This window comes from Physeter macrocephalus, chromosome 3, assembly GCF_002837175.3.
Source record: "Physeter macrocephalus isolate SW-GA chromosome 3, ASM283717v5, whole genome shotgun sequence".
NCBI classification, from domain to species: Eukaryota; Metazoa; Chordata; class Mammalia; order Artiodactyla; family Physeteridae; genus Physeter; species Physeter macrocephalus.
The window spans coordinates 12,704,405-12,774,532 of NC_041216.1; the positions used below are offsets into that span (position 1 = coordinate 12,704,405).

A 70,128-nucleotide genomic window follows, 5' to 3' on the forward strand; every position below is an offset into this window, starting at 1 on the left:
GAGAATTCTCCTGGGGGCTCAGTGGTGTACCATCTATTCCTGTGAATGAAGCAAGTGTTAGAAATCCAGGTGGTGTGATGCTCCCTCCCTTCACCCGGTGAACACTTGTGTCTCATTTAAGACTCAATTCAAGCACCACTGTACTTTCAGTGGATTTTTTTAGATTTGACGTTCACCTGATAGTGATCAAGGGGGTCGCAGAGTAAGGATGCTGATGTGGTTCCCTAGGAAGAGATGGTCATACCTAAAGACAAAGAAAGGGTGTGGAGGCTCTGCATTTGGAGAGAACAGGCACGCCTGTGGCTGCTTCCTGGATTCCCGCCATCATGGTGCCTGTGTTGGGGGTAAAAGGATGATGTGCTGGTGTGGATCCAGGAAGTGGTAACTCCTTAAACCTTGTCACTCCTTCGCATCTTCAGTGTGACTCATTTTGATGAAATTCAGTGAACTCTGAGCACCGGCTTACCGAGTGGAGTCTTTTTTAGCTAGAAATCTCCACAATTCCCCTCCCCCAAGCTTCAGGAAGCTTAGACCCAGACTGTGAAGGGACAAAGCAGAGTGAACGGTTTCTTCCTGCTGGATATGTTCATTTCTTTTTTTATTTATTTATTTACTTATTTATTTTTGGCTGCGTTGGGTCTTTGTTGCTGTTCATGGGCTTTCTCTAGTTGCGGTGAGCGGGGGCTACTCTTCATTGCAGTGCACGGGCTTCTCCTTGCGGTGGCTTCTCTTGTTGCAGAGCATGGGCTCTAGGCGTGCAGGCTTCAGTAGTTGTGGCATGCAAGCTTCAGTAGTTGTGGCTCATGGGCTCTAGAGTACAGGCTCAGTAGTTGTGGCACATGGGCTTAGTTGCTCCACAGCACATGGGATCCTCCCAGACCAGGGCTCAAACCCATGTCCCCTGCATCAGCAGGTGGATTCTCAACCACTGCGCCACCAGGAAAGTCCTATGTTCATTTCTGACAGAGAGATGTTGAAGTCTCCAACTGTAATAGTGGATTCAACTATTTCTCCTTGCAATGCTGGCTTTTAAAAAGTTCTTCCTCTTTATGCCATGAAATCTGCCCCCCTCACTGACTCTCACTGATTCTAGTCTATCCCCTGGATACACAGCTTAAGTCCATTTGGGCATCTGCCCAGTATAAGCTCTTGTACAATGACCACAAACTAGTTGTCCATTAGTACATAAGACCAGGCACCTTCTACGTGCTTCACCCACATAGACTCATTTAATCCCCACCACTATTATTCTCATTACACAGTTGAGAAAATTAAGGTACAGAGAAAGAAAGTGACTTTTCCAAGGTTATGCATAGTATGCAGCAGCACCAAGATTTGAATCAAGGCCATCCGGCTTGAATTGAATAGAAGCTGAGACCTGTCTTCCATCTGGAACAAATCAACGAACACTGGATACTGATTCATCTGTTCAACACTTACTCTAAGCCGAAGTGGAGACATAAAACAGACAAAAATCCCTACCCTCACGGAGCTTATATTCCAATGGAAAGACAAGAACAATAAACAACCAAAAAAAGAAAATTCTCTGGTATGTGAGACAGTAATATACTAGAGAAATGGGGGAGAGAAACAGTAAGGGGGAAGGGAATTATTGTAGTTTTAAACAGAGCACCTACTATATGACATAGTCATTATGTGTCTGCGCCTCTAGAACATGAGCCCCCTAAGGGCAAGGACTCTGTCTTATATCCCACTGCTTGGTATCTGGCATGTAGTCAGCACTCAATAAATATTGAATGGATGATTAGATAAATGAATGAATGTAGACATGGTTTTTGCCTTCATGAAGCCTACATTTTAGGCGGAGAGACCCATAGCAAACATGCAGAGAAGAGACAGAAAGGATCATGCAGAAAAGGAAACTCAAGGAGAAACATCTGATGAAAAAAAGAAACAACCAAGGATGCTGCTGTTTCCAGAGGACTCTTGCAGGAGCCTCATGGCAGGAGTTTACCATTGGTCCTATTTGGGGGGATGTGGAAACTGAGGCTCAGAAAGCATAAGGCACTTCCCCAAGGTCACACAGCTAGTAAATGGTGGGCCCAGAGCTCAGACCTACATCAGACTGATTCCACAGCCCTCTTCTCTTTGTGCAGGGGAAGACTATGGGCAGAGACTGTGATGGAGGGAGAAAAAGAACACAAGTAACAGATGGACAGATGAAAAGAGAACATTCTGCTCCACTTGAAAAAGACCACAAGCTTCTATAATCCTTGAGAGAAGAAGGAAGGGAAACAGAAAGTCTTGGCCTGGAGTCACTGGCCCAAATCTAGGGAAAAGGAGATGGTACCCCAGACAGGGCCAGGCCATGAGGAAATTCAATCACTTTCAACTCATGGAATATTCATGGCACTTACCCTGTGCCAGGCCCCATATTGGGTGCTGGTGTCATGGAGATGCGCTAAACATGGCCCCACTCTTGCCTGGAGGGGGAAATGGCACATAAATAAATAAGAGGCTATGTTCTAAAGGTCATAACACCAGTCCAAAGAAAACACAAAGGCAGCAGGGGTTAACTCAGCCTAGGGGAGTGGAAAACAACATCAGAGAAAGGATATCTGAACCTGGAGTTTCCGAGACAGGCAAGGCAGGGAAGAGCATTTCAGGCAGAAGGAGCAGACTGAATAAAGGCACAAGACACGGAAGTACTGGGAAAGGTGGGTGTCAGGTATGGTTGCATCATAGTCTCTACATGGCCCAATAGCAGGAGATAAAGACAGTGTGGAAGTTGGGGTACAAAGGGTCTTAAATGCAAGGCCAGGACAATTGGACCTGAACCTTTCAATCAGTGGTTCTCAAACTGTGCCCCTGCAGAAACCCTGGTGTTCCTCAAGCCAAGCTGAGGCGTCCTACTGTTGAATTAAAACGACAGCCATATTTTTCTAATTTGCAAGAAGGTAGATTAATTACAACGAGTAGAAAGTTTTTGTTGTCATTTTAAGGTGTTTTTCCTCCATATATTTTTCTGAAGAACTTAGAACGTGTTAGTAGTGTGAGAGAAGGTTAGAATTAGCATAGAATCATAGTTTTATTTACAAGTTTAATATATCAACAGTTCACAGTGTTCTACAAAGAACTGTAGTTTATGGTTCTCCCTGAGTATTGAGAAATCATGGAAGGACTTTAAGCAAGGGAAAGACAAAATCTGGTCTTTCTGTTAGGAAAAAAAAAAAAAAGTCATTCTGGAGGCCTGAGAAAGAAGGAAGTGGGGAGAGAAAAAGAAGGGAGAGAATCTCAGGAAGAAGGTTGGTGACACAGTTCAACCGAGAGCTGATGTCCTGGGCCAAAATTGAGGCCTATCAGGATGGACAGGGGACTAAGTCCAGCCCCCAAAGAGGAAGACCTGCTGGGTAATTCTCCATGCTTCCTGGCTAAGATGCCCAGGAAATTCAGAGGAAACGATTTAGTATAGAAGACAATGTCAACAGCTCAATGTCACCTAGGGAGTCTTCCAACAGAAGTAGAACTGTGGGTCACTGTGGAAATAGAAGATAGGCAAGACTGGCTATTTGTGTGTGTGTGTGTGTGTGTGTGTGTGTGTGTGTGTGTGTGTGTGTGTGTGTGTGTATTGTAGGACCAAGTCTTTCTCCCACCATGGAACACCAACTTTCTCTAATAATAAAAATAAGTACAAACACTTTTTAAGCATGTACTATGAGCCAGTCTAGATGTTTTACATATGATGTTTCTCATTTAATCTTTACAGTAACCCCCAGGAACATTTATCAAATGCTTTCATGTGCCAAACGTTGTGCTAAATGCTTCAAGTGAATAATGTCTCACAACAGCCTTGAATCAGATACTATTATTTCCTTCCTTTTACAGGTAAGGAAGTGGAGACACACAGAGCCCAGATGACTTGTCCAAGATCAAATGGACTTGTCCAAGCCCAGTGGCAGAGCCAGGACTCAAAGCCAAGTTTGCTAGAATGCAGCACGTGCACTCTTCATCATGACATTTTCTTTTCTTCCTCAGAGGAAAGGCTCTAAGTTGGCAAGTTTGGGGTCAATAAAATCCAATGAAAGGAATTCTTCCTTATCCTTTGAAGTCCTGGTTCAGTGTTTCTCAAGATTGTTCCCCAGGCCACCTCCATCAGAATATCTTGAGAGCTTCTAAGAAATGTAGATTCCTGGACCCTTCCCCAAGATTCTAACTCAGTAGGTCTGAGATGAGACCTCAGGTGAGTTTCATGCATATTGAAGATTTTGAGTCACAGGACCGGCTCCAACAGCACTCCCTCCAAGGTGCCCACCCCCACCCCAATCCCAAAACACCTCTCTCCTTCAGACTCCAGCAGTGCCCTCTGTCATGTCCTAATATTCAACTGGGGTGTTAGTTACACTCATGTCTTCCTTCCACTAATAATATGATCTAGCATCTTTCCTGGGCTACTACACCTTTTTACCCATTTGTCCCATTCAATCCTACTGCACCCTGAGCATTCCGAGAAGGGGCTCTCCTTCTTATGATTCCTCCCTGGTAATCTGAGCACACTTGGCATTTTACAATGTGCTATCCGATCCACGACAACATTATTCTGTTGTTCTATCCAATCCTTACAACAATCTTGAAGGAAGTATATTAGCCCCGATGAGAAAGCTGACTCACAGTTTCAGTCACTTGCCCCAGATGGCCAAGCTAAGAAGTGGAGGGTCTAGGATGTGTACCTAAATCTTCTAACTCCAAACCCAGTACTCTTGCCTCTATATCAGCTTACATCTACTCTACTTGATGTAGGGAAGTAAGCTTTGCCATCCTATGCTAGCAGAAGACAGCGGGAATTAAATGAGATGCCTTAAAGGGCCTGGCAGAGTGAACACTCAAATGGTGGGGAGGAGGAGAAACTGAGGGCAGAGAAGGTGAAATGTCTTCCCCCCCAAGTCAAACACCAAATCGCAGACCATAGACACAGCCTTAGGCCAGTCTCAGACGCTCCTTGTTAGCAGTTCAACTGGGGAAGGCTCAGAATCTCCGAGACTCCCTTAAGTCCCTCCACCGACCAGGCCTCGCTCCCCAGTCAGTCTCACCAAGCGCCACCGCGCGGACCGCGGAGGAAGGGAACGGCCTTCTAAAAGGAGCAAAGGGCGTGGTCACGCGACGGGGCGGGGCGCAGGCGCGAGGTCGCTGGAAGATGACGTATCTCACAGCGTCCGGCTCTGAGTTAACCGGAGGGAGCATGTGGGTCTGCGGGGCGCTCTGCTGGGCGCGAACCGCGGCTCAGCTGCGGCGGCGGCTATTCCCCGCTTTCCGCCGCCGGCGGCCTGCTGCCGCCACCTTCTCCGCATCTGCCGAGCCCTCCCGGGTCCGGGCGCTGGTCTATGGGCACCACGGGGACCCAGCCAAGGTCGTCGAGTAAGACACCGCGCCGAAATGGGGCAAGGGAGCTCGGGTTCCTGGAGGGTTTTAAGATGGGCTGTGGAAAATGGGGACTTGAAAGGGAGGGACAAGTCCCGAGGAGGAAGGCAGCGAATAGGACCGAAACTGTAGCCCAGGGCGTGTGTGGTAGCTCAGAAAGTCGTTGCTTGGAAGTTGAAAACCCGAGAGGCACAGTTATAATTGTAGTAATGGCTGACGTTCATTGATCCTGTACTGTGTGTCGGGCAATCCCTGTGTAAATGGATGCTCTCATTTAATCGTCACAACAACCTTTTGGAGGAGGTACTTGATTTAGCCCCGTTTTGCAGATGAGAAAATGGAAGCATGGGAAGTAAAATCACTTGTCCAAGGTCACACAAGCCAGTAAGTGGCAGAGTCGGAATTTCTGAACCCAGGTCTGTCTGACTGGCCTACGTGAGTTCCTACGCTCTATTATATTATGGAAGGAATTTTCAGAATACTTTTTCGTCCATTTGGATCTTCACATCTCAAAAAGTAGGTCAGAGATCATTGTTTCCATTTTACAGAAGGCAGGGGACTTGTCCAAAGTGATATAGCTAATAAAGATTGGAACAGAGACAGGGATCCATGGCTTCTGAGTCCTGTCTCGTGTGATTTCCTCTCCACTGCGCTGTGTATGTGCCTTTAGTTAAAAAGAGATCCTGTTTTGGAGCCATACAGACCTAAGGTCAAATACAGGCTCAGCCTCTTAGTAGCTGTTTGATCTTGGACAAGTCACTCAGCCCTTGTTACTTGTATGATTATGTCCTAAAATTCTGTTGGATCTTAACCCATGATTTTCACATGTGGTTCATTAAAACAGTATGTGAATTTTCAACGATTATAAATCTGCACATAAGTGATTATAGTCATTCAAAAGAGCTAGTAGCGGGGCTTCCCTGGTGGTGCAGTGGTTGAGAGTCCGCCTGCCGATGCAGGGGACACGGCTTCGTGCCCCAGTCCGGGAAGATCCCACATGCCGCGGAGCGGCTGGGCGCGTGAGCCATGGCCGCTGAGCCTGCGCGTCCAGAGCCTGTGCTCCGCAACGGGAGAGGCCACAACAGTGAGAGGCCCGCGTACCCCCCAAAAAAAAAAAAAAAAAAAAAAAGAGCTAGTAGGGTCACTAGTGGCGCTAGGGCAAAAGCATGGGTCTGGAATCAGAAGACCTGGGGTCAAATCCTTGCCTCCCTGTCCTAGCTGTGTGTGTTTGGTAAGTTACTGAGATTCTCTAAGCCTCGGTTTCATCACATTTAAAAATGGAGACAATGTAGTCATAGCTCATAGTGCTAATCAGCTGCAATAAAAGGAATGCTCTTCACCAAAAAGCACCTGCATACTCTCTTGCAGTCCCTTATTTCCAACTCTTGGATTCCCAGCAAATGGTTTGATTGTTTTCCAAAGGTCAGGCCGACAAGGAATTATTTTCATGATTAAAATACAGGCTAGAGGGCTTCCCTGGTGGCACAGTGGTTAAGAATCCGTCTGCCAATGCAGGGGACATGGGTTCGAGCCCTGGTCCGGGAAGATCCCACATGCCGCGGAGCAACTAAGCCCGTGCACCACAACTACTGAGCCTGCGCTCTAGAGCCCGTGCACCACGACTACTGAGCCCGCGTGCCACAACTACTGAAGCCCATGCTCTGCAACAAGAGAAGCCACCACAATGAGGAGCCTGCACACGGCAAAGAAGACCCAACACAGCCATAAATAAATAAATAAATTTATTTATTTTTTAAAAAATACAGGCTAGAGTGCTGGCTTCAGCAGCACATATACTAAAATTGGAACGATACAGAGACTAGCATGGTCCCTGCGCAAGGATGACATGCAAATTTGTGAAGTGTTCCATATTTTTACTTAAAAAAATATATACAAGCTAGATGTTTTGACAGCCGAAGGGGTTAAGCCTCAGATAATTTCATGGTCATGCACTCAGCCTAGCCACATCCACCATTAGAGCAATTGAAAAGGATGTTGAGAAGACACGTCAGTCAATAAACCCCAATTTGTATGTTGATCATAGGTAATAAATCACCATGTTGGGAAGACATCTCCCTGAGGATTACTGTAATGAGTTGGTAAAGCTCTGATGAACACTCTTTCCAGGAGTGCGCCCCAAACAGGAACGATGTAGTGCCTCTCTCACAGGATTGTAATTTATGCGTCTGGTGCAGGACCTGCCACAAAATAGGAGGTGCAAAAATGTTTGTTGAATCTGAATCTAATTTCTGTAATAAGTGCACCTTTTATTGAGTTCTGTGGTGATGAGGAAGGCGTCTCCAATGTGCAGGGACCCTGAGAAAAGGCCTGGGAAGTTTAGGCAGCTGAGTGCAGCTGCCTCCTGATTGACTCCCTCCCCTTGGAGAGTCAGGGAAGCTAGAACAGACCAGTCTGGTTGCAGATGCCACTTAGGAAAAAAAGACAGCTTGTCTCCTTGTGTGGAACCCTGATAATTTCCAGGAAGTTCAAGACATGATACTTCCACGAAGCATTGTATTCAAGCTTGGCCTCACATCTCAGTCACCTGTGGCACTTGTGGAAACTATGTATTCCCAGGTGCCACTCCCGAGGTACTTAGCAGGTCTAGAACGGCCCTAAACATCTGAGTTTTTAAAGCTCTCCAAGTGACTCTGATGCGTAGGCCAGGGTTGAAAACCATTGCCCTGTGGATACGGATTGTCAGGCACGCGGTAATTCTCTCTGCCCATGAAGGGCAGCTTTCCCTCCTGACCCAGATTCAGGTGACCTGACTTGTTCGTGTATGGACTGAGGCCAGAGGCTGGGATTCTCTTCTTTGTAGTCATGTCTTAGGTGGTTTAGGGTAACCACGCTGTCACAGAAAGAATCAGATGTCCTTTAAACATCCTGGTGACTGGATGTGTCAGGTTACACCAGGTGGGGTCATGGTGTCTGAGCAGAGTCCGAGCAGAGTATTCCCCAACCTGCTGTGGTTTGCAATACTTGCACTGTGGGCGTAGCTCTGGGAACAGCAGGGAGGGAAGGAGGAAGAGTCTGCTCAGATCTGAGAGGTTGCAGAACTCCTCAGAACGAGGCCTCCAGGGACCTCCTGTTCTTGTGTCAACATTCTTAATGTCCCTCTCTTCATTCCTCTTGGCCCCAAACATTCCAGCTGTTCTCTACTAAGGCCTTTTCCTTTGGTCTCTTAGAGTTTCTTTCTTTTATGCCCAAAATGAATCCCCTAAATAAGCACTTGGGCCTTTTTCATGTAAAGAATTGAACTGCTGACCTAAATGAAGGAAGACTGCAGGAGAAAATTACAAAGATGGGAGAATTACAAACATTCCAGAAATTTCAGAGGTCCCCATGACCATCACCCCTCATGCAGAGTTCTGGATTCTCTATCACATAATTCCCAGAAACTCCAATGTCCTCTTTCCTTTTGTTCCTGGAAGTCCCATTTTAGAACTTGCTGTTCTCTGGATCTTATGGTAAAAACAGCTCTCATTTATTGTGTACCTACCATGACCATGCGGCAGGCATTGGGCTGAGTTCTCCACGTATATTACGGATTTTAAAAATCACAGTAGGGGCTTCCCTGGTCGCGCAGTGGTTAAGAATCCGCCTGCCAGTGCAGAGGACACGGGTTCAAGCCCTGATCCGGGAAGATCCCACATGCCACGGAGCAACTAAGCCCATGCGCCACAACTACTGAGCCCGTGAGCCACAACTACTGAAGCCCGTGCACCTAGAGCCTGTGCTCCGCAACAAGAGAAGCCCACACACTACAACGAAGAGTAGCCCCCGCTCACCGCAACTAGAGAAAGCCCGCACACAGCAACGAAGACCCAACGCAGCCAAAAATAAATAAATAGAATAAATAAATTTATTTTTAAAAATTAAATTTAAAAAATAAATAAATAAAAATCACAGTAACCCAGTTTGCTCATTGCTATCACCATTTTACAGATAAGAGAACTGAGGCTCAAGACACTTGAAAGTCACTCACCCAAGATCATACAACTAGGATGTCCCTTCTTTACTAAAGGTCCATGATATAGACATAGGCCTGAAGAAACAATGACAGTCATCTCAAATGATTTTTGAGCATGAGATGGAGTATAAAACTGGCAAGAAGATAGGTCAGAAGAGAAGGTGAAATTGTAGGTCATTCAGGTGACCCCAAGTCTCTGCTCTTCATAGGAAGCGCAGCCCCCTCCCCACCCCCAGGGAAGATGGTAGGGATGCTATCCTCTGGTCTCGTCCCCTCTTCAGGATCCTGACGCTTTCATAAAACAGCATCCTAGTCATCATGGCTTTCTCACCTGCCTGCTGCTAGCACAGAATGAAATGAAGCTGTGAAACCTTTGGACAAATACCCCTTCTGTCTTAGCCAGATGGAATTTTGGGGAGCAGGTGGTGGGGACCCAGGTTGTATAGGTGGTGAGTTCTCACTGTAGGGCACTGTTTACTCTCAGGGGATTTCTTCTTTTTACAGTTGATGTCAGTGTTTAAAACCAAAACTCTGTGCAAGTGACTTGGTTTTTAAACCAGAATTACAGTACTTTGAAAAAAAAAATTTAGCATTCTGGTTTAGCACCCTAAGAACTGGGATTTGTTTGCTTGTTTGTCTCCTGGAGCTATTTTCTGTGATCATGAATGAAGGAGGAGAGGACAGAACTCATTGTGCACCTACCATGTGAACCAGCATTTATTCTTCGAGGGCCTACTAAGCGCTAGGTGCTGAAGGTGCAGAGATTGATAATCTGTGGCCTTTTCCCTCAAGGAGCTCACACTCTAGTCCAGGAGATGGTCCAGGGGGTAAGTGCTATGATATCTATGTTTAGAGTCTGTGGACACCCAGAAGATGAGCGCGCAACCCTACCCCCTCGGGGTGGCCAGAATGCTTTCTCTGAAGACATGAGGTCTAAGTTGAGTCCCCCAGAAGATCAGGTGAGCCATATACAAGGAGGGAAAGTAGAAGAACCTGCATGGGCAGAAGCCCAGAGGGAAGAGAAAATGTGGTGTGTCTGACTAAGGAATATTTCTTGGGCGCCCTCATATGTGATCTTTGAGGGAGGAATCTGTGGAAACAGGCTCAGAAGGGACGAGCCTGAGGTCACAGGATTCAGACTCAAGCTGGATTTCACATCCTGTGACACCGTTACATTACCTTCCCTCTGGACTTCACATGACGCGGCCGGGTTTGGGGCCCAGCCCTTCTACCCTCTTTTCCTCATTCTGGCCTCTGAGGGTAAAACTTGGCGGCACACCTCTGAGGGATTGCACCGTAGACGGGGGTTTCGCAACGTGCAGAGTGTCTGGGAAGAAGTTCTTATCATCCGGCCCTCTCCTAGCAGCTCCTGCAAGCACACTGGTGTGATTCCAGGTCTTTCCCACCCTGGATGGCGTGGGAAGGGTCTTCATTTTAGAGAAGGAAAAGCAAAGATAACATGAGGCTAACCTGTGGCTCAAGGGGTGTCATTGGGGACCACCTGCAAGAGCCCCGGCCTGGCTTGTAGTCCCACCCACACGCCACTCATTGTTAGAACGAGGACATCACTCCCGTCTCCATTCTTTTCAGTTTTTGTTGTTGTTGTTGTTTTGTTTTGTTTTGGGGGGGGTTATTGAAGTATAGTTGATTTACAGTGTTGTGTTAGTTTCTGGTGTACAGCAAAGTAATTCAGTTATATATACATATTCTTTTTCATTATAGTTTATTACAGGATACTGAATATAGTTCCCTGTGCTATTCCATTCTTTTCGTTTATTTTTTGATAAAAGAAAGGGGTTGACCAAGGTCAGCAGCGGTAAACATGGAAATGCATGCCATCCCCCCTCCCTGTCTTCTGTGCCAGTGACAAATCTTCACAGCTCCCTTTTCTATGTACCTCACAACCTACGCACCTCTTTGCCTCATTCTCCCCAAACAACACTTTTTCCTGCCAAGACAAGATGAGGCCTCAGCATCCTTCTCAACATTATCCTGCAGCCGTGGAAATGGTTCTGAGGCTTGAGTCCTCTGATCCAACAATTATCCAGCTCCGACAAGTCTGTAAAGCTGAAGCAGGCGTTGGACTCCCTGCTCGCCAGTGTTTGCTCCAGGGAGCAAAGATGTGACTTGAAATAAGGGGTCCTGGGCACAAGATTTCACCAAAGGCTCCCTTTGCCATTGGTTAGTTACACAATCAGAGGCCCACCAGGCAGGGGCTGCATGGTCATCATCCTACCCATCAAAGAGAAAAGCAGCTGCAGGCAGGGCCTCAGCCCCCTGCTATGGCCCAGTCTTGCTCTCTGAGGCAGCAAAGAGAGTTAGGCCTCAGCAGACTAAGCAACAGACTCTCTGCAGCTCCCTTCAAGCAAGTTTCCTGATGTTAGCAGATGTAGAATATTATGGGGCTTGCAACCTTTCTGGTAATCTTAGTTGAGGGAAGTAGGAGATTGAGAGGGTAGGGGAGGGTTTCTTTGCCAACCCTGGGTAGAAACTTCCAGAAGTTGTCGTCTGTCTCTGATTCCCTTGCATTCAAAGCGATTGTGCTACAGAACAAAAAGTCCTGAATGGTGGGAAGGCAAGAGGACTTGGAGGCAGAGAACCCGGAAGAGGCGCAGGGAGGAAAGCGGGAGTGTCCGCACACTGCGAAGAAACACAGAACCCGTGAGCTTTGCCCGGGAAAGGCAAAGAGCCCAGGACTCCATGAGAACCCCACCAGCTGTGGCCACCAGCATCCCCTGCTGGGGGGCGAGCTGGAGAACTTCATTCCTCCACAGTTGCCCAGTTGTGCCTTGCTTATTAATGATTAATCAAATGCCAGAACAGTGTTCAAATGCCCAGCACTTCACTAAATCACAGAAGGCGGCTTGTTTGTGACCATGGGGACTGCAGACAGACCCGGGAGAGCCACATAAGACATCAGTTACCTTCCCCCAGTGCCCTGTGACGGAACGCACATTCTTGGCTCTCTGTAATGAGCAGAGGAGAAAGTCTCTGTGGCCCATGACAACTCTTCCTGCGCAAAATGACAAGTGACCACTTTGAGGTGATTGAGTGGAAGATGCAAGATAAGTACAAATGGTTGCTAATTAAATGCGGAAGGCAGGAAAGATATCTTAGCAGAGCTGGCTGATGCCTGCCTTACACAGCCAGTATAACTGAGCCAGGCCCCAGAGTACTGGCCTCTTTTTCCCCCCTCTCAAAAGGCTCTTTCTTCTGCCTGCTTTTGTCTCCCTTGTAGTTCATATGGCATCACAGGTGTACAGCCTTTGCCTCAAAGGAGCCATTGTGACCTTATCCAGTGTGGGATCTGTCGAATGAAGGCAGAGGCATCCCTCCGAGTCGCGTGGCGCCACTACTCACAGGGAAAGGGACTGAACGGTCTTGGGAAAGTGACTTGAGATCCAGCCAGGCTGTGTTTGGGTGCCTCCTTTGCACTCCATAACACAGCCACCAGTTCCTTTGGTGAGTTTAAAGCAAAAAAAAAACAAGGAAGAAATTGCTATCGTTACACCCGAGGTCCAACTCCTGGAATTCAGACTCGGCCCGGTTTTCCTTCCTGTCTTGGCAGAATGGTATCCTTGACGACGCTGTTAGAACTGTCTGCAGGAACAGCAGTGTCTGGTATTGATGGCATTCCATGGGGCAGGCTGGGGCTGGTCTCCCTGGTGAGACGCAGCTGGACCAACACACCTTCCCCTGGCCAAGCAGCCTGTGTCAGGCCTGTACCAGCCCTCACCCACCTCTGTCGGCAGCCTCAACTTTCCGTCTCCTGCCCCACTCCCCTCCCCTCCCACTTCTGTGAATTTCAACCGGTGCAGAGCAGCTAGGCTCCCGGAAGACAAGAGAACTGGAAACAGGTCGCAGCCCAGTGCAGCACTTTTCAAACTGCTGTTTGGGGTACTCGGTGTGCTGTGAGGGTAGCGTTCTCATTTGAGTTAGCTCTGGAAACTCTGGATTACACAAAGCCACGTGGGTTTCTTTACTGGAGGACTTCTCAGAGCCTTTATGACTCTAATGTGCAGTTTGAATCTTATAAAGGGAGTTTAGTAGGCAGCGTTTCCCAAAAGTATTGGACCCCAGGGAATACCTTTTAATATCTCCCAGGACAGAGATTCCACACACACAGTGTAGGGGATGCCAGCTTAGTGTTCGACAGTCTGAGCTTTGAAGTCAAGCTTAAGATCAAGTCTTGCCACTTACTAACAGTTTAACCTTGGGCAAGTTACTTAACTTCTCTGAGCTTCAGTTCCCATCTGAAAATTGGGGTGATAACACCCTCCAGACATTTTGAGGACTCAACAGCGTCTTGTATATGAACGCTAAGCACAGTGTCTGGAGCTTGGTAAGCTGTTAACAGTAGTTATCATTTAATTGTCCAGCCAGATCACCCAGAATAAGTTTATCTACTATCCTAGACTCCACCTAACCGCAGCTGACTCACCTCTGTGTGTCCAGTGCAGACCACCCTCTGCTCCATTCCATACTGCAGGCCACCTGCTTCAGGCTTCAGATGTTAACACCTTCCTCCCCACTCCAAGCCACTCTTCTTTCCTCCTAGCTCAACATCCAGTTGCCCAAGCCTGGGAGCCATCAAAGACTCCCCAGCCACCCCCATGGAGTCAGTCACCAAGTGATATCAATGCCACTTTTTATTTAAGAGATTCCAGGTTATCAGATCCTTCTCTCCATTCCCACAACTCCATTCTAGACTGCACCTGTGCCTGGCCTACCATCACGTCAGATTCTTTACCATTCCCTCTGGCAGGAAATCCTTGCTTTCTCTCAGTCCACCCATAAACTCCTGTTTATCCTTCAAGCTTCAGCTAAGATATCACGCCTTCCGAAGTCCCTTTGGTAACCCTTTGCTCTCCCTCCAGCTGGTCACACACTCAGTTGGCTTTAGCACTACAAGCGCCCTCCCAGTGTTTCCCACATGTGAGTCCCCACGCCATCAATCTCCTGGGCGGGAGATACTATTTTTTTGATCTTTAAAGCCCTTGGCACAGTCCCTGGCACTTAGTAGGACTGTTGATAAATATTTGTTTAATTAAGTTTACTTGAATTTTCCAAAAAGTTGCCGTCTTCCTTTGAGTGATTCATTGATTTTTTTCAGAGGTATAGCCAGCTGTTTCAAAGGTTTCCTTGGATATTCCCACCTCTGACAACAGCTGCCATTTCTTCAGCATCTACTGTGTATCAGGTACTCTAGCAAGTGCTTTATGTCCATTAACTCACCTAATCCATGAGCTGACTTCTAGTGTTCTCCCATTCCGCAGATGAGTACTGTGAGGTTCAGCTAGCTGGTCAATGACCGAGGTAGGATTCACACCCAGGACTGCCTGTTTCACTCCAAATCCATGTTCTACCCTTCATCTATGAACTGAGATCTACCTGTATTCTTATCCTGACCATGGTCATCTAGATTTTTAAGAATTACAAACATACTGCAAATTTGATCTGCACTCTCCTGTGAGGAAAAGAGGCATGGGTTTTTGCTTAGATTGAACTCCCTTAAGGATAATCTCCGTTTTTTTGTGTGTGGTTTTTTTTGGGTTTTTTTTGTTTTTGTTTTTGTTTTTTTTTGCGGTACACAGGCCTCTCACTGCTGTGGCCTCTCCCGTTGCGGAGCACAGGCTCCGGACGCGCAGGCTCAGAGGCCATGGCTCATGGGCCCAGCCACTCCGCGGCATGTGGGATCTTCCCAGACCGGGGCACGAACCCGTGTCCCCTGCATCGGTAGGCGGGCTCTCAACCACTGCGCCACCAGGGAAGCCCAGTCTCCGTTTTTATTTGCACCCATCGTTCAGGGGTATTTTCCTAAACAGCCCAGGACCAGGGAGAGCAAGTACCAGCCTCAGTAGCTAAGTCCTTGGGGTGTGAGCCCCTCCCCTGACTCCCTGACTGTCTCTTTTGCACCACATTTTCTCACTAAAGAGGAAAATGGGATAATTTCTTTAAGAAGCATTCTCCAGCACTGTTGTGGTCCCAGATGCTGTGCTGAACACTGAGTTAAGACTAAAAGTTCTCTGCCCTCCGTGAGCTTATAGCCTAGTAGGGAGACAACACACATTCTGACTTTAAAACTCAGTGATAAGTAAAAAGTACCCTGAACTGAGTCTGAAAGACCTGGATTCAAATCCGAATTCATATCTGCACTCCAAAATCCAGAAAGCTCTGAAAACTAGCAGTTTTGTTTTTTCATAACTCATTTGGAGGCAAAACCTAATCTGGAGTGAAGTTTTTATATGGTCACTGTTCAACCCACTTAGTGTGAATATTCCTACTTTTTGCTTCAGGAACAATGTGTCTGATGGGAGTGCTGCCCATCCCCCAGGGAGAGGTGCAGATAACACACGGGCCTGAACTCTGGAGGACATCCGGCCTCAGGAGTTGGAAAAGGAATGTGAATTTATGCTTTGTGATCAGTTGAAGAAAATGTATGAAAAGACATCATAAACTAGATGGTCTTAAATGGCATAGTCACCCCATCTGCGTAATAGGAGCCCTGAGGGTGGAGCAAGTGATTTTTTTCAGGGCCAAGAAGAGGGTCAAAAGGTGCTTTAGGGGAAGTAAAATTTCAGCCAGGTCCTAAAGGGTGAGTTCAATTTCTCACTTTGCAGAGAAGCTGTGGGAAAGGAATTCTGGGCTGAGGGAAGAGCGTGTAGAAAATGTGCAGGAAAAAATGTCTTTAAGTAGCTTGAGTACGTGGATTCTGTCAGCTTACAGAAAAACTCTGATTATCTGTCAACCTGCGAGAGAGAAGCGGTACAGATAATATAAAGGGGCAGCTAGTCCACAATCCATTTGCTCTGGGCAGGATTTTTCTCTGGAGTGCAGACTTACATATGTGTTCACAGAGAAACAGTGCCGTCTGGGCTGATGCCTCCCTGCTTATCCTGGTGGGGAGGCTGTGGAGCCCTCCCCCTGCCCCCCAGCTCCCCAAGCAGGCCCAGCAAGGGTCAAGGCTGCCCACCACTCCAGGCTTCTCTTGCAGACCTCTGCGTGATGTGGGGTCAGCCCTTCACCAGCCGGCTTCTCTAGCGTCAGACTGCCAGGTTCAAACCATATCAGCCATTTACGACTTTTGGTGGCCTGAAACAAGTTATTTATTGCGCCTTTGTTCCTCGGCTGTAAAATCAGAATAATATGAAAGCTCACACGGAAAGCACTCAACTGCGTGCCTGACGGGTACATACTCAAACAGTAGTTATTATTACGAGGACTCTCCCTCCTCCAGCTATGTATAAATACATACATTCCTTAATACTTAACCTAAAAGGGAAAAAAAAACCCTTTCTGTATTCTCTCTGCCCTGGTCATCAACTCCTTCCTAGTTAACCATTTTCTGTAGAGAGTGTTTTTATTTTGATTTTTTGCAGCTGTTTCTCAATCATGGTAAAGCATGGCCTCCCTTACTTTGGTCATAATCCAGTACAGGGATTCCCAGGTTGGGTCCCCAAGGGTCCTCGTAGGCAGTCAGAGGGATTCCCATGCTAATTTCAGGTACTGGTTTAGAGCAAGGTAAGTAAGAGAGCCAGCGCTGAAAGTGGATAAGCTCCACCCTGACCCATTCTCTTACACTGCGTAAGTTTCATCATCTCCAGGAGCCTTCATTTCCTGCTTGATAGAATGGGAAGAGTCATACTTTCATCACAGGGGTGTTACATCTTAGATTATGTGTTTAAAGCCCTTAGCACAGGACCTGGTGTATAATAAACACCTCACAAATGCCTGCCACAGTTATTACTACTAGTACAATCCATTTCTTAGAAATCACACTTTTACCCCAAGTGGAGCCTCAGGTATTATTAAAAGATCAGATTTTAGCAAGAAGTGGGTGGAATTACGTCAGCTTAGTGCAGTGACACTGTTGCCTAATGCTAAGAACCTCTGGTTGGCTTTTATATGTGCCTTTGGTACGTAAAAATAAGGAGAATTATTAACAAGTACATTTGGGCAAAGAAAAGCACTGCAAACATGAAGTCTTAGAGGTATGGAGAGAGACAGAAAAGGAATCTCTGATAGTTAAAAGTCATGAGGATCCATTGGTCTAATACACTGATCAGTCCTTTCTGGTTGGAAGGTCTCCTTTTATTAAAAAAAAAAAAAAAAAAAAGCACGTGGGCATTGCCACTGGGCCGGTTTTACCCATTAACGAACATTCCAGTGGATAAAGACGTTAGTCCCCTGGTGTCTACAGCGCACACACTGTGAGCACTCCGAGTTACCACACAGGCTTGAAATGGGAAGAGCGCTTGGAAGTGCTCAAGTGCAAGTGGGGGTGATGGTGGCATCACCCCCATTTTACACACGGAGAAACGAAGGCCTAGAGCAGGGAAGAAACCTGCCTGCGGTGACGCAGCCATCCTGTGATGGAGTTTCACACCTGAGGCCCGCAGCTCTCCATCCAGCATCCTTTTTTTTTTTTTAATTTATTTCATTTATTCATTTTTCTTTTTGGCTGCGTTGGGTCTTCATTGCTGCACGCGGGCTTTCTCTAGTTGCTGTGAGCAGGGGCTACTCTTCATTGCGGTGTGCGGGCTTCTCATTGCGGTGGCTTCTCGTTGCGGAGCACGGGCTCTAGGCGCACGGGCTCTAGAACACAGGCTCAGTAATTGCGGCGCATGGGCTTAGTTGCTCCGCGGCATGTGGGATCTTCCCAGACCAGGACTCGAACCCGTGTCCCCTGCGTTGGCAGGCGGATTCTTAAGCACTGCGCCACCAGGGAAGCCCCAGCATCCTTTCTGACAGACCAGATCCTCATCCAGAAGGGACATCCTTCCAGGGGGTGAACCACAGTCACCCAGGGAGTTCTTTCCCAACTCCATGGGCCATCTCTATTTCCCTCACCGCTTGGGGTGCCCCTTATCTGGAGATTCTGATTCAGTAGGTCAGCCCTGGGGCCTGAGAATCCATAATATTGGTATACCAGGTGATTCTCAGCATCGCTAACCACTACTAACCCATGCCCGCAGGAGATTTAGCTATTTTCTGCGCTAGAGTGGGTGGTGGAGTGGAAAGGTCGCTAGGGACTTTCCACTTGCAGTTAATGAGCATTACCCTGTGTCCTGTACTAATTCCTTATAGCTCCTCTCTCTTTCTTAACAACCCTAATTCCTGGGCACACAATGGCAGCTCAGAAATTTTGCTGCCTGACCTACTTTGGGGAGATGATTAGAGCAAAAGACTCCCTGGCTAGCCTGGCTGACATGAACATCTCTCTCTGGCTTTGTGCTTAGACTGAAGAACCTGGAGCTGGCTGCTGTGGGTGGATCAGACGTCCATGTGAAGATGCTGGCGGCCCCTGTCAATCCATCTGACATTAATATGATCCAAGGTAACCTTGGTTTCTGTGGCTTATGTTAATTGGCTTTTTTGCTTAGCCGCCACCTCGTTTTCATTCCTCCCCAGGTGTGGGTGTGAAATTCCTGTGATTAGCAGCAGCTGTTCTCCAGATGAGCCATCTACAGACTGTGTGAGCCCTCTCTGGCCTCCCCTCCCTGGAATGTGAGGCTTTTTGAGTTAGGAAGATTGTAGCGGGGAGCAAACCAACCCTTGTGAAGTGTGCAATATGCTGGGCTCATTTCCTACATTATCTTATCTAATCTTCATAATAACCATGAAGCTGAGGAGTATTATCCCCCTTTACAAATGAAGAAGCTCGGGCTCAGAGAGGTTGGTTAGTTACACAGCTGGTCAGAGGCAGAGGCCAGAACAGGCTGAGGTCTGTCTGACTCCAAAGTCCATGCTCTTTCACTGCCCAAGCTTCACTGGATGATGCTCTGTGCTCTTCTCCCTTAGGAAATTACGGCCTCCTTCCCAAGCTGCCTGCTGTTGGAGGGAATGAAGGTGTTGGACAGGTCGTAGCAGTGGGCAGCAGTGTGACCGGGGTGAAGCCAGGAGACTGGGTGATTCCAGCGAATGCTGGTTTGGGTGAGTTTCTCCAGGTGTCTGCGGCTTTTTGTTGTTTCAGATCCTATTTCACCCACGTGGTACACGTTTATTATTAAACTGCACAGGGTTTATTATTAAGTCCATATACCCACCTCCAGTGGGGATGGAAGCTGGACCAGGAGAGTGGCAGTTCTCTTTCTTTTGCTCAGGAGGTGATACACCTGCTCTCCTCACTGTGGGCGCATGTTGATCGGAGCTATGAGTCTCTGAATCCCTACATCCCTAGGGAATGTAGGGTGCAATGGGGAATCAAATAAGACAGCCCCTTCCCTCTAGGAGGTTAAAATCTAATTGAAGAAATCTCCAAACCAACAACCTCCATAAAGGGAGTGCTGCAAGTTCACAGGAAGCAGAGGGCACTTCTGGTGACTCTGTGTGAGACAGACACAGTCTTAAGGAAGGATCAGGGCTTCATGGAGGAGGCTTCATTGGAAGGGACCTTTGATGGATGAATTTTGGTAGGTAGAGATGTGCCCCAAATTGTGGCATTTAGAGGAAACAAAATGAGCAAAGACACAAGGGTGAGTTTGGGAAATGGAGGAGAACCCAGTGTAGCCACAGCAGAGGATGAGCACGTGAGAGAGGACAGCAAAGGCGAAGGGGAGGTTACAGAGCAGGTGGGGCCACCTGGGGAAGGCCCTGCGAAAGCCATGCTGAGAGTTAGGGTTTTCTGTGACATGTGGTAAAGAGTCTTTGGTGAGATTTGTGTTTTCATACGTGGTCGTTTTTGAGGCACAAACATTATACAAATGGATCCTGACAGGAGCCACAAGAGGGAAGCAGGGCTGACATCCACCCCATTGGACATATGAGGAACTGAAACCTAAGAAGAAGCCCTTGTCCAAATGCAAACAGCTAACTGAAAGGAGAGCCCCTTGGACTCTTGTCTCCTCCATTTTTCCCGCTACACTCCAATGAGAGGACCCTTTGGGTTATAACTTGCAGAGAGTCAACTCAAACTTGTTTTACCAGAAAAGAAGTTAATTGCTTTGTGGAACTGGGAAGTGCAAGAGATGGAAGGCTTCAGGCACAGCTGGATCCAGAAACACCAATGCTATGAGACCTCTTTCTCTTATTCTCATTAGCTCTCCAATGAGATCTCCACACACAGTGATATAGGAATAGCAACAAATATTGACCACTCCCTTTGTACCAGGCACTGTTGTAAGCACTTTACCTATATTTACTCAGTCATTCCCACAACATGATGTAGATACTGTTATCATTCCCATTATGCAGATGAGACTACAGTAAATGTAAAGGATTAAGCAATTTGCCCAAGGTCACCCAGCCAGTAAGTGGTAGAGGTAAGATTCAGACCCACTCTGATATATACCTTTCATAGATGGCCACCAGCAGCCTGAGGTTTACATCATCCTGAGAGCAAACAAAGAAGCATGTCCTCCACAATGTGTCCAATACAACCATATCCATCCCCCAGAAGGGCTCTGACCAGCCCTGTCTGGATCCTTGCCCATCCATGAACCTATCACTAGGGAGTGGGCTTAGGCCATTCCAATTGCCCTGGCTGAGTCTCTTGCCAACCTCTGTGGAATAGAGAGTGAGGCTTTGTGGTCGACAGCCCCAGAGGTCAGGAAGGAGCAGTTCTAGAGAGAAAAATGTACCAGGCAAGAGAAAACAGTACCAGGAGTCTACTAGAAGTTTTTTCCTTCTCTGAGATCAGGGAAGTGCCAAGAATGGCCCCACCCTCTCCGAAAGTCCCCTGGCAGCGAAAGAGCATAGCCAGGTGAGCAAATTGAGATCTGTAAGGATTCACTGGATACTGACTGGTGCTTCAGGCCAGGACCCGTGCAGAGTGAAGGGCACACAACGTGGGTCAGACACAGTCTCTGCCCTCAAAGTGCTCTTGGCTGGGAATGGGAAAAGAGCACTTAATACAGTGCAGTGTCATGAGTGGTGTAATCACAGGATGAACACAAAGGCAAGAGTTCCCTATCTTGGGAAGCATTAGGAAAAGCTTCTCAGAGAAGTGATGCTTGAACTGGGTCTGGAAGACAGTAGAAGTACAGCCAGGGGAGGAAGGGCTTCCCAGGCAGGGAATGCGGCATGGGCAAAGGTGTGGTGATGGGAGAAGGCAGGGCACCATCAGCACTGCAGGTAGCTCAGTATGGCTGGGTCATGGGTGGGTAGGGAGAAGTGAGATGAGGCTGGAGGGGTCGGCTGGGGCCTGGTCGTGGAGGGCTCGCATCCACAGTCATTGGGGACCCGATGAAGAGTGAACATGAGGAATGATTTGATCAGATTTGTGCAGTGCAGAGAATGCTCTGGAAGGGCAGAGGGTGGAGGCAGGAAGCCAGTGAGGAGGTGGCTGAGGAATCCACGCTTCAGACGATGAGGGCCTGAGCAAGTAGTGCTGTAGGACTGGAGAGACGGGGTGGGCCTAGAAGCTTGGTGAGATTGGAGAGAATAAAGGACACGTGCCAGGTGTGTGCGTAATTGCACGTGTGTGGGGGGTGATAGCCAGAGCAGGGATTTCTCCCCGGAGGAAAGGTGATTCTTTTAAACCAGGTGCCAGTCGGAGAGGATGGGGATGAGGATTTTATGATTGTCAGGATGCTCATTAACTCAGTTTATTCAGTAAACATTTTGTGAGCATCTGAGGATGCCAGGCTCTAACATACAGCAGTGAACAGACATGGTCTTTCTTCTAGTGAAGACTGCCGTTTAGTAGAGTAGCAGTCATTAAAGAGATAAGTCCTCAACTGGCCAGATCTTGGGCATTTTTCATGCACTGAGCTACTCAGCTGTTGCTGCGCCTGTAGCCAGCTTTTTCCCACATGCAGCCAATCCCAAGGGAGACAGAGCCAGCTAATGTGTGAACTGGCTTTCTCATTGGAAACACTCAAAGCCCCCTGAGGCAGCATGGGGCATAGCAAGCACTGGCCTGGGAATGAGATACAGGCTCTCCTTCCACCACTACCACCCCACCACCACATGACCTTGTTTAAATCACAACTACTTTGAGCCTCAGTTTCCTCATCTCTAAAATGGAGCTAATAGTCGTTGCGTTGTCTGTCTCAACTGAGGGAATACATACAATGACCTTTGCAAACACTAAATTTGTGGCAAACTTTTTTCTTAAAGGGAGAATTAGTAAATATTTTAGGCTTTGCAGGCCATTCCACTTCTGCTCCACCTTGCCAATGTAAATAGCCATAAATAATGCATAAAAAGTGGGCTATGTTCCAATGAAGCTTTATTTACAAAAACAGGTGGTGAGCCAAGTTTGGCCCATGGGCCATAGGTTAGGGACCCCTGCGTTAGATGACAGAGATGGTTAAGGGTCAGGTGCACGTGAGTGCAGAATGGGAGTCCTCAGAACTCGGGCCTGGGAATTCGGATCAGAAAAGGAGATCAAGGAATGTTCCACACCTACTGTGTACCAGGCACAATGACAGTCTGTGCAATGTCATCACTTAATCTTCACACTATAGTGGGAGTGTTATTCTCCGCATTTTATAGATTAGAAAAACTGCAACTCAAAAAGGGTGAAGTGATCATTAAAGTCAACACAACTAGTGAGTGGCAGAGCCAGGGCTTTTAAGCAGTTCTCTCCAACTCCAAAGTCTAAGGGTTTCTACTTTAAAGCCCTGGAGGCTGACGTGGGTGCTGCCCCCATCCCATCCCACCCAGGTTCTCTTAAGAAGAGGATTAGGGACTGCCAAGCCCCAGAAATCCGTGTCAAGGGTTGGGTTTCCATTGTCCTGCCACTAAGGGGAAGTAGAAAACACCTTTGATTTCACGCACAGAAAGCCATTCACTAAGCATCTGGCACAGTAGAGTACAGTAAACGTTGACTAAGATGAATGAGGGTGATAGTTATGAAGATGACGCTGAAGATCTGAAAACCAGGCTGCACGAAGCCCAGAGACAGACAAGGCGCCTCCTGGACTCCAAAGCAGTCCTTCAGTTTTTCAACCTCTTATTTCCTCAGCAAGAAATCTACTCTGGGATTGACACAGCCTTTAATAAAGAGTGTTCCTGCCTCCTATCGCCAGTTCCTGGCCCCTAAAGCCCACCTTGGTTCTCCCCTCGTACAACACAATTAGCGGTCTAGGCTGGCCCCTGCTCCCCACACTGGACCACGTAGAGCCAGGGCACTGTCAGAACCCCAGCCACTGGGTCATGAGTCACACTCGAGAGCTTTGGAAGGGTAGGCCGAGGGCCCCTGAGACATCACAGACACCAGACTCCAAGCCAGCAAGGCTCCGGGTCGTTTCCCTGAGGTGACTTAGCAAGTGCGCTACGAGCCAGGGCTTGAATCTGCATCTGTCTGACTCTCTGCTTTATACAGGATCCCACCTGCACAGGTGAGGACCTGTCACCCTATGCTCATCAAATCCTGTTGATTCTATCTTCAAAACATAACTCGAATCCATCTACTTTTCCCCATCCCCACTGCCAAAGCCTAGGCAACCATCACCTCGCATCTGGGCCCCCTGATCAGCCTCCCTGTTCCCGTTCTGCCCACCCCTCCGCTCCCCTGCCACAGTCTTTCCCACGCAGTAACAAAGTGATCTTAAAGCATAAATCCAATCACCTCAGACGTCTCTAAATTTAGAAGCTTCCTGGGACTTCCCTGCCAGTCCAGTGGTTAAGACTCTGCGCTTCTGGACTTCCCTGGTGGCGCAGTGGTTGAGAGTCCACCTGCCGATGCAGGGGACGCGAGTTCGTGCCCCGGTCCGGGAGGATCCCACGTGCCGCAGAGCAGCTGGGCCCGTGAGCCATGGCCGCTGAGCCTGCGCGTCCGGAACCTGTGCTCCGCAACGGGAGAGGCCACAGCAGTGAGAGGCCCACGTACCGCAAAAGAAAAAAAAAAAAGACTGCGCTTCCACTGCAGGGAGCACAGGTTCGATCCCTGGTTGGGGAATTAAGATCTCACATGCCATGCAGTGCGGCCAAAAAATAAATAAATAAATAAAAAAGAAAAAGAAAATTAAAGCTTCTTATTCACTAACATAAAATCCGTTCTTTATGCCATGACCCTGAGCCCTTATGTTTTCCAGACTGCAGGCTGTGACCCATTAGCGAAATCAATCCAGTGGGTTGCAAACAGAATTTTTCTTTTGTTAAAGTTGGTCAGAATAGAATAGAAAATAACAGTACATCACATAGAGTAGGGTAAGTATTGTTTCGTGAAACTTCGGCCTCTGTTATGAATCTGTGTACGTGTACGTGTATTTACATATGTACATGTACTGAGTTAGACTGTAACACACGGTTACTGTGAGTCAAGATCATAAAAGCCTGTATGACGTCCGTCCAGCCTGTGCCACGTCAGCCATGTCTCCAGCCACTCTTCCCACCATTCTCTCCCCTCCAGTGTGCATTCTTCCTGCTCCATTCCTATGTCTGTCCTGCCTCAGAGTCTCTGCACATGCTTCTTCCTCCACTGGAATATTCTTTGTGGATTCTGAGAGGCTGCATCTCTATCCTTCAACTCTTAGCCTGTCACCTCCTCAGAGAAGCTGTCCCTGACTCCCATCTAAAGTAATTCTTTCCTCTCTCTCCCTCCCTCCCTCTCTCCCTCCCTCTCTCTCTCTCTCCCTCCCTCCCTCTCTCTCTCCCCCTCCCTCCCTCTCCCTCCCTCTCTCTCCCTCTCTCTTCTCTCTCTCTATAAAGAACCGTCAAGTTTTAGTGCGCATTGCTAATTAGTCAATTTCTCTCTGCCTTCACAGGCTGGCGACTTCGCCGCTGAGCTGAAACTGCTAATTTCTGTGACCAGCTTTTTTCTTAGCTGTGATCTGGATGAATGAGTAGCTGTCTCACAGAGATGACAAAAATAAACTCTAATCCCCCCCAAAATTCCCTCCCTCTCTCTCTCTCCCCCTCCCTCCCTCTCCCTCCCTCTCTCTCTCTCTCTCTCTCCCTCCCTCTCCCTTTCTCTCTCTCTCTCTCCCTTTCTCTCTCTCTCTCTCTCTCTCTCTGTATAACTTAGAATTCTTGTACTTGCTCGTTTGTGTCTCACCTGTTCTGCTCCACTGGAATGAGCACACTGTGAACGTAAGGACTGTTGGAGGGGCCTGGCTCACAGCCGGTGCCGGATGGGTATCTGCAGACGGAAGGGGGCAGCCCGGTGAGCTGGGCAACAGGGCAAGTCACAGCCTCAGTTCCTGCCCTGTTGAGTGAGAACTTTAAATTGGACATTTTGTTATTCTTTTGTCTAGAACTGGAATGTGGGCTGGGGTTAATGAGCATTTTTTTCCAGTTTACAGGATTGTTTCACTTCCCATATCTCATTTGATCTGTGCAACAGTTCTTGGGGGAGGCCAGTCAAGGCTCTTCTTGCCAGTGTCATCTACATATTAGAATAACCAAATCTCAGTGACTTAGTGCTGTGCTCAGACTAGCAGACCAGCAAAGCCAGGTCCCACACCTCGGCCTTTGAATTTGGCTTTCATGCTTTTTTCCATTATACCACCCGAGTCACCCTGCCTTAGGTGAGAATGAGGGCCGAGTGGGAAAATGGGGCTTTCTCAACTTCTCTTGCCCTGGTAATGATGTTGCTGTCTCACCCTCAGACTCCAGTAGTTTGAGATCCTCAGCCACCTGCTGTGTGACACTAGCTAAATCTACTGGTAACTGATGTGGGAATAACACAGTCTCCCTAACGTAATTATCATGAGGACTCAGACATTCAAAAAGGCTTTGGGATTTTCCTTTTTCTCCAAGTATTACTGAAGTCCGCTGTCCTCGATGCCTGTCCACTGAGGAGGGGGAGTGGGGTTGGGCATGGAGGGGGTCCTTCCTTACTCCCCTGGCCTCCCCCCACTTAGGAACCTGGCGGACCGAGGCTGTGTTCAGCGAGGAAGCGCTCATCTCGGTTCCGAGTGACATCCCTCTTCAGAGCGCCGCCACCCTGGGCGTCAATCCCTGTACGGCCTACCGGATGCTGATGGACTTTGAGCGGCTGAGGCCAGGTAGGAACCGTAGTGGGTGGGCAGGCGGGGCACTCGTGACTGGGGTGTGACCCATGTCCCGACCCTGAGGCCTGGGAACTTACCTGCGAGGAAGACGGCCCCAACCTGGGTGGTGGTGTTGCTTTACGTGGAAAGATGTTAGCTTGGATCCTGGAAAACATGCTGAAACTTCATGAGGAGTACACCCTAGAAAACCGCTGAAGGGTCACATTCCCTAGAGCTTGGGATGGAATTCTGTCATTCAGCAAAATCGTATGGAGCTGTGCTGAGCTCTGGGGCTACAAAGCCAGACAACATAGACACAGTCCCTGTGTTTTCAATAAAATGCTGAACTTAGTGTTAGTCTTTCCACTCAGCACTGCCAGAGCACTTTCCAGTCCACATACGTGCCTTTCCATGCATTGCCCCGTCAAATGCACTGGACGTCAGTACGGTGCAATGAGGTCCACAGCACAGGTCTGAACCCCAGCTTCGCCTCACTAACTGGGAACTGACCTCTCAAATCATCAGACTTTTCATCTGTAAAATGGAGAGTAAGGGGTTCTGAGGGCTCACTGAAACATGCCGTGTGACACTTAGCACAGGGCCTGGCATACAGCACAGTAAAGGTGCACTGCTGTTATCATTCTCCCTTTTTATAAATGAGGAAACTGAGGTCCAGAGAGGTAAATTATTTGCATGAGATCACTCAGCAAGGAAATGACAAAGCCAGGTGTTTTATTCCAGGTTCCCCTGAAAGCAGAGCCTAAGAAAAGAACTGGGGGCCGACAGTTCGCTGGGGAGGTGACCCCAGGAAGCAGGAGTGAGGGACTGGGGACAGGGACAGGGAAGGAGGAAGAGCCAGCGAAAGCTGATTCCTGCCGTGGGCAACCGGGGCCCAGTCCTGCTGGGGACCCTCCACAGACCCTCACAGAACCCTCCTCAGAATTAACCTCCAAGTGACAGGAGGCTGGGCCAGTTACCCACCAACTCCCGTCCCCCGTGGTTGGAGGGTTACCCCACACACCACACATATCCGGGAGCTGGCAGGGGCCCTAGAGATCACCCAGTCCAGCTCTGTCATGCCGACGAGGAAACTGAGGTGAAGAGATGCCAGAGTGTGATCACCTTCTGTGGCAGCTCTGCGTAAGTCTGGCTGAAAACCAGTCCCAGCTTCCTGCAGAGACAAAGGCCGGTTCCCCCAGCTGTGGCAGAGCAGCCCTAGGTCTCTTTAAGTGCAGAAAGCCAGCAGGTGTGATCAGGGACCTTTGCTCAAGTCCCAGTGCAGCAGATGTTTTGGTCGCCTGCATCCTCTCCCCTCAGACCCCCTCTGATTTGGGCTGCAGCTGTGGTTGTCACATCAGGCTATTCTGACACCACCCACCTCAAGTGCCCATGGTGTATCTCTCCACTTTCCTGCCCCAGGGCTGGTGTGAAACATGTGATTTTGACCCAGATAAGAATTACACTTTAAATTGTCATCCAGTACATAGACGTATATGAATATATATGTAATGAAAACCAAAGTTTCATGGAATAATATTTACCCTCACTATGTGTGATGCACTCCACTATTTTTTTATTCTATTTTCCTTGATTTTAACTTTAAAAAAAAAAAAACTTGCAACCCACTAGGTTGGTTTCATAACCCACTGATGGGTGACGATCTGTAGGCTGACCCTAGCTAAGGAGGGTGGGCCTTCTTCCAGAAAGTCCTCTGTCTCTAGCACGAGATCCCTGCCGCCTCTCTAAACCCAGATAGCATTTCAGGGGAACAGAGCCCCTTCCCAGACACAACAGCACTGGGCTCTAATGAGGAGTACCCCAGTGGGTGCTTCTAGGACTCCTGTTTTATGGGGGAGAAACTGAGGTTCAAAGAGGTCAGGACTCATCCCACCCCGTTCACTTTCCGTTACAGTCAGTGGAGAAGCTGGGACTCACACCCCAGTATGTCTCGTTCCAGAGCCCATGCTTTTCCCAGCATGGCCCATGGCCTCCCCCGTTGGCTAAGTCCAAAGTTAGGCCTTGGCTTTGACCACAGACTATCTGGAGGTTCCTGTTTCAGGGGCTGCCAGTTTCTCCAGTGCAGCTCTAATCCCATTTTGAGGCAGTGCATCTTCCCCTCAAGAAGCCGCAGACTGTTGATAGAAATGGACTGAGATAACAACCAAGTATAAGTCAGGGCTGACCGTGACCATTAACAGAGACAGCTGCAGAGTGCTGTGGGAGTGCACGGGGGAAGAATCGGGGAAGGCTTCATGTAGGAAGCCACACTCGAGCTGTCCTTCGAAGGATATATAGGATTTGAAAACGAAAGGAGATGGAAAGAGGAAAACATTGCAAGCCAAAGAAATAACCTAAGCAGAGACTTGGGGACATAAAAATTGGGAGGATGATGAAGGATGCAAAATCATTTACACAGCAGGGTCTAAGTTGCATCCAGTGTGAACTCTTGAGTTGCTGAATCCTGGCAGGCTTCATGGGTGTTGTAGAGGTTTGGGAGGCACGGGAGAAGAGTGAGCAACAGTCCAAGTACTGAGAAGGCTCAGCAGCCAGGTCCTGGGTCCTTTCAGAGTCTGAGGACTCCACCTCTGGCCCTATAATAGGATCCTAGGCTGGAAGCCCTTGACCTATTATTACAGGTCTCAACTTGAGTCTCTTCCTGGCTCCACAGGGGATTCTGTCATCCAGAATGCATCCAACAGTGGAGTGGGGCAAGCAGTCATCCAGATCGCCGCAGCCCTGGGCCTGAGGACCATCAACGTGGTCCGAGACAGGTGCGTGGGAAGGCCTGATCGCAGCACACCACTTGGGCCTTTCCGCCTGGTACCCGCGGGTGCCCATGTTTCCACCAGGTGGCGCCCTTGCGTAAGCGGTCTTCCTTTCCTGCGGGCGGGAGCTGGCTTATAGCTGAGTCAGCCACCAGCCCTGAAGTCCAGTGGCTTTTGGCTATAGGATGAATGAGTCTGAAATGTAAAGGGAGGGCAGGAAGAAGGCCCTTAGCGAACAGCTAAGAGTTTCTGAGACTCTTGACTTGTGATAAACCTCATGTTTTTAAAACCACAGTTCACATTTGGGAATGTTTTAAGCTGTGTTATTCTTTCTGTGAACCGACTAACCGAGAGACCTTGTTTCCCTTGCATTTGTGTGATACTTTGAAGTGCACTAAATACAGATGTAAAGGAGATGGGGCAGGTTTGTCATCAGAGAGAGGAATCCACTTGCTCAGGAAGACACAGCAAACCAATGACAAACTTAGCTTCCCAATTTGTTCTCTCTCCATCATATCATCCAACTTCTTTAAACCTCATCATCCACGCACGTGGTCGTGTCTGTTCAGGGAAGCCCAGCCTTGGCAGGAGAACTGATACTTGCTTCAGTTCCCCATCCCCTCAGTTGTGCTAACAAAAAAAATTGTTCTGTTTGCCTTGGTAAAGAGGCTCAGAGCCACTCCTGGACCGGAGTGTGTTTGCACAACACTCTGAAAAGCCCCTTGAAAAGAGGGGAAAAGGAAGCAGAGTTTGTCGTTTCAGTGGAAGAAATCAGGAAGTGAAATGACTCCTCCCTGAGCCCAGATGGTTTCTAGCGTCCTTGAGCTGACAGGAGCAGTAGAAACCACCCAGCGCTCTCTCACGCCAGTGAGGAAACTGAGGCCAAGAGATGCTGGCATGTGATGAGACTGGTGGCAGGCCCAGCTTAGCTTCCCACAAAGAGAAACTCGGGCTCTCACAGCTGTGGCAGAGGGGTCCTGGGAGCCTTCCGTGGAGAAAGTGAGCAGATATGACCGAGGACCTTGGATTGTGTTTGGTTTCCAGACCTGACATCCAGAAGCTGACCGACAGACTGAAGAGTCTGGGGGCCCATCATGTTGTCACAGAAGAGGAACTAAGAAAGCTTGAGATGAAAAACTTCTTTAAGGTACCAGTGATGAGGGACATTGCACCTCCATTCCAGGTCCAACTCCCTGAAGAAAGAAATTCACTTGAATTAGAAAAGCTGGCACTGGCCCCATGTCTCCAGAATCCTCCCTTTGTCTCTTTTCGTGGAAGGATAAAGCCATTCCCTCAGCCAGGGGAAAGCATGCATTAAGTGCCCAGGGCTGTGAGGGGGCAGGAGAGACAGACAAGGTTTAGGGAACCCTGTATGATTGGTAGTTTTGAATGTTAGTGGTGGACTACATCAGCCCACACAGCCGAAGTGAATCTCAGAGCTGGGAGAGAGCTGAGGAAACTGAGGCACAGGAGGGAAGAGAAAGAAAAGGAGTCACATTTCCAAAGCATCTGCCTTATATTTTATCTGATAATCCCCACAAAAGCTCTACAAAGTAGGTGCTATCTATTTTATAGGTGAGAAAACGAAGACTTGGAAAAAAAGAAAGGACTTTACTGAGACCACACAGTCATAAGTGGTGGAGTCGGGCTGGTCCCAGGCCTCTCTGAACTCAAAGCCCTTTAACCCTGCCCAGCACACCTAGTAAGTGACCGAACCACGTCTCAGCCTCTTATCACTGAACCCTGGAGGGACTGGACACACACTTACTTGAGAACACACGCCTCTTGAGAACATTTCTGAAGCAGTAGGTCAGCACATCTAATATAAACTGAGTTGTAAGTGCTGAGAAGAGGGGGAAATGAAGTCCGTCAAAACAGAACATAGGTGCCCTTTGTCTGTTCTTTCCCAGAGGAGGTGAGTTTTGAACAAAATCCTAAAACAGGTAACAGGATTAAGCTGGTAAAGAAAAGGCCCTTCCCAGACAGAGTTGGAAGGCATGACTGTCCCACTTTCTTCGCTCCTTCCTGACACAGCCCTTGGGCCAGGGAAGTGCTGTTTAGCAAGCTTCAAACCCCACCACAGAGGGGTAGCTCGCTCACCGCAGGTCCCTTCTTTTCCAGGACGTGCCCCAGCCTCAGCTTGCTCTCAACTGTGTCGGCGGGAAAAGCTCCACGGAGCTGCTGCGGCACTTGGCGTAAGTCCCTCGGCCCCGTGGGTCCAGTGCACAAAGGCGCCCTCCCGGGATTTAGCCAGGAGGACCACCGAGTGACCAAGTCCCAGTGGCCAGTGCAGGCCAAGGCCAGGTCAGCACGACCCTGAGTAGGAAGATGGGACCCACGTCACGTCCTAGTTACCTGGGCCCTCCCTTTCTCAGCCTCCTCCTTTACAGATGACCATCCGGCTCTGTTCTCCTGGGGACCCCAGAAGTAGACTCCTGGGCGCTCTGTGATAGGGGAACGGGTAAGGATTCATAACCTAGGGGCATCTGAAAAAGTCACTTAGTCCTAGCTTATTAGCTTTTAAATTTTTTATTAGCTTTTAAAAATAGATTCTAATTTTAAAGGTAACATCATGCTGTTACAAAACATCTTGAAAGCATGTAAAAGTACAAAGGAAAAATTAAGCACAAAGCTTACCTATCATCCCACCACAGAGGGGGATGACATGTTGACAGTGTTGACAGTGCATGTCCTTTCCTTCTTTTTTCCTTCAATATAAACTTCTCGAATTGAAGGGCGCCTGAAAGGACACTTCCCAACTAGAGCACCAACATTCGTTAACTCATATTTGCTAGCACTCAGTAGCCACAGGGTACCTAGATGGCTGAGACACTGAGGGAACCCTCTAGAACTTAGGCTGGATGGGAATTTGGGTCATGTGATCAGAGAGCTGTAGTCACAATCACAGAGTGTTTACCACGCACCAGACTGTGCAGAGTGCGTGATGTACCCCTTCCACAATCGCCTAGGTGAGGGGTACTGCTCCCATCCCCATCCAGACGAGGCCCAGAGGGGGTAGTCAGCTTGCCCGAGTTGCGGTGGCTCCGAGCATACCTCTTCAGCCCTACTCTGGGCAGCCTCCGAGGCCGACTGCCATCCCCACATGGCTCGTGCTTACTAGCTGTGGACCTATGAAAAGTTAAGCAATATGTGAAAAACGATCCAGGTCTCAGTCTCTTCATCAGTAAAATGCGGGGATATAAACCCTTTCTGCCTCAGAAGGTGAGTCCAGGGGGCTCTGAGGTCTATACACAGCACTCTACAAATGAGAGGTGGACCCCAGTTTTCTCGTTTGTGAAATAGGAGTCATAAAAGTCCTCCCTTGGGGTTACTGTGAGGATTCACTGGCCAGCACATGTGAAGTACTCAGACCTGTGCCTGGCACATAGTAAACACCCAGTATACGGTAGCCATTCTGATTAGATCAAGTGTAATGCGGGTCCACAGAGGGAGGGCTCACCCCCTCCAACCATGCAGGAGCTACTTTCCAGAGCAGGTGGCAGTTGAAGGGAACTTAAGACCAGACTGGCCCCCGGCCTCAGGCACAGAGAGTTACCTGCCTCTCTCAGCAGCTTCTTCCATCCTGGAGTTCACAGAGCCTCCCTTGTGTTGTCCCAAAATGTACCTCGGGTCTTCCTTGATCAACAAACTCCTAAAAGAGCCAGGGGAGTGGGGAGGGGAGCACAGGTTAAGTCAGGCACGTGAAGTCCTAGCTTACGTTTTAAAAATTATATGAGCCCCTCTCCTGTTTGACCGCTGGGGCGGGTGTGGGTGTCAGACAGCAGGTCCTGACAATCGCCATTGTCCTCTGCACTGTCCACACCATTCCTTAGCTGCGTTGTCTCACTGGAGCGTGTACAGGAGAGGCAGCGTGGCCCGCTGTGGACATGTTGCCCAGCGTCATACACCGACAGCGGAGTAGAGCCTGGCCCGATCTACTTCCGGCTCCGCTCACGACTCGGGTTGTGAGCTTTGCTCCGCGGAGTATTCTTGCCTGCAGCTCTTCCGCAAAGCCTGACTGGGAGCTTAACTCTGGGCTCCCAACCCTGGCTAGACATCGAGGTCGTCTGCAGGGGGTGTTTGCTTGCTTGTTTGTTTTCTGTCGTTTTTCATATAGAGCTTTGCTTCCCAATTCATTAGGTCTGGGTCGGGCCTAGGAACCTGTATTTTGAACCCTTCCCAGGGATTCTGAGAACGAGGTTTAGGAACCAGGGTTGGAATAGATGCATTGTAACTGGTTCAAGAAGGGCTCTGTCTCTCCCTGCGACCACTCTCTTCTCTCTGGACCCTTCAGGCCTGGAGGAACCATGGTGACCTATGGGGGGATGGCCAAGCAGCCTGTCATCGCCTCTGTGGTAAGCTGGTGGGGCAGGGCGGGGGAGTGCCTGGAGACAGGGGCCTGGACACCACCGTTGTCTAAACTCAGGCAGTGCCCCCCGCCCCTGGGGGAATCCATACCTTAAGCAGTGCCTGAAGTTCTTGCCCTCAGAGCCCCAGTATGTCCTTCCTGTGCCCACAGAGCCTGCTCATTTTTAAGGATCTCAAACTTCGGGGCTTTTGGTTATCCCAGTGGAAGAAGGACCACAGTCCAGGTAAGTGGATGATGGCCCCATTACCAAGGGTCACATGAGAGGGCAGTGCCTACTGCAGAAGTGACCAGCCACTCTGAGCCCTGGAGAGGTGATTGGACCCCCAGGCCCACAACAGGATAAAGGAAAACAGTCTTTAAGTACAGCTACAGTCAGCAAATAGTTATTGGACTAAAATGGGCTAATCCTTGGGGCACCATATTGAACAAGGCACCCCCTGCCGCCCTCATGAGGAGCTGGCAGTGGGGAAGACTGCCATGGAAGACAGCCAAGGAAAGAGGACAGACTCTGGAACCGGCCTGCCCAGGCCCAAATCCTGCTTCCACCATTACTGGCTATGGGTTCTGCCGAGCGAGCTGTGGGACATTGGGCAAGTTACTTAACCTCTGCCTCAGTTTAAATGTCATAATTGTTTAAACTACTGTCAGCTCTGTTTGACACAGGAGGAAACAGAGGCTCAGAGTAGTTAAGTAGCTTGCCCCAGGCCATCCCCACCTAAGGGGTGTGCAGCCAGGATGTAAACAGCCAGTCTCTCTGACTCCAGAACCTGAGCCAGCACACTATTCTTCCTCTCCTGGAGGACTGGCTCCCCAGATTGTGACCACCACCAACCCCAAGCTGAGCTGAGGAATGGCGTGGAGTTATCCCAGTGACGGGGAGGGAAGTGGTCGTCTGAAGGGGGTGTTCCAAGCAGAGAAAATAGCATGTGTAAAAGCCCATCGTAGAGAGTGGGAAGCCGGACAGATAGGTTGTGGCCAGATTACTAAAGGCCTTATAATCCTCTTTAAGGAGCTCAGACTCGATCTTAAAGGGAAATGGGAGGCACTGAAGTGTTTTAAGCAGGGAATACGATTCGATTTGAATGTTGAATGAATTGATGTCTGTGAAAAAGTACTTCTCAGCCAAGGCCTTCACGTCTCATCTTCCTCTACCATATTGGGTCCTTAGTGGGAGGCAAGCCCGGGAGGGGACGTTGGTGGCTTCTGCTGGTGCTGTTCTGAGGGAGCCTGGGCTCTCCCTGAGCAGAGCTCCTCTGTTCCACATCTGTTGGTGTGCCAGGCACCTCCCACCCCCTCCCCGTGCCTCTTCTGGCTTCTGCCCCTCTGAGTGATTCCGCCCTCCCACCATTCAGGACTCCCCGTTACACCCAGGCAGGTTCTGTGGGCCTGAGCCGTCACAGCCACCACTCTGCCTGCCCATAAGCTCCTGGGGCCGCTCCCCGTGCTTCTGTCCCCACCCTGGCCCTCACTGTCCTGAGCACAGGCGGGCACCAGGCCGCCTCCACAGCGGCCGCCGTGTCCCTGGCCGAGCCCAGGGCTCTCGAGGCTTCCCTGGAGCCCAGCACCAGCCCCTGCCAGCAGGGGAAGCCCGCGTGTCCCCTCACCGAGCCCTGCGGTTGCTCCCCCGTCTGACACCCCCCAACCTCCCACAGACCAGTTCAAGGAGCTGATCCTCACGCTGTGCGATCTCATCCACCGAGGCCAGCTCGCGGCCCCTGCCTGCTCCGAGGTCCCACTGCAGGACTACCAGCGTGCCTTAGAAGCGTCCATGCAGCCCTTCATGTCTTCCAAGCAGATCCTCACCATGTGATGTGATAATCCCAGAGGAGCCGGAGCCAAGTGGGAGGGGAGACGGATCAGCAGGACTGGTTTCGGGCCCCCCAGGTGGGGCCCTCCACCTTCCGCTGGCCGCTCCTCTCCCCACTGTCACTTCTGAGTCGGAGAACTGGGAGGCCGGCCAAGGCTTTCCCTGGGGCCAGCCTCCGGGTATCTCATACAGTCCGAACTTCCTAAAAAAACAAACAAACAAAAACCAATAGAAGTCACCCCTAATAGGAAGGACCATCCCTTGCCAGCTCCCAGCACTAGAAGCCCCCCTTGCCCACCCTCCACCTGTCCTCCAGCCATCACTTCCTGACCGCCCTGAAAGCAAAGCCTTGGCGGGGCTGGCAGGTACAAAAGCCAGTAAAACAGATCTCTGCCCTCAAGCCCTCCAAGCCCACAGAGGAGAATCTTCTAAAAAGGAGGGTTTGACTCATTCTCAGGTGGCCTTCGGCTCAATCTGGGACAGGGGAAGGATCAGCTCCACAGAGGAGTGAATGCCAGGCTGAGAAACCAAGGAAATGGGGTCTCAGGTGCCTGGACCGTCCTCATGGAACTTCCATTCTAACTGGGAAGACAGGTGTTACACCAGTGGTTCTCAACCTGAGCTCATTTTACTCCCAGGGGACACTGTGGTTACCATAATTGAGGGGGTGCTACTAGTGCCTAGTGAGTAGAGGTCAGTGCTGCTGCTACAGCATCCTACAGCGCACAGCACAGCCTCCCTCAGCGAGGGCTTATCCAGCCCAAATGTCCACAGTGCCGCTGTTGAGAAACCCCGCATCAAACCCCTGGTCCCACGACAGTTACCATAGTGATGAGTGTGCAAAAGAAGACACGCGTGAGGTGCTGTGAGCGCCTAACCAAGGTCCTGTCCTAGGCCTCCCTGAGGTGAAGCTTGAATGTGGGCCCTGAAAAATGAGTAGCTTTATTCAGAAAAAGAGAAGAGTTTGACACTATGTGAGTTTTTGGTGTTTGCGTCACGATCCACTCACTCAAAGCAAAGAACTAGAGGCTTTGGGGTGTCTCCCTCATCACCTGGCCCTCTGTCCCTGAGCTCTAGAGCCTCACTGCGGGGGAACTTATTGAGAGCCTAGCATGTGCCTGAGGCCAGGGCTGCCCGTGAGTGACGTGGAGCTGGCCCGCAAGTAGCTAAGCCTAGTGCACAGGATACTCATGAGGCCGCGGATACGGAGGTGTTCGGAGGGCCGTGGGGACACAGCAGCTCTGCCTGAGGGTTTAAGGAAGGCCCCCCAGAGGAAGTATGGTCACAGCCAGTCTTAAGACCCAGCAGGAGAAGGTGTACCAAGCAAAGCCAACAGCACTCGTGAGAGTCTGGCAGCCCGGTAGAGCCTAGCAGTCGGGGAACTGCCCACAGGCAAGTACAGCTGCTGCCTAGGACGTGGGGGGAGTATGGAGACTGAGATGGGAGCAGTGGGCAGCAGTCAGAGCAGGAAGGCTCGCGACTTGCCCCCAAGACGTGGGGGAGGCACTGAGGGATTTTAGGCAGTGGAGTGATGTGGAAAACTGGCTCTGAAGGCTAATTACATGCCAGCACATACGTGGGCCCCGGCATCATCCTCTTGCCTTCGGGAGCATCTTGTGTGTCCTCTGGAGAAAAGGACTCGGCTTCATCCTGGGGCTGGGAAAGGTCTACAGGTGCCCTCTGGGTAAGATTTGCCACCTTGTACACCTGGGCTCAGAATCAGCCGCAGCTCACCCAAGTCCCTCCCGTTCTGGAGCCTCAAGGTTAGTGGGATGGATGATTTGTGCAGTTGGTCAATGTGGGAAAGTGCAAAAAGTCTGAGAGGGAGCGGGAGGCTGCCCAAAGCCTACAGGAGTGAAAGTTAGGATTAGGTTCTGCAGGGGGACTCCACAAGGTTGGGCTTAGGGGATGTGATGAGCCTGCAGCCATGGAGAAGGATCAGGCCCCTGGTAGAGACTCAGAGTGGGCAGACAGTTGGGAGGAAGGTTCATAACACCACATCACGGTTAGAGACCTCGGGGGTGTGCAGAGTGTCCCGGGAATAGTACCTCTGGGGGTCCGGAGCTGATTTTTTTTTTTTTTTTTGGCTGCTCCGTTTGGCCTGAGGGGTCTTAGTTCCCTGACCAGGGATCGAAATCATGGCCCCTGCATTGGGGGCGTGGAGTCTTAACTACTGGACCGCCAGGGAAGTCCCTGAAGCTGGAGCTGACGTTGGGCTTTAAAGGATGATAATATTTTCTCAGGCAGGGGAGGGAGACAAGCATTACAGACTAAGGGACCAGGCTAAGTTATAGAGGCAGAACATTTATGTCAGAATCTTCTCGTTTTCCCCAAATGCCATTCTATTGCTAAGAATTAAAACTGATGACTCTTAGGCGGGCACATGGTGGGCTGGAATAAACACTGTTTCCCTGCCTCCCTTGCAGCTGACAAGATCTGGCCCATGTGATGTAAGCAGAGGTGCTAGGTGTCCATTTCTTAGGAACCTCTAAAATATAGCTGGCATCCATCCTGTACCCTTTCCTTCCCCTTTCACCTTCCTCATGTCTGGGATACAAACATGGAATTTGCACAGCCATCTTTGACCATGTTGAGAATGGGACAGCAACAAGATCAAAGGAGCCTGGGTCCCTGAGACCCAGAAACGCTGACTGCCCACCTGAGGACTTGAGAAATAAGCTTCTGTGTTATTTAAGCCCCTAGTGTTTGGGCTTTCTCTGAACCTAATCATAAATGATACATATTCTATGATTTAATTTATATTGAAATCCTGTCAATCCATCTGAAGCTGAAAATTTCACAAAATCAGTCTGAATTGTGGCAGTGTGTGATTCCCAGCTAAGGAATTTGGACTTCACTCTACTGGCAGTAGGGAACAAAAGATTTCTGAGCCAGAAGATCAAAACTGTGGTTCAGAAAAATCCCTCTGGCAGCAATTTGGGGGGACAGTTTGGAGAAGGGAGGCACTATAGAAAGATAATCAGAAATTCCCAGATAAGTAAAGTCTCCCTAAATTTTGAAGACCAATGTAGGGATTACCAACATTTAATAAGGCCAGCAGAGGAAAGGAGCCTGAGTCAAAACAATGTCAAAAGGGAATCTGACTTAAGATGGATCATCGCTTCCCTACTTAACAAGTATAGGAGATTGCTTTTAATTTTCAGGCTGAATAATCTCTCTGTGGAGTTGGGACAGCTCCCAACTGGCCCACAAAGTAAACAATATACTTTTTAAATGGCTGAAGGAGGAACTCTGGCTCCAGGAGACCAAAGGAGGACAAACAGGCATGACCTCCTAAACCAAAGCTTGGGTGCACCTGAAGCCCTGAGGCTTCATGACTGGCTCTCCCTGTTGTCTTCTGGAATCATCCACCCACCCTTCAACTGCCTACAGCCACTGTCATAATATTGATGACTGTCTGGTGTCTTGGGACACCAATTAACCCTGCTTTCCTCGGGGAAAAAACCGATGCCCGGAAGAAAGAGGTTCTTGCATTAACCTGTGTGTGCCAGGCATCTCTGCCCTGGTACCTGGAAGCTGTCAGCAGCTCCCGCCAGCCCCATGCTTATTGGCAGGTACCATGCCCTGGGTAGGACGCTGGGCCCAGCTTGGGCAGCTGGAGGAAATGGTGGAAGAAGAGAAACTCAGTCCTGGCACAGCATCTACCTGCATCTGAAGGCAGGAAGATCCTGGGAAGACAGAGGGCCCACCTGCAGGTGAGTTAGCACCCTCTGAGAGGGAAGAAAGCTTGCCCTATGTCCCTGACCCTTTACAGTGTACGGGCACTTCCACACGTACCTGCATTTGATTTTTACAACTTCCCTGTGTCACTGAAGTTTTAATATCACCACTTTTCAGAAGAGGAAGATGCTGAGAGAGGAAGTGAGCTGCTCAAGGTCACATACCAGGAAGCAAGCTGGCACCAGAAGCCAGGTCCCCTGACCCTGTCTGGTCAGCATGCCAGTCAACCCCAGTTCCTCTGGCCCCGCAGTTGGCCTTTGAGCTCCCTCTTTTCTCAGGACTCCTTGATTTTGTTCAGTAATAATTGACATGTCACTCAGAATTTCCCTGAGTCTATGTCTCACGGGGAAGCATGAAAAAAGGAGAAGCAGGAGGCCACTGAAGTAATCCAGGTGAGAACTCATTCACTTATTAATTCGGTAAATAGTTTGAACACCCGATATGTGAAAAGCACTGTCAGAAGTGCCAGGGATACAGCAGGAGCCAAAAATCGTGGCCCATGATACCAGGAAGCTTACATTCTAGTGGAGGAGAAAGACAGTGAATAAGTGAGGTAATAACAGAGTGTAGCAAGTGCTGTGAAAGAAAAAATAAAGTGATATCATAGAGATGGGGGGTACTTGAGAGAAGGTGGGCAAGGAAGGTCTGAGTCCTGAATAAGAAGTCAGCCATGTTCCAGGCAGGGGGAGCAGCATGTTAAAGCCCTGATGTGTGAACAATATGACGAGGCCTAAACTGGCTTAGTTAAGTGGGAGTGAAGTGAATGGATTCGTGAATATTTAGAAGGAAGAATCAACAAGACAGAGTGAATGAGGTGCGTGAAGGTGGAACTTTGGCACCTTCCTGGAAGGAGGTGCCACTCGCTGAGTTAGCAAGCTCCAGAAGAGGAGCAGGTTTTGGAGACAGGTATTTCGGTGGGTAGGGTTCTTTCCCATCTGTACAATAGGTTGAGCAGATTATTTAACAACCAAGTTTAGCACTGGTTCTTCATGATACAGGTACTATGATCCTCACACTTTACAAAATACCAAATGGATCAGGACTGCAGCATAAAAATCAGTTCTAAAAGTAACAGAATAAACCATGGGAGGTTTTGTTCGTTTGGCTACGCCCGGTTTTATTTGCAGCACGAGGGATCTTTTTTAAGTTGCAGCATGCGGGGTCTTCCTTGCATCGTGGATTTATTTATCTATCTATCTGCACCACATCTTAGCTGCGGCATGCGGAATCTTTAGTTGTAGCATGCAAACTCTTAGTTGCGGCATGCATGTGGGATCTAGTTCCCTGACCAGGGATCGAACCTGGGCCCCCTGCATTAGGAGCGCAGAGTCTTAGCCACTGGACCACCGGGAAGTCCCCAGGGGAGGTTTTTTTAAAAAAAAAAAAAAAATTAAACCTCAGAGTGAGGAAGGCCTTTTAAACAACACATAATCCAGAATCAAAGAAAAATAAAGGATAAATTCGATCCCGTAAACATACAATGTTTTTGCATGGCAGAAAAGCACTCTAGGCAAAGTCAAAAGTCAACAAACTGGGAAAAAATATTTGCAACTCATTTGACAAAGAGCTAATTTTCCTAATACATAGATAGCTCCTATGAATAAGAAAAATGGGCAAAAAATATAAACAGAGAAAGGAAAATATGTCTTAAACATACGAGGCTCACTCCACTCAACATAACTGCAAATTAAATTATCCCAAGATACCATTTTTCAGCTATCAGATTGACAACGATCATAAAGTTTCATAACGTGTTGATGAGGAGATGGAGAAACAGGTGCTTGTGGAAAATTGAGCAATATCTATCAGAACTATGTTTGCCCACACCCTTTGACCCAACTATTCTACTTCTAGGAATAGATCCTACATATACGTGTATATATACAAAGTTAGCTCACTGAAGCTGTTGTAACAAAAGGTTTCAATCTATCTCAACGTCCTTTGACCCAACTATCCTACTTCTAGGAATAGATCCTACATATATGTATATATACAAAGTTACTCAGTGAAGCTGTTAAAACAAAAGGTTTCAATCTATCTCAACGTCCTTTCCTAGGGCACTGATTAAAGAAATTACTGTGTATAAAATGGCATATTATGAGCCATAAAATAGTCCTGAGGAAGCTCCTTTTGTACTCTAATGGAATGATTTTCAAATTATACTGAGTGCAGAACTGTATGTATAGTACACCACCATTTGCTTTACATGTGTAAAACCTCTGAAAGGACATTTAAGAAACAGATTATATTGTCTGCCTCTAGGCCGCCAGAGGACAGAGATGGGAAGACGTTTCACTGTATATCATTTAAACCGGTTAATGAATTATCCGTTCAACATATAATTTTTAAAGTAAAAACAGCAAAGAAACAAAACTCCTTTGTGGTTCCAGGTAAACTGGGTTAGTGAGAAGGGAACCAATATTTATTGAGCTCCTACCATGTTCCAGATACTGTTCCAAACCCTTCCACATATACTTTTTTTTTTTACATATACTTTTAGTTACCCTGGTAGTCCATTGAGATGGGATAAATTATTCTAATTTTACAAGTTAGAAAAGAGATTTAAAAGGAAATAGGTTACGTTGGTCCAGTTAATTTAACCAGTGCCAAGCCTAATCTAGCTCCAAAGTTCCAGCTTTCTCCACTTTCCACATCGCTTCCACTGAAGCAAGTCATCCTATTTTTAAAGTAATATTGGCATTACTTTATTGGGCACTTAAGATGTGCTGGGGACAGTACGCCTATAATGCTCAAAACAACGCTGGAAGGCTGGAATTACTATCCCCCTTTTACAGAAAAGACAAACGAGGCTCAAAAGGGAGGGGCGTAACGACCCCAAGGTCAGATACTTAGACGGTTAGAAGCCAGGTTTAATTCCAAATCTACTCTAAAGTCGAAACCACTCCCGGATCAAAGGACAAAAGCAGAAACATTCGAAGAGCTATGGGGGAGGTGCGGACACTTCCGGGGGAAAGGGGGGAAGCCAACGGGCTACGGAGGGCGGCGCAGGCGCTGCGCGCCAAGCTCGCGAGAGAACGTGCCCGGGGACTGAAGGCCCCCGCACCGCCCGCGCCGCCTGTCGATCACCTGGCCCCGCCCCGCGCCGGCGCGCCCCCGGGCAAGCCCCGGCCGGGCTGGAAGGGAACGCGCGCTCCCTCCCGTTACCCTCCTCTTGCGGCAAGGGCGGGGGAGGCTGGAGGCGCGTGCTCGCGAGCTGCGTGCTCGCGTACGTCGCCGGGTTCGGCTGCGTCCGTCCCGCCGCCCGCCCGTTGCCGCCGCCGCCGTCGCCGCGCTTTCGCTTCGCCGGCCGCCGCCTAGGGGGGCTGGGGCCGGGCCAAGCCGCCGCCGAAGCCGAAGCTGTTGCCGGGATGCCACGGGTGTACATCGGCCGCCTGAGCTACCAGGCCCGGGAGCGCGATGTGGAGCGCTTCTTTAAGGGCTACGGGAAGATCCTGGAGGTGGATCTGAAGAACGGGTGAGGAGGACGGAAGAGGGGCCTGCCGGGTGGGGACGGGGGCCCGGCGGTGGCGGGGAGGCCGCGGGGACGGGAGTGGGACGCCTACCCCGCGCGGAGCTGCCGGCCTGCTCCGGCTCCGCCATAGTCGCGGCGCCTCGGGGGCGCGGGTAGGCCCCGGTTCCCACTGCGCCTGCGCGGGTTGGGGTGGTGGAGGGATAATGGGAGCGATGGTGAGGCTCTGAGTGGGACGGGGAGAAGGAAAACCCGAGTGGGTTTGGGGCTCCGGGAGGGAGGGCACAGCTCCAGGGCTCCGGGGAGGCCTGGGTTTTTCCTTCCCAGGCGCTGGAGCCGGAGCCTGGTTCATCTTCAGTAGAGACCGACCTTTCCCGCTCTGAGGGCTGCTGGAAACAAACAGATTTCCTCCTCCCTTTTCACCTCTTCCCCAGTCTGATGGATCAGATGGTCACAACGCATCTCTCCCGGGGACGGGAGCTCTGAAGGGACGCCCTTTTTAGACTTGCCGTGCGCTACACTTTTTTGAGCGGGAGACTCTAGTTTGAGTAGTCTAGGGACGGTTTCGAAAGTATCGGCTTGCGGTGCTGAAAGCCTTTACCGTTCCCTCTACAAGGGTAAATTAAAGTCTTAGCCTGCTATCTTTAAGACTGCGTACAGAGTTTCCATGCTGGGGTTTCCGTTCTCTAACTTGCCAAAAAATTGTTTTGTCGTTGTAGAATTTGTTAGAGAATAGTGGCCACCGTGACTAGTCAACTAGTTGATGTAGACGGAGACCTACAGTTAGGAAATTGCTAACTTACTACCCACCCGGGTATGGTCTGTTACTTGTATTCCTAATCTACTTTGGTAGAGCAGGGCCTGCAGGGGCTACAAGTTTCAGGGAAAGCATGAGGAGTCAGCCCTGGAGAAGATATTCAACAGGGAAAACTGAGAACCGGGAATTGTTAGGTAGGACTTCAAAGACATGGATATAAAAAAATAAAAGGAGTGGGGGAAACATTTTAGGGTACTAAACCTTGGCTGTTAGAAGAACTCTTGGCTTTTTTTTTTGTTTAAGATCTACTTTGCAACAGGTCTGATATGGCTAGAGTTTACTCCCCCATGTAATACTAGCAACTGACACTTGAGAAGTTATGAAAGATAGCTAAGTTGAACATTTGAGAAAAATTGGAAGCTACAGTGTACTCAAACTGTTGGCTGGGTTTAAAATTTTAACACGTAATTTCAAATTGATTGTTAGGAAAGATCACCTTCTTACTAAGGAAAATGTCTTCCATCAGGTGTTTATTATGAATGCTGATTTCTTTTAGAGTAGAAGGTTTAGGAAGTTACTCATTTTGTACAATAGAGCTTTCAGTTCTTAAACATACTAGATAAAGTGGGCGGGGGGTTCTTGTGATACATATCATATGTCTGAACAATCAAGTTCAAACTCCCAGTTTTTCTTCAGAGCCCAGTTAAGTTGACAGAGTAAATTTTGTGGGGAAAGCATGGGTTTTGAAAGCAAACAGGCCTGGGTCAAATCATAGCTTCACCACTTAACTACCTATGGGCAAGTTACTTCTCTGATTCTGAGTTTCCTCATCCACCAGGAAAAGGAAGATTAGAGGTAATAGTTGTAAAGCATTTGGCTCATAGCTGTAAATGGTAGCTATAATAATCAAAGGGATTTGACCTTGATCGTAAGGAGACATCTTAGCTTAAGTGTTTAGTAACACGAAGCGTATTTGGTGAGGTCTGTTCTCTAAGGTTACTCAAGTGATAGTGAGCAGGAAATGATGTTGATGTTAATAGGAAAGCTAATTAATGGAACAAATATGTTGATAACCGACAAGATGCCTCTACTGTGCTAAATGAAGGGAGGAGGCAGAAAACCAGTTCTGCCCTTGAGTGAATTAAATGCTTGTGGTTATAACATACACTTTGAGTTAAGCAATGCTTGCTCTCATTTTAAACTCAAGAAGTGAAACTTGGAATGGTTTGTCTGAAATAGGCTTTGAAGTGTGGATTGACTGGGGCTTGAAGTGTCTGGGAATCGTGTATGTCATAACTGGTGATGGTAGAATAAGGAAGAATTTTGAGATATAATAAACAGTCTAGCTTGGATTGAGTCTCATGAATGATCTAGAAGTTTGACAACATAAATCAGAAACAACAACTGTAAGATTTTACACTAAACATTCAAAATCATGGATAGGAGTTCAAATGCTCTGGAGGGAATAATTGAGCAACCTGAGAAATGGTGATCTAAGAGGAAGGATCGATCGATCCTTCCAGGACCCTAAATATGTGGGTCTCTTGGGGAACTATTCATTTTTACAGTTGTGCTGCTAAACCATGATATGCATGAAATCTGTGATTGAAAGTCAAGGGAATGAAGAATGGGAAGTCATTTTAGGGATTTGAAGGCAGGTGTGACAGTCACCAAACAGGTGCACCTCCTGGTAGCATTCAGGAATCATTGCAGAGGAAAATGACTTCTGAACAAAGGACCAATGGTATGTAGATGTATTTCAAGCAATTGACTGGATTAGATGGCAGTAGCACAGAGGAGTTTGAAAGGATGGCATAATGTAGCAACATGTGTAAGCTTATAGTCCTGGAAATGTACAAAGGATAGTAGAACCCCTTGAGAAGCCTTTTTAACATATCTGGATTGTGATTATTAGTAACTAAAACTCAAAAGATTTTGGATGGTTAGGGCTTTGAAGAATCGCTGAAGAGTTCAAATTTGTAGAAGTGAGATTTATCAGTAGACAGTAGCTATGTTAAGCTGAAAGGTTGTAGGTAGAGTTCTGAATTAATTAAGTAGGCATAAAGCAGTGGTATAATAGAAAGTTGACCAAATGAGGCAGCAGATGAGCTCTCCAAAGCCCACGACAACATAGGCCACTCCAGATCCCCTCTGGTCTCCTCCATTAGTATGTGCCACACTAACGCCAGCAAGAGCCACGGTGGGCCAGGGGTCAAGGAAGCAACAATATTAGCAGCTGTTTATAGCCTTCCAACTCTGTGGTAACTTTTGCTGTCTTTGATTATTTGTGAATTCTGTGAGCTTTCTTTTTTAATTAGTAAATCACTTTTTTCATGTAAAATGTAGATTTTTTTTTTTAAGTACAGTACTTTCTTTTGCCACAAAATATTGTGGTTTTGGTCTCAGATCTTTATATTTTGATTTTCCCATATTTTAGTTAATGAATGAAACATATCACATCCTAAGATTATTTTTGCCTAGTAGCTGGACAGGTAAACCCCCAAACCATTGAGGGTCTGGGGGGGTTTTGGTTTTGGTTTTTTGTTTTAGTTGGTTAAATGTGTGAATTAAAGCTCTCCAGGGAAACTTGGCTATAAATTCCAGAACCTTTGTTTCATATTACAAACAGTGAAATTGTGAACAGCCAGAATTTTCAGGGATGTCCTGGTCTGTGTAGTTGGATTTTCATGATATCTAAGTATTACCAAGAAGTTTTTTGTTTTCACCCTCTGTTTTAAATTCCTTCAAGTAGAAGATACCCCTTAGTTAATTTTTTAAATATGTTACGGCTTTCAGCGAGTCAAGTCGTTGTTCTGTTTGTCCCTGAGCACCGTAGGGCACTGTTAGGCCCGAGATGCTGGGATGAATCTCTGCCAACCCCAGAACCTACAAAAGGATTTTCTCTTTTGACTGAATCCTTGATGAGAGCTTGTTTTTTTTCTTCTTCTCTTTTAAAGAGGTAATAAGGAAAATATAATTGATGTTCCAGGTTATTGGTTTCTGGTTAATTGAACTGGTAGTTTAGTATTAAAAGCCCATTCTTGGGAATTCCCTGGCAGTCCAGTGGTTAGGACTCTGTGCTTTCACTGCTGAGGACCTGGGTTCAATCCCTGGTCAGAGAACTAAGATCCTGCAAGCTGCATGGTGTGGCCAAAAAAAAAAAGAAAAAAGCCCATACTTAATCTGTATAATATTTCAAAATAGTATGTATTTATTTCTGATTATAAAAATTTTACATATTTATTGTACTCTTTTTAAATATAGAGGACAAAAAATTAAAGATGACAATATCTGCACTTTGAGACTTTTGTCTTTTTCCGCACACAGGTGCATGCACTTCTTAAGCCTCCCCGCCTCCCTTGTTCACATTGGATTCGTACTGTACATTCTGTTTTGTAACCAGCTTCTACCTAACAGCCTGATCCTTTTGTCGTTAAGTGTTCTCCCACAACCTAATTCTTAAGGGCTACATAGTATTCCCACGTATAAATACTATTTAATGTACATAAGCAAAACCATGTTGCAAGACATTGCCGTTGTCTTTGGTTTTCCACTATTTTACACGTATATAACGCTGTGGCAAATATCCTTTATGTAAATCTTAGGGCAGATTCCTGAAAATGGACTTTGGAGTCAGAGTGTATATAGTTGTCCCTCAGCATAGTCACAGGATTGGTTTCAGGACCAACTGCAGATACCCAAGTCTATGGATGCCCAAGTTCCACAGTCGTCCCTCCACACCCACGGGTTCAACCAAGCCAGGATATGGAGAGCTGAGCGTACACATTTTTAACTTTTGCTACCTTTTGGTTTCCATGGTATTTATTTATATTTTCACCTGCCGTATTTAAGAGTTCCTATTTTTCTGAATTCTCAACTACTCTTGATCATAATTTTTTAATATTATGACTTTAATTAGAATGTCTAAAAGTATATATTAGGAAGTTATCTTGCAGCCTTTAAGCCTTATCTGTTTAGCCTACCAAGCATAACAGGTTCAAGAACTTTTTTTTAGAAAATAACTTTTTGACTGATTAGAAAATAAATACAGGTGCATTGTAGATAATTTAGACAATACCAAAAGCAGAAAGTAGAAAAGAGGTATCATTAAGAATCCTTTTAAACATAGGCAGGGTCTTATGTGCAATTTTATGTCCCACTTTTTCTGCTTAATTTTTCTCATATATTTTTTCTGTTACATTAAAATCTTTCTCATAAACATCATTTAGGGCTGCATAAAATCCATTGTATGGCTATATCATGATTTACCCAACCATTCCTCCTAGGCTGTCTCTCAATTCTTGCTGTTCTGTATAACCTTGTGATGGATATCACGTGCAAAAAACTTTGTTTGCATTTTAATCATTCCTTAGGACGGATTCTATGACGTAAAATTCATGTGTCACAGTAGGAGTGAACACTTTGAAAGCTCTTGATGCGTATAGCCAAATAACTGTCCTGCAAAGCTGTGCCAGTTACACTTATACCAGCAGTGCATGAGCACGCCCATCATGACAGCCTCGTCAGCACTGAGCCCGCCGTACTGTTCAGAGTCTTTGCTAATTTAACAGGTGAAATGGTTTCAGGTGTTTTAACCAAGAACTTTTTCTTAAACAAATAAGAAATGAGAAACAGGGCTGTGGATTAAGTAGCATTCTGTCATTGTTTTATTCATAGTATGGAATGTAACTGTTACAAATGTGACCAAGTTGTTTTTGTACTGAAGTCTCTTGCTGAGGTCAACATACCTCCCCCCAAAATATATTAGGTATGTTACTTTTTTTCTTAAGCCATGGGTAATTTTTAAATTTCTGTCATTTTGAAAAGTCATTGCCAAGAAACCGTACCATGCTGCGGTTTGACCAAATGTTTCCACCTTAAACTGCCCTGGCTTGAGACTTCTACTCCTTGTTCCTGGTTTCCCAGTCAGTTTGTGATAAGAATAAACATCGTCTGTAATTACTTGGCCAAGTCATTTTAAATCCCTATTCCTCAGTTTAATAGCTTGCTCCTCCCTCCCTTGTTGATGTATCATGAATAAAAGGGCCACGTGAAGTATTTTTCCCTTCTTTAAAGGTAGGCACAGGATGTAGACTAGATAAAATGTGGTTTGGGTTTCTGGTATTTTTGGATACTTCCAAGTAACCTAAACAGCAAATTGTATTTTGAGATCCTCGGAAGAAAGGTGCTCCAAGCATCTGAGAGAATACTATTGGCGGTGGTATTTATAAGTTTGTAAGCTAACACTGAAATTTTAAAATAAGTGTTGTCTGGGCTTCCCTGGTGGCGCAGTGGTTGAGAGTCTGCCTGCCAGTGCAGGGGACACGGATTCGTGCCCCGGTCCGGGAAGATCCCACATGCCGCGGAGCGGCTGGGCCGGTGAGCCACGGCCGCTGAGCCTGCGCGTCCGGAGCCTGTGCTCCGCAACAGGAGAGGCCACAACAGTGAGAGGCCCGCGTACCGCAAAAAAAATAAAAAATAAAAATAAAAAAATGTTGTCTCTAGTTTGTACTGACGGGGAAACTGAGGCACGGGGGATTAAATGACAGGGCCAAGGTTACAAAATGAGCTATTGACAACTCCGGAAACTGAAGATCTTTCTTATTCACATACCAGATAGAGCATGGGTGGTGTCAGCCAAAGTTGCTCTCGTGCTGTTTCCTTCCAGACGATTCATTCCTATCCTTTGGGGCTTGCCTCCAAGGGTGAGAAGGTAGTTCAGGTTCCACAGCCTAAAGTCCTTAGTCTCTCTGCAGAGGCTTCCAACAAGCTGCCAAGTTACTGCCAAAAGTGAGACAGGTGCTATTTTTTTATGATGTTGGCCCCAGACAGAGACTGCTGCTTATTCTCCTCAGGCTACTCTTTGCAGAGCTGAAGGGTGGTATCTGCTTTGTGATGGCTGACCAGGGTAGGATCTGTGCAAGTAAGTGCAGTGAACAGTCTCTGTCCTGTCGTCATAGCTAGGGCTGTCTGGTCTTGGAGTATCCTGAGTGTTGAGATGAAAGTCTAGAGGTCCTGGAATTGCACATGATGCCTGAAGAGCCACTTAAAGGGCCCTCCGCTAGGGCCCCCAACCATGTCTTGTGCCTGGATGCCAGATGGGGGCCTCCATGAACACAGACCTCCAAGGCCTAGAGAGGGGGAAACTGGAGGAGGGAGGTTTGAATTCAGCCGTCAGGAGTGAAAGAGGTGAGCAGGAGGCTTGGGTGAGGGCGTCAGGAACCACAGACCAGATGAACTGACGTTGAGAAAAGTTATGTCATGTGAATGAAATGAAGCTATTGATCCATTAATGTTTAAGGAATTTGAAACATCCATTAAAATATTAAGTGAATTTAACGACTGATTTTCAAGGGAAGGGCATCCCCAAGAAATAGCATGGGGAGTGGCATCTTTAACCAAAAAGAAAAAGAAACAGGGACTGTGGGGTGGTTATGAGGGACATGGAAACAGCCAAGATGGTCCCAAGAGGCATAATTTCTAAGAGGCTTTAACACCTGTCACCCTGCCTGTAGTGTGGTTTTAGAGGTAAGTACAAACTGGTTTTGTTTGTAGCTTTGGTGTGGAATCAGGTAGTGTTGTCTGCTGAGTGTATACCTTTATTTCATTGACTACAAGTAACAGTGATTCTCTCTTACGTTCTAGGAGTTTTATTCTAAATTAGCAATATGACTTTCATCTCTTGAGTTTTCTTAAATTGTTTTTAATTTGTGATTGAGCCTTCATGAGCTTTAGTGTGTCATCAGGGAATAGTTGATCTCTTTTCTTGTGAGACCTTTTAATTTCATTTACCCTTAGGGTGGATAAGTGTCACAAAATTGAAATGTACACAGGTATGATTATGTTTGCTCCCCTTTAAGGAAAGCAGCCTTGTTGACTTTAAAAGGTCACAGTGAAACACTTCATCATGACAGCGGGGTTATGGTTGTGAGTTTGATCCACAGACTATTTGCAAGTATGTTGCTTCCTGCGGGTGGTCCCATTTTATAGGGTAGAAATATGGTAGCAGCCTAGTAAAAGTGAATTAGCTTAGTTCATTTTTGAAAGGCTTTTGGATAGTTGAACAAAATGGCAAATAGGCCCATAGACCAGTTACAAAGTAAGACTAGAAATTGGTTACAGATTCCTCTCTTCCTCCTGCTTTCTGAAGGAATTTTGTATTATCACTTAGTTTCTAGAATAATGATTGTTTCTGTTCTCTTTTCCTCACTCCAGTTTGTGAATATTCCTTCAGAGATGGGCTGGTATTTTCCTAATGATTTGTTATCTTTCTCTATTTTCCTAGACTGGTGTTAAAATTTTGATAACTGACATACAGGTTTGGTTCCACTATTAGCTTAGAGGATGTTCACAACTTACTAGGATTAGTACACATCAGATGCAAAAATGGTATTTCTTGCCGTTTAATATTTCTCATGAGATGCTAATATTCATGTGGGCGTTTGTCTTCCACAGCATATAATTTGATGTAACTGATTTTCTGTGCTAGAGCTTGTGTTTCTCAAACTGTTTGCTCTATGGACCACTTCTTTCCACTGGTGTGGAGATAGTAGAACATGGTGATGGAGTGTTGATTTTAGGTTAGGACCTAGGGTTGAATAATCCCAAGTGTTGGGTAGCCTTTACTTAACTGCTGTAAGCATTCATTTCTTCATCTCTGAGATTATCAGTAAATCTCAGAGTTGTGAACATTATTATAAAGGATTTTGAAAAGGGAAAGAGTCCTGGTGGGCTAGAGTAGTCATGTTAATAGTGGTTTGGAGTTAAATCAGATCATAGATGGCTGTCATCTGCAAAGTACTTTTCTCGTTGCTGCCATAATCTTTGTATAATTGGAAGTCTGTAAACTTTATAGCATTCTTTGATTTCTCATCCATTTTTTTCCCACACCATTCATGCTTATATTTTTTGGTCCCGGTCACCATTCCTTACAAAATTAATTAAATGCATTCTTAAATACATAATACTGTCAATATCCATTCACATCTACCACCTCTAGGCCCAACCTTCCATCATCTCTATGCTGGTCTAATTTTTGCTGAGCCTTAAAACCAAAGACAGATTCCAGGGGTTAATATGGGGCCTCCAGAATGGGGATTGCACAGAATAATCTTATTTTTCCTCTATTCTTCTAGTCTGTTATGTTCTGAACCCACACATGTTTTCGGAAGGACCAGATGGCTGACACTGGCTAATGGGAACCAAAAGACGAGTGAAAGTAACCTGGTTGTCACATACTCCAAGCTTAGGGGTGCTTCACCTGCCCCAAGATCAATTTCTTTTTTCCTCTGGAGAATTGACCCAGCTGTATCAAAAAACGTTAATACAGCCTGGCTTATCTAAGGTTAGATTATTAAGTCAAGCAGCAGCATCTGTTGAATTTGAAAGGATTGTGCTCAGGACTGTGGGAGAAAAGAAACAGCTGCCTTTACAAAGGCACTGTGACCTTGTGGTTAAGAGCTTGGGTTTTGCAGTCAGATGGACCTGGGTTCTAATCCAGCTATACCGCTTAGGAGCTCCTTGACTACAAGCCAGTTGCTAAGCCTCTCCCAGTCTCATTTTTCTCATTGTAAAATGAGAGTAATAGTAGTAGTAGTAGTGCATTCTTCACATATGATATGAGGAATGAATGAAATATTATAGATGAATTATTTACTGTGTGCCAGGCACTGTTCTAAATATTAGCCTTTGTTAATATTAAAGAGCTCATAATCAAATGAGAGGATAAGCACAAAGGAAAAAGAACAAGGCTTGAAAGGTCACCAAAACATTATCATGTAAAACATAAAATTGAATAGAAGTGCTAATGCTAAAGACAGTGCTAAAATGCTTAGAGTCCGGCAAGTTTCTGAGACTTCATGAAAGAGAATTCTCAAGTCTATGGAAGATGGTTGCTGTGATTCACCTTGCGTAATCAAGGCATTCCAGGTTTAGAGAATGGCATCAACAAAGATCTTTAGGAGTCAGTATAGACCTCTGAGCAAAAGAATGATAAAGCAGCTGACTTTCCCCACTACATTTAAAGAGACAAGTTGACTAAGTAAAAATAGCCATATTCGTGAACGAAGGAAGGTGATCAAACAGGAAGAGACCGCCCTGGGGGCCCAGCAGAATGAGCACACTGTAGACCTAGGCAGTGCACTAAGTGGGCGACCAGAGGAGAACAGCCGAAGGCAATGACAGTGTTGTTAGGAGTGAATCAGGTGGTCAGGGGACCGAGAAGAGAGGAATCATGAGGTAGGTTTTCTTCTTTGAAGGTGGGGAAAGATCAAGTGCAGACTGAGCTGTGGCCAACGTTTGCAGACCAGGAATCCACACTAGCTCTAAGCAGAGAGCTCTTGGTGTGCGGGAACTGCCAGTTTGCCGACGTGAAAAGAGCCCCAGACTGGGTACTGGTGAGCCCTGAAGTCGCACCCCAGCTCTGCCACTCAGTGAGCACGGGTAAGTCATCCACCTTCCACGGGTGGCCGTGATGGCCCTCCCTCCTCTGAGGCTAAAGAGAGGGAGGCCGGAATGCCCAGAGCAGCCTCCTTCCTGTCTCAGGATAAAAAGGATCTCAGGAACCCACTTCGTGTGGTAGGAGCTCCTAGTGGTGGGTTATAAACAACCCTCGGTTACTGGGATAGTCAAATTGCAACCATAATCAGTGACTCAGAGCAGTGAATGTGACATTGGTTAATTCTACTTTGAGGGCCTGACCACTGCTTCCCTGGAATTTTGCAGACCTTTGGAATTGGGGGCACTTACATGGTTGTCACTCACAAGCTTTCTCTGAGTTGGCCTCACCTGAGCACTAGAGAGTTGGTTGCAGAAGTGTCTTTCTGCAGTTTTCCAAGCACTTTATGCAGAGAGCAAGAACTTCCGTTTTTTATTACTATCCTGTTAGTGTGCCCTAACTTTTTTCACCTCATAACACAAGCTGGCTGAAGCATAGGATCGACACTGAGTGCTTTGAAAGAGAGCTGTTTGATTCCTGTTCACTGAATGCCGTTTCTTTCAGGGTAGATTTAAGGGCTCTGCCCTTAAAGTACATTGCTGTTGACCCTAGTTTCAGGGTTCAAGCCACCCCATGGGTTAACTTCAACAGATGAAAATTTTTCCTTGGCTACAGCAACATCCCTAATCCTGACCAGCCATGGAGAGGTTCGGTTCTTGCAAGGAAAATGAGTGAATGTGGGAATGGCTCACCACATTGGGAAAACAAAACTCACATCCTGCTGATGGTTGGCTGAGGACTGTCATGTCCACATACAAAGAAAAGCATGTGGCACAGTTTTAGGACAAAGGTGAGCAGAGATCCACCGTGGAAAGGGGCAAATTTTTCTTATAGAGAGAACATCCAAGGTGTGCCCCGGCGGTAAGCAGTACTGGCGGGTGACAGCAGGCACACGCATGGAGGCTTGCTTTCCCTCGCTCCTCGTCCCCACTCCCCGTCAGTCAGCTGGTGGTGCGCACCCCCTTAGTCATGCCCCGTTCAGTGAAGATGTTTGGAAGACGGAGATGGCCCTAAGCCATTTCTGGAGGGGTGAGATAGACTCCCCAGCCTCTTCAGTGGGACATACAGCGTGGTATTTGGGACCGTTGGTGTAGGGAATTAGATCAGGGGAAGACTATTCAGCAACAACACACCTCAGGTGGTAGTTTTTCTTGGGCGAAAAAGTGTGATTAACATTTTGAAAATTGAAGCCGTGGAGTACTTTAGTTTTAAAAACATGTCATTCCAGTTCTAGCATTTCAGAGTTCTGACTGATAGTCTGAGCAGTACATCAGCTGTTGAATGAGGAAGACCAGCACATTGGCAGTGGTATAAGAATGGACTAAAGTTTAGAACAGCCCACGTAATTCAACGTGGCTTTTGTTTGTGGTATCCAGAATACCTATCTATAGTTGGTAAGAATCATGGTGCCCACTTTTCTGAGAAAATGGCAGTAATTCCTTGGCCATCATTTTTTTGACTAAATTTGTTGGGATTAAATGTGATCTAGAGGAAAAGAGTGGGAAAAGGCAATAGCAGAGAAACATTGAAGAAAGGAGTTTTTCTTTTAATTGAAAAAATTTACATTTAATAGTTAGGCCATGCTTTTTGTTCTTTCACATAGGTGTAGAGAGAAAGGTCGAAAGATACAACATCTGGGAGTCAAGCCAGAGGAGGCATATTGGTGGGGTTTTGGTTTGGTTTGGTTTTTATCAGTCCCTACCTTAGAGGGATTTATTAATTTGTCGTAGATTCATTCTCCTGAATTCCTTCATCTTCTTCATTCTCATACTAGAATTACTGAAAGATGGTTGTTTTTAATGGAGAAGAGGAGGGGTGTCTGCAGCTAGAATTGAGAAATTTATCTGCTGGGTTATGTTTGTAAGGCTTATCTACAGGTCACACCAGAGATATGTCTACATAAATACACACATGCCGACACATAGTGTGTGCACACATGAATGCGTGTATTTTATATCCCTCCTTTGACAAATGATTCAAAAGGAGAGTACTTTTTGGGAGAGGAGATTACGTTCACATTTTTTGCTACAAAGCACAAAGGGATGTTAAGATCGATTTAGAAAGATTCTCCCATGTCTCCAGGAAGAGCTTTGCTTTCTTAAAGGCACTAGAATTTAATTCAGAGACAGTTAAACTATTTAAATAAAACTAAAATTTTATCCCATTGTTAAGCCAGAGGAGGACTGATTTTCATTTTAACTGTCATACTTTTGATGTTAGGAGAAACCTGAGAGATACGTAGTATAGCTCCCTCATTTCACGGATAAACTAGGATCCAGAGAAATAAAATGATTTAAATGTGCTTTTCTGAGTTGGTTTATAGCAGAACCAGGACTAGAACCCAGGCCAGTTCCTGCTGCTCCAGTCTTAGGTAGAGTTCTGGAGTCATATGCCACGGGCTTTGAATGTCAGCTGTGCTGTTTTATTATGCACATGGTTTAATGCAATGTGCCTTAGTTTCCTCATCGGTAAAACAGATAACAGTACCTGGCTCTTGGGTATTGTGATTATTAAATAAGATAACATTGTTTAGTACATAGAGATTACTTAATAAATATTAAGTACCATTTTATTGTTGCTATCTAGCCTTCCTGCCTTATTTGGGGAACCCATTCACTCCACTTACTTACCAATTACTCCAGTTACTTACCGAGTGAAGTAATTCTTTCAGTAAAACTGATCTAAATAAACAGTGATGTGGTAGAAGCAGCCACACACACTGATCTGGTCTTTACTTTGCTCTCAGAACAGGAATCCTATCAGGTATGGTTTATGGTGCAGGAGTATATTTGGTTCAGTCTTCCAGGCCCACCCAGCATGTCAGTGACAGAAGTGACAGTCAGGTTCCTGATTTAATCCTTGGACTGGACTTTGACATTAAAATGTTCCAAATAGATTTTGTGGCTTTTCACAGAGTAGTAGCCAAGATTTTTCTGTGAAATAAATTTGATCTTAAGTCAGCTGTTTTAATAAGTTACTAGGATATCCCCAAAATGTGGCTAGGTAACTGGCTTGTTGAAGAAAATGGGATGTTCTGTGACTTCTTTATTTAATCCTCGGGAGTCAGCGTTGTCCTTATGACATCACATCAGATGAGTTAGGGGCATTGAATGGTGCCGAGCCACTGTGAACTCTTAGAGGGGCGTGGAGGCCATTTTATCATGCCCGTGTTGGATGTTTTCTCTCATCCCTCTATACTTGGCATCTGGGCAAGTGGGCAGAGCAGACCTGTAACCAATCTTGACAACTAAATTAAGGAAGGTACTCTTGGGGGCAGGAGGTATTTTATGATCTATTTAGGAATAAACCAAAGCAGAAAGTAGTTAGATCTGATTTTTTTATTAGCTCTTTTTTTATTTATATTGTCTCTAAAAATGATAATATAGCTTTCCTGATGACTCACCCTATTTAGGAAAGAAAAAAGTAGCTGCAATATATTTTATCTATAAAAGATTTTTAATGATCATAAAGCACTTTTTAACATAGGAAGGTATTGATTTGGAGAGGCTTTACTTTGTCAGATATGAAATATGACAGTCATGGTCAAAATCATTCTTATTACGCTGCTCGGCAATTCCAGCTTATGGAAGTGTGAAACCATGTTTTAAAGATTTCATAACCCATAAGTTGAGCCAGGTGTCTTCTGAATTGTGTTATTGCAGAACATTTCCCATTAAACACTGGGTGTTTCTGTGTTACTTTTCTTTAATGGAGTTGAGATTCAGTGCCTCTTAAAGTTGGAATGCCACTCATAGACATTTCAGCATAAAGAACCCTCCAAAGTTTTCAGCTGTACATGGTCACCTTGAGAGACTCTTGTTTGATAGAAACTCCTTAATCTTTAGTAAAGGAAGAATTCCTCAATTCTGAGTTCTCTCACTTAACGTGTTGCTGAGTACAGCATTACATGCTAAAGAAACTGGAATAATTTTGGTCAGGCTGGATGAACTTCTGGCAAGTCTTGTAACCTGTTTTTAGTTCCAGTAGGTGTAAACCTGGAGGGAAACTGTAGTCAGTGTCTGCCTATATACATAGCTCTGTTAGAGTTTAAAGATGTTGCTTGTAACTTGTATGATTAAGATGGTTTTGGTTTTTAGGTATAGGCAGTGCTCACAAAGCTAGACTTTTCACAGCCACATCAGAGCAAACTAAAAGTTTCTTGATAACAGTTGATAGGGCATTTGTTTAACCTTGCTTATAAATATCTTACAAATTTTGCCTTAGTTTTATAAGTTTATAAGTACTCTTCAGCAGGCATTAATAGGATTGGGGTAGGGGGTTGTTTTCTTTTGGATATATGTTAAACCACCAAACCTGTTTGCTGGGAAATTCCTAGCACTACTGTGTAAAAGAAGTTTGCACAGTTGTATATAGATTTTAGAGAATTCCAGCCTACCTAAAACCTCATGGAAATGAATTTGGAATATCATGAGGAAGAGAATAGCTCCAGATTTTTTTTCACTGGTAGTTTCTAGAATAGTTAATTCACTTGTGACTTATTTGTTTAGGTAGAGAAATGGGAACTTTAAAAAAATTTTTTCTTTCACTGAGGAGAGTCAAGGTACTGTGATTTTTTTTTTTTTTTTTTAAACCTGGTTTGTTATTCCAAACATGATTTAACAGTTAAGACACAGTGCCTAAAAGTAGGTCTAATTGTTCTCTAAAATACCACTTTGGGGCTAAAGCTAAAAAAAAAAAAAAAAAAAAATGAGTTTTTATGTGGCTTGAAAGAGCAAATATTCAATCTTGTAGAATTATGTATTTTAATATCTTATACCAGGCATCCCTGTGGAGGTCTTTGCAGTTGCCACCAGCTACTTGGGGAACAGAAGAAGTGGTCTCTGTATATTTAGCCAGCCTCCTATTAGAAAGACAGGTGTCAGCCTTCAGAAGTCTCCCTGCCCTCTTGCAGTGCCCGTGGGCACAAAGCTGAGTGGTTTCTGCTAAAGGGAAGAGAAAGCTGATCCATAGTTTGCAAAACCCACCTAACCTTTGCTAAGCATGAACCTCATTGCTTTCTCTTTAATGTTAATGAAGCTGGGTGTCAGAATGGTGCCAACCAGGATTTTGTTTGCTTTCTTCTAGATATGGGTTTGTGGAGTTTGATGATCTGCGAGATGCAGATGATGCTGTTTATGAACTGAATGGCAAAGACCTTTGTGGTGAGCGAGTAATTGTTGAGCATGCCCGCGGCCCGCGACGAGATGGCAGTTACGGTTCTGGACGCAGTAAGCATTTAAAGGGCATTTGTATCAGTGACATGCCTCTGTTATTAAATGTTAATTTTTAAAGTAATTAATTAATTAATGTTACATTGAAATGTATTGATATTTAAGCCATTTGTTTTATAAATTTATGTATCTTTTTAAATGTAAAATTGCAAATAAACATCTTTAATAATGTTTAATTGTAATTAAATTAATGACATAAATTTCTTGTTTTAATACTTTATAAATATGTTTAATGATGTGTGTTTGTGTTGTTGTTTTTTTTCTCTGTAATGCAATTGTTTAACATAGATTTAACAAAGACCTCAATGTTTTAATTAAAAGAATCCTTTGAGGCTAAGATGACTGCCTGTTCCATTTGCTGACCTTGGGTTACCTTTCCATGCGTGGCTCTTTGAACCATTGTGGCCCTTGGCTGACCAAAAACAGGAAGCCATGTGACGACCGCAACCTTTCCCCATTAGACCTGGGTGGTGAGGATCCCAAGGGTTAGACACAGATGAGATTAAACTGAAATAGGTGCCTGAAAATCTTTTTTTCATATAAAATGTTCACAAAAACTTTAATCACTGTGAGTAACACCAGTAACTGATTTAGTAATTTGGTTAGTTATTTCTGAATTGTTAAATTGTTGATAGTTTTTAATTTATGCATGTTAATTTTAAATATAAATATTAATGAATATACATACTTACAACTTTGTAAATTAAATTAAATTTTCATGTTAGCTGATTGCTCTTTTTTAAATCTAGATTAGAATTAAGGGTGGGGATAGAGTTAAAATACATACTATTTGGGGTGGGGGTAGATGGTATATTTAAGGGGAATATGTGCTGTATCATTTTTTTCTTTTTCCTCCACTGAAGTAATCTCATCTATTTGAACCTTCCAAAGGTGGATATGGTTATAGAAGAAGTGGCCGAGATAAATATGGCCCTCCTACCCGCACAGAATACAGACTTATTGTGGAGAATTTGTCAAGTCGGTGCAGCTGGCAAGACCTAAAGGTTTGGGCCCTGTTAACATTCTGGGTTACAGTTGGGCAGGAGTTAAGGTTGAGTTAAGGAAAGAGGTTATTTTATGCGGGCCCAGGCACACAGAAAGCTTTCCCAAAGCATTTGGAGATTTTCCAATTAAAGTTTCCATAGGAACCCAAAAGACACTGGAATCTCATTGCTACTGTATGTTATGAGGCCAGCATGTTAAGGACAACCTATGTTATGTGAAATTTTCCTCTGTAGAGAATGTTACAGAGAGATAACAATGTAGTTTCTCCCTAATAAAAGAAAAAATTGCAGCCAGCAGTTTCCTGCAGTATTAGTTGTAATATGCAAGTTTGTGTCAGCTTCCAGTGTAGCGCCTCATTGGTGAAAATGACTATCTGACCCATGTTCTTTTCTAAGATTTATTTGTTTTTCATTGAATATTTGTCCTGAAAGAGTTTTAATGTCAAAAAGTATAGTCCAGGGGCTTCCCTGGTGGCACAGTGGTTGAGAATCCGCCTGCCAATGCAGGGGACACGGGTTCGTGCCCCGGTCCGGGAGGATCCCACATGCCGCGGAGTGGCCGGGCCCGTGAGCCATGGCCGCGGAGCCTGTGCTTCGCAGCGGGAGAGGCCACAACAGTGAGAGGCCCGCGTACCACAAAAAAAAAAAAAAAGTACAGTCCAGTGGTATACTGGCCGTGCAGTGTACTGATCACAGCTCGTTTTTTGAAAATGGTGTTGGTTTTTAATCTCAAAAGGGAAAAAACCTTATTGAGTGTGCCTTAACCTGGATGGTCTTAGGAGGGCAAATGTAAAGGTTGCTCAGAGTTTCCTATCTCACTTCTCATTTTTAGTCCATCATTAAACAAGTCATCTCTAGCAAAATGAGTGAGTATGTTTAGGTTCAGCAAAAAGTAGTAACTTATCAAAGCACTTTAACATCTTTTTTTTTTTCTTTTTTTAATGTGCTCTCAACAGTCTTTAGCGAACAAAGATAAGATCCAGAAAACGGTAATTCGCACAGTTGGTCTTAGCAGAAGAGCTGAGACTAAAACATATGCTGGTATTTTTTTCTAGTACACTGTGTTGGTTGTCAGTATTACAGCAGGTCCTTACTGAGTGTCTGCCAACAAGACTGTCCTCTCTGAAGGAATGACTCAATAATACTCTTTCAGGACAAATATTCAGAGTTAAGGATTGAACATTATGGGTAGGAACTAGAAAGGCTTTCAAACTTGGGGTTAAAATGGAGCCTAGCCAACGTCCTCAGTTGGCTTTATACTTCTGTGTCTTTGGCACTTTCCCTCTCAGGAAAGGAGAATAGTTGAGCCAATTTCCTAGGAAGTCAAGGGAGCCTTCAGAGCAGGACTTTGGAGCCCACCTGCCTGGATGGGAATCCCAGCTCTGCCACTTATCAGTTATTTTACTTCAGCAACTTATTTTCCTCTTGCACTTCATATTCCTCAACTATAAAATGGGAGAAATACTCATTTCTACTCAGAGTTATTGTGAGAAATGAATACATTTTTATATAAAAAGCCTAGAATGGTTCCAGGCACAAATGCTAGCGATTAATCACAGAAATGCAAAAATAAAACTAATGTAAGGTGGTATATTGTTAGTTTTTAAAAATGTGTAAATTCATAATACCCTGTGGTGGCGTTGAGTTGAAATTTATAGAGTAGTGGCATTGAGAATTGGTCGTTTTACCCACGGTGCGTTTTACCCAGGACCTAAGAATTTAGGTCCTGAAGTCTGGCTGCTTATGTTCAGACCCCAGCTCCTTCACTTACTACCTGCACGACCTTGAGCAGTTTGCTTAATATCTCTTGTATTTCACTTTCCTGTAAAATAGGGATAATGATTGTATCTACCTTATGTGGCTATAAATAGGACTAAATTCATTAAATCCTACCTATCATCCAATCAACATTCAATATGTTAGCAGCTATTATTATTAATTTGGAAGTATGGCAACATCTCAACTTGCCCAGGACAGTCCCAGGTGTGGCATAACTTAATAGCATCTTCCTTTACTCTTAGATGTATCCCAGTTTGGATGATAAATTATATGGGCTCCCTGCCTTTTTCCCAGAGCCCCCATTTCTGCAAATAATTCAGCTGAAGTAAAGAAATTTTTGCGTGAAGACGGTCATTGCTAGATTATGAATAATGGCCAAGGACTGTATATAAAACCCAGAAGTCCCAGCAATTGGGAAATCCTCATAAAAAGTATTGGACACACTAATTATGAAGAATGTAATGTATGTTAAGACATGTAAACATTTTACGATGCAGTGAGTAGAGGAATAGTATCAAATGGCGTATAGTCAGTGTTTGTAACTTTGCAAAATAGGGAGAGGAAAGCAATAACAAAAATGAACTACTATTGAATATTCATGTATTCATTCCACAAATGTTTATTACTGAGTATATATTATATATAAACAAACATGGGGAAATTGGCCACAAGACCCCAGATTTCATTTTCTTTTTAAACACTAATCACATCTTCTCTTATTTATATATCACTTCAGTATTTATCTGTCGTGTTAGTTGTATTCTCTCATTGGGTTATATTCTCAAAGAGAATGAGGAAAGAGGCTTACAATAGTGAAGGGACATGGGTGGTCATTCCACTTTGAAGCTAGAGCTGGACAATATTGTTCTGTTGTCTTTCGTAATCCATTTTTGAATTTGTTTACCTTTTACCTTAGATATTTATCCACAGCTATACATGTTTTCAATAAGGATTTATGATGAAGTGCAAAAGACCTGAGTTAAATGTAGTAACTTGAGCTTCTAAAGCTTCTGTAAACAAAGAACTTGCCTCTATAAAATTTGGGAAATGATAGTTAACTAGAAAATTTTATATTCAAACAAAACTATTTAAAGAAACAGTTAAATTATTATTTATTACCTCTACTGCCCACCTAATGCCTAACACTTCAGAGAACCTCAGTAAATGGTCAGTGTGTAGTTGGAAATACTTAAGAGTCAACTTCATTCTGAGGAAAGCTAGCATTTCTTCCTAAAGGAAAGGGAAAACTTTCATTATGATGATTGTGTTAGATATTTTCACAAAATGTGTCTTAACCTATTGGTGGATTTTGTTTTTCTTTAGGATTATATGCGTCAGGCGGGAGAAGTGACCTATGCAGATGCTCACAAGGGACGCAAAAATGAAGGGGTGATTGAATTTGTGTCTTACTCTGATATGAAAAGAGCTTTGGAAAAGTTAGATGGAACTGAAGTCAATGGCAGAAAAATCAGATTAGTTGAAGACAAGCCCGGTTCTAGGCGACGCCGGTCCTACTCCAGGAGCCGGAGTCACTCAAGGTACTACTGATGTGTTGGCGCTTGCTGTAAATTCATTAATGAGCACATAGATAATCCATTTTCATTCTTTTGTTGAAGTTTCAGTACCATGGTTCCATCTGGTCCAGTTGCTCAGAACTTTAAACTGAACATTTATTTGTAAAACTCTTGAACTCTTTTGTCATGAGTACAAGTAGACGTAAAGTCCTTTCTCTGATGCAGGTATCAGTGACCTTCTCTCACATTTCTTCTTGGGTCCCCTAAATCATACCATTACTGGGGGTGAACATGACCAGTCACCCCTTGTTACTCTCCCAGATACTCCAGCTACTCAGGAGTGGAGACTTTGTCTTATTTGGTGGCTGTTTTGCAGATGTGAACAAGACACACATGGTCCGTGCCCTCATGAAACTCAATCTAGTGGAGAAGACGGGCATTGAGCAAATAATTACCATTGTGATAAGTATGTCAAAGGGAAAGTACGCGACCCAACTCGTCCGGAGAGCTGGCAGAGGCTTCCCTAAGGACATGTCATAGAAGCTGAGACCTAAAGGATGAGTTGGACATGGTGGGCAGAGAGGGGGGATAGTGCCTTTTTAGCAGAGAGAGCAGCGTATTTTGAAGGCCCTGTTGTGGGGAAGGGAGAAGCAAAGGAGCGTGGCTTGAGATGAGGCAGAGAAGAGCGAGATCCTGCTGAGCCACAGGCCAGGTTAAGGGTTTAAGAGTAGCGGGAAGTCATTAGTCTAAGCTTTTCAGGTTTTGTTGTTTTGTTTTTTAACTCTTTATTATGGAAAACAATACGTAAAGCATTAGAGAAAATATGAACCTTGAGTCCCCTTATACTTATCACGCATCCAGCTTCAGTTTCTTTTATTTTGCCGGTCTTGTTTGATCACCCCCTCCTGCTTCATTGTTTGAAGGCAAATCTAGACATCCTGTCATTCTGCCTATAAAGTGGGTATCTCTAACCTTTTATTTATTTTATAAATTTATTTATTTATTTATTTATAAATTTATTTATTTTATAAATTGACTGATTGATTTTTGGCTGCATTGGGTCTTCGTTGCTGTGCCTGGGCTTTCTTTAGTTGTGTCATACGGGGGTTACTCTTCATTGCGGTGCACAGGCTTCTCATTTCGGTGGCTTCTCCTGTTGTGGAGCACGGGCTCTAGGTGCGTGGGCTTCAGTAGTTGAAACATGCGGGCTCAGTAGTTGTGGCTCGTGGGCTCTAGAGCACAGGCTCAGTAGTTGTACACAGGCTTAGTTGCTCTGCGGCATGTGGGATCTTCCCAGACCAGGGCTCAAACCCGTGTTCCCTGCATTGGCAGGTGGATCCTTAACCACTGTGCCACCAGGGAAGCCCTAACCTTTTAAATAAAATCATGAGGCCATACCACAGCAACACATCTGTATTCAACTTTCCCCAATTGCCTCAAATATGTATGTTTTTGTAGTTTGTTCATATTAGAATCCCAACTAGGTGTACACATTGCAATCAGATGACATGTGTCTTAATTCTCCTTTTAATCATGGCTGCATCCTCCTTCACCCTCTTTTTATTTTCCATCCATTTAGTTGTGGAAGAAACGGTTTTCTGTTTTGAAGATTTGTCCATAGCTGAGATTTTGCAGATTGTGCTCTTTGGTGATGTTTAACACATCCCTTTATCCCGTCCCTCATATTTCCTATAAAGTCGTAGTTAGGTCTTGCGGGCATTTAGAGTAAGGCCAGTGTTTTAGCAGGTGCTTTGTACTTCCTGTTGCAGCATTTGTGTGGTGTCTGGATGTCCCACTTTGAATGATGATAACATGCATCCGTGTTAGCCGTCCATTATACAGTTCTGTGCCAGCATTCCACCTAACAGTGGAATTATTAACGTCTGCTGATAATCATTACCTGAAGCCATTCAGCTGTGGTTGTAACATGATGACTTTCTAGTTTTCTGTTCTTTGTGCATTTAAAGGCTGTAGTTCTTTGAAGGATGATTTCCCTCTTCCACCCTTTTGCTACCACCCTAAAATAAATTTTTTATAAGACATGGAAAATAAAAGTTGGTACCTTTATTTACCAATTTCCAGTATATTGAATGTGCCCAGCAACACCCAAAGGTGGTGGTGAGGTTGCTTGTTTAGTATTATTTTGAATGAATTCTTGGATCTTTGCATATTTAATGTTTGACCCATTGCAGTCAATTTGTTTTTGCTCAAATTGTTCCGTCTTTGGTCATTGGGAGCCCTTCAGGTTGGCTTCTGTGTCTTTTGGCTTTGTTTGATTTTTGTGTGACTGTGCTTTACTAAATATTTCCCCAAATTTTTTATTGCAGCATTTTCAAACATAAAATGTTGAAAGAATAGTTCATAAACACTCATATGCTCTCCTTATAGCTTCAACAGTTACTAAAATTCTGCCTTTCTCTCTGTATATTTATAGACACGCCCTATACATAAATAAATGTAGCATTTGAAGGGAGGTTGTGGAGAGTGATACTTCACCCCCAAATACTTCAGCGTGTATCTCCAAGAATGAGGATAAGCACGCTTCTGTCTTCCAACCTAAGAACATTAACAGTGATCCCATAAAGTCATCTAGTGTCCAGGCCGTATTCAGATTTCCCCAGTTGTTCATGGCTGTCCTTAGAGCTGTGTTTTCTCCTGGCCAGGATCCATCCAGTCATGTATTGCAAGGGGTTATTGGGTCTCTTCAGTCTGAAGCAGTCCCCTGCCTCATCCCCCCACCCCACCCCATGACAATTACTTTTCTTAGCTTTTTTTTTTTTTAATACTGTCCCACATTCTGAATTTATGTTTCCTCTTTGTATTGTTGTACTTTATCCCCTGAGCTTCCATAAACTGGAAGTTAGGTCTAGAGAGGTGTGATTGAGATACAGATTAAACATTCTGAGCAAGAGTTCTTTCATAGATGATAGTGCCCAGGAATCTTTGAAAGTCTCTTTCCATCATGGTGAGAGGTTCTGTCTTTGCCTTTCCTGCCCTGCACCTGGAATTGGTCATTTTCCCCAAGGAGCCCTGGTTGCTTTTGGTAGGAAACGACAGAGTCCACAGTCTCGGCTTATTAGAGACTCTTTAATCTTGGAGGGTACAGTTGACCCTTGAACAAGCGGGGTTGGGGCGCCAGCCCTTCACATCCGCAGTGCCCACACCTGTGGATTCAGCCAGCTGCAGATCATGAGGTACTGTAGTGCGTATCTATTGAAAAAACCCCGTGAGTAAGTGGCCCCGGGCAGTTCAGACCCATGTTGTTCAAGAGTCAGCTGTATTTTTAAAACAGCTCTCTGGTATCAGTTGAATAAATAAGTGAAGGGCAAAAGTGTATGCAGGAAGGCTGGTTAGGGGGCTGCTGCGGTACCAGGGAGAGCGGTGGTGGCTTGCTGGGGGGCAGCCGAGGTAGAGGAACTGGAGAAGGTGAGAGGAGGCTCAGCAGTGCAGAAGAGGGTGAGGCAGAGAGGGGAGTCGAGGGTGGCTGTGGTTCCTCGTGTGAGGAACTGGTGAGTAACAGCGGCATCGGCGGGAATAAGGAGGGAACCCAGCAAAAAGAGCAGGTCTCGGGGGCCGTGGGTCCAGGAATGGAGGCACTACGAGTGTCAGGCAGGCCGTCCAGGCGGAGTGTTTGTGGGTGACCGGATCTCTGCGCCCAGAGCACGGGAGAGAGTTCTCTTTCAACTTTGTGCCTGGACGCAGCCAGGGCCGTGCATATTTTTTGATAGAAAGGATGTCTGAATTGACTCTTTTCAGCCAGCGTTTTGTCAGCAAGTATTAAAAAAAAAAACCTTTCTCCCCTAGATCTCGCTCTCGAAGCAGACATTCTCGTAAGAGCAGAAGCCGAAGCGGCAGCAGCAAAAGCAGTCGTTCTAAGAGTAGATCCCGGTCCAGGTAGGTCTTCCTGGTATTCACGCAGGGCCCACATGCACTGTTTCCCACTTTGGTGTTAACGGTGTTCCCCGTCTTCCCTCACCCCAGGATTCCCAGCTCTGGACTGGAGTCTTGGGGCTTCAGAAAGCAGTCCTTGGCCAGCACAAGCCGGGCTTTGTATTGTGGGGCACAGCTCCACGCATAGCTTTATTCTGATGAGCAGCCTGAAAGTACGAAGTCACATGCGGCTTCGCTATCCCCGTGTCTCCCCAGGTCAGGCTCCCGTTCCCGGAGCAAGAGCCGCAGCCGCAGCCAGAGCCGCAGCCGCAGCAAGAAGGACAAGAGCCGGAGCCCCAGCAAGGACCAGAGCCGGAGCCGCAGCCGCAGCGCCGACAAGCGCCGCAGCAAGAGCAAGGACCAGGCCGAGGAGAAGGTCCAGAACAGCGACAGCACCGGCAAGTCCAAGAGCCGCAGCCCCAGCAGGCAGAAAAGCAAGAGCAAGAGTAGGAGCCGCAGCCAGGAGGGGGGCGCGCAGGAGAAGCGGGGCAGCGTGAGCAGAAGCCGCAGCCAGGAGAAGAGCCTGCGCAAGAGCCGCAGCCGCAGCCGCAGCCAGGGAGGCAGCCGCAGCCGCAGCCGCAGCCAAAGCAAGGACAAGAGGAAGGGGAGGAAGAGAAGCAGGGAGGAGAGCCGCAGCCGCAGCCGCAGCCGCAGCAAGAGCGAGAGGAGCAGAAAACGAGGCGGCAAGCGAGACAGCAAGTCGGGCAGCAGCAGCAAGAAGAAGAAGAAGGAAGACGCCGACCGCTCCCAGTCCAGATCGCGATCCCGCTCAGGCTCGAAGGAGCGGGAACACGCCAAGTCCGAGTCGGGCCAGAGGGAAGGCCGAGGGGAGAGTGAGGATGCTGGAGCCAATCAGGAGACCCGGTCCAGGTCGAGGTCCAATTCCAAATCAAAACCAAACCTCCCGTCAGAGTCACGCTCCAGATCAAAGTCCGCGTCAAAAACCCGATCCCGGTCCAAGTCTAGATCCAGGTCTGCATCCAGATCGCGCTCCCGGTCTAGATCTAGGTCCCACTCAAGGTCCTAACTGGCTACGACCACAGCTGGAACTACCCGAGAAGTCTTTTGTACATGTTTGGTAGCCGTAGCACAAGTGATTGAAGTAGAACATATGTCACTGCTGTACATTTTTAACTCTCCTAATGGTGTGTCTACAATTGTTAAGTCTAAGCGCTTCCTCTCCGTAAAGCCTCCTGGTGTCAGGCCTTCCTGCGTGACTGAAAGCAGTCTTCTCTTTGAAAACCCCCTTTACTCGTGGCCCACAGTAGAATATCCAAAATGCCTTGCCTTTGAGGCCTGGCCTTTCCTACAGGGAGCTCAGTACCTGGATGGCTTTAAGGCTGGAATGATGACATAGGTAGGTATGGTGAGTTCAACCATTTTGCCCTTGAATTGATGCCCTTTGATGTATGCCATTTAGTGAAAGTGCTAAGTCTTAAGTTTCCTACCACTTTGGTTTCATATTTTTGGACTTAACAAAGTTGTGAATAGCACAGTCAAGGAAAATTGATACCTGCAGTAACCCATAGGAAATAAACTGTAGAGTTCCATATTCTGGTATTGTGATTATATTGTTTTATATTAAAAAAGAAAAGAAAAGAATTTTTTTTAATTTTATTTTTCCCCGTCTTGCAAAGTATAGTGACCCCTGTTTCCATTAAATTTGAATAAAGACTATTTTTGCTTGACAAAATTTCATGGTGCTTGAATTGACGTTGCATTTCCTGATCTATCTTGCTCTCTTTTTCTTAGCATAAAAAGTTCATGGTATAATGGCTGTTTTGTTCCTTGAGCTCACCCATGGGTAGGTAGCCAACACTTTTCCTGAAGGGTTTTTCTCACCCAACAGAAAAAAGTCAAGTTTCTTAGGGGTTTATAAATCCTTCCTATCAAGAATCCTATGGCCAAGCTGATAAGTGAATCAATTTGGCAACTCAGAGCATCACCAGATGAGCTCTTCATGAACAGAGTTCTTTCTTCTGTGCTGGTTGTTGAATGTCTTGCCATGATGAATCTGAAGTGTAGTAGGATACCTCATCGCCTTAGAATTTGGATTAATCAAAACCAGGAAGAAAAACCACTCAGGACTACCCTTGTCCCACTCACTCTCTGCGTTACTTGTCTGACCTATCTCTATAGGAGGTTCCAGAGATAGATGGAGTGGTTGGTTCTGATCTGGTCTCCACCATTGAGGGACTGTAGAGAGGCATCGATCAGAGCAGGAGGGAAGCTGGAGAGCCTCTGTGACAGGCTGTGACAAGCTTGGGAGGAGAGAGAGCCCCTTTCCAGACTGCTGCCTGTGGATGTACTGGGGGCTGTTCCTAGATTTAAAATGCTGTCGTGTTGCCTTCCATGGACCATATACCCTGTACAACGTGCTGGGAAGACGCAGTCAGTGTTTCTTGCCCTCCTGGAGTTTGTGATCAGGTTGCAAATGATAAACACCACTGGGGTAAAGTGGGCATTCAGAGAAGGGAGTTGGAACTTCATCTGGGTTTCAAGACATCTCGGAGGAGACAACACTTAGGCTGACCCTTTGGAGATGTTGGGGTGGGAGGCCCTCCTGTTGAAAGAAACATCTGCGGAGCAAAGCCGCGGAGCTGGGAAAGCACCGGGCATGGGCGCTCAAGGAACGTGGACTTTGATAATGGGGAATGAGAAGCAAGTTTGGCCAAGTGGATCACGTTAGAGGACTTTAAATACGAGGAGGAGGAATTCGGCCCTTGAGTTACGTAGAAGATATTTGAATAGAGGATTGGGTTGTAGAGCTGTGCTGTGGAAGGTGGATCTGATGGTAAGTGATGTGAGAGATTGGAGGCAGGGAGACCAGCAGTAAGTGCAGATGCTCTGGGGCCTGAACAGAGGCAGTAACAGGAGGGAACAAGAAAGATCAGCAGGTGACCTGGGGAAAGGAGCTGTCAGAGGTGAGCAAGATGGTGAAGCCTTTCTGAGGAATGGGGAAGATGAGGGAGAGGGCGTTCAGTTGGGAAACTTGGCATTTAAGGAACAGACGGAAGCCAGACCAAGGAACCTCACTTCACCTACCTGGAGCTTTCCCTGCATTCTTGTGTCATGGTGACAAGGTGATAACTCCAACCAGTAGAATTTCCACTGCCTCAGATCTTAGGTTGGTCTCCAGTAGGTGACAAGAATTCAATCTTCCCTACTTTTATCCCTGTAAGGATGGGAACATTTCTTGGTTTTGTTTTTGTTTTTGTTTTTTTCAAGTTTAAATTTTTTTCAGCCTTTCTCTTTCTTTTTTAAGCCTTTTTTTTTTTTTTTTTTTTTTTTTAATACTGGCTGTGCCACGTGGCTTGCAGGATCTCAGTTCCCCAACCAGGGATTGAACCTGGGCCACGTCAGTGAAATTGCCAAATCCTAACCATTAGGTCAACGAGGGGACTCCCTTAAGCCTAGTTTTTAAAAAGTCACCTTAGGGGCTTCCCTGGTGGCGCAGTGGTCGGGAGTCCGCCTGCCGATGCAGGGGACACGGGTTCGTGCCCCGGTCCGGGAGGATCCCACATGCCGCGGAGCGGCTGGGCCCGTGAGCAATGGCCGCTGAGCCTGCGCGTCCAGAGCCTGTGCTCCGCAATGGGAGAGGCCACAGCAGTGAGAGGCCCGCGTACAGCAAAAAAAATTCACCTTAATTTCACACAACTTTATTTTCCCAGATTCTCTTCCAAGCATTGTTCCTATTCATTCATATTTTAGACAGTTATGTTGTGTTTACGTAATTTAATAAACTTTGTCAATATCACAAGCATTGGAAAGTTCTTATTAAATGTTTAAGGCACATTAATTCTAACCGATGAACTTATTATTAGCACACGTAATCCCAAAGTATAATGGTATAGAAGTTCCATGTGTACATAGAATGCATTTGCAGTCATTTTTTTCCCAGCAATTTTAAAATTCATTTATATTTACTTAAATTCTGAGTGAAAGATAAACACAAGAGAAATGAAAACTCATCTGTTAAGTTCCAAACATGCACCAGGGATTAGAACTTTCAGTATCATTTTGCATCTTGTTCTCAG

At 46.3% G+C, this 70,128-nt stretch overlaps 2 protein-coding genes and 2 non-coding genes across 9 annotated transcripts; 3 read left to right on the forward strand and 1 right to left on the reverse strand.

Moving 5' to 3' along the window:
* Positions 1–5,152: 5,152 nt before the first annotated feature.
* Positions 5,153–35,991, forward strand: MECR (mitochondrial trans-2-enoyl-CoA reductase). 2 transcript variants are annotated; one of them, XM_007103090.4, is made up of 10 exons: positions 5,153–5,373; positions 18,589–18,686; positions 19,151–19,282; positions 26,101–26,244; positions 28,898–29,000; positions 30,039–30,141; positions 31,116–31,189; positions 33,289–33,349; positions 33,514–33,586; positions 35,016–35,991. In XM_007103090.4, the coding sequence occupies exons 1-10, from the start codon at positions 5,153–5,155 to the stop codon at positions 35,171–35,173; spliced, it is 1,167 nt and encodes a 388-aa protein (XP_007103152.2). In that variant the 3' UTR covers positions 35,174–35,991. The 2 variants fall into 2 exon arrangements, with proteins under 2 accessions (XP_007103152.2, XP_007103153.1); XM_007103091.3 differs by lacking the exon at positions 5,153–5,373 and adding an exon at positions 14,463–14,549.
* On the forward strand, positions 7,149–7,252 carry LOC112065336 (U6 spliceosomal RNA). Its single transcript, XR_002891968.1, has one exon. It is a non-coding gene; the product is annotated as a U6 spliceosomal RNA (small nuclear RNA).
* A 4,200-nt stretch (positions 35,992–40,191) lies between the features above and the next one.
* TRNAR-CCU (transfer RNA arginine (anticodon CCU)) lies at positions 40,192–40,264 on the reverse strand. Its single transcript has one exon. It is a non-coding gene; the product is annotated as a tRNA-Arg (tRNA).
* A 1,887-nt stretch (positions 40,265–42,151) lies between these two features.
* Positions 42,152–67,784, forward strand: SRSF4 (serine and arginine rich splicing factor 4). Of its 5 annotated transcripts, none has more exons than XM_055083268.1 (10): positions 42,298–42,386; positions 51,273–51,481; positions 52,395–52,578; positions 53,249–53,423; positions 57,719–57,861; positions 58,186–58,334; positions 58,756–58,868; positions 61,971–62,185; positions 65,966–66,055; positions 66,308–67,784. In XM_055083268.1, exons 6-10 carry the CDS (start codon positions 58,244–58,246, stop codon positions 67,116–67,118), a joined length of 1,320 nt encoding a protein of 439 aa, XP_054939243.1. In that variant the 5' UTR covers positions 42,298–42,386; positions 51,273–51,481; positions 52,395–52,578; positions 53,249–53,423; positions 57,719–57,861; positions 58,186–58,243; the 3' UTR covers positions 67,119–67,784. The 5 variants fall into 5 exon arrangements, with proteins under 5 accessions (XP_007103155.1, XP_054939248.1, XP_054939243.1 ...); XM_055083274.1 differs by lacking the exon at positions 42,298–42,386 and adding an exon at positions 42,672–47,708; XM_055083273.1 differs by lacking the exon at positions 51,273–51,481 and having other exon boundaries at positions 42,286–42,386.
* Positions 67,785–70,128: the final 2,344 nt, after the last annotated feature.

Coding starts and splice junctions, on each gene's coding strand:
- SRSF4 (XM_007103093.3), top strand. CDS start 42,280: ATGCCACGGGTGTACATCGGCCGCCTGAGCTACCAGGCCCGGGAGCGC. Junction 58,869..61,970: donor GCAGCTGGCAAGACCTAAAG/GTTTGGGCCCTG, acceptor GTTTTTCTTTAG/GATTATATGCGTCAGGCGGG. Junction 66,056..66,307: donor AAGAGTAGATCCCGGTCCAG/GTAGGTCTTCCT, acceptor GTGTCTCCCCAG/GTCAGGCTCCCGTTCCCGGA.
- MECR (XM_007103090.4), top strand. CDS start 5,153: ATGACGTATCTCACAGCGTCCGGCTCTGAGTTAACCGGAGGGAGCATG. Junction 18,687..19,150: donor TGACATTAATATGATCCAAG/GTAACCTTGGTT, acceptor CTTCTCCCTTAG/GAAATTACGGCCTCCTTCCC. Junction 31,190..33,288: donor GAGCTGCTGCGGCACTTGGC/GTAAGTCCCTCG, acceptor TGGACCCTTCAG/GCCTGGAGGAACCATGGTGA.